General features: G+C 42.0%; 1 protein-coding gene across 1 annotated transcript; it reads right to left on the minus strand.

Moving 5' to 3' along the window:
- Positions 1–6,386: 6,386 nt before the first annotated feature.
- On the minus strand, positions 6,387–36,152 carry LOC134574870 (oocyte zinc finger protein XlCOF7.1-like). The gene is made up of 4 exons (XM_063433919.1): positions 35,914–36,152; positions 29,181–29,360; positions 28,999–29,077; positions 6,387–7,864 (listed from the first exon to the last, which is right to left on the minus strand). Exons 1-4 carry the CDS (start codon positions 35,986–35,988, stop codon positions 6,387–6,389), a joined length of 1,812 nt encoding a protein of 603 aa, XP_063289989.1. The 5' UTR covers positions 35,989–36,152.
- Positions 36,153–72,089: the final 35,937 nt, after the last annotated feature.

Consider the following 72,089-nt stretch of genomic DNA (forward strand, 5'->3'; position numbering starts at 1 on the left):
GCTGACTATGGCCCCTTGAAAATTGGTACGTTTAGAGAACTATATTTGGGCATATTGTATTTTATTGTGCGACTGCTGGCCCTTTAAGCACAGTGAATGGTATTTTATTGTACTGCTGCTGGCCCTTTAAGAACTGTCTGGGGACATATTGAGACTTTGGGTAACAATACCCTTTAAGACTATGGCCCCTGAAAAGTATGAACTTTTATTGTGTGTGTATGGCCCTTTAAGAACCGTCTGGGGACATCTTGTGACTTTAAGACTATGTCCCCAGACCTGTAAAATAACTTATTCCTGGCTTTCTCCCACTTGGTTCAGTAAATAGGGCTTACTGAACCAAGTACCACACAGGCGGACCACCCAGAAGTTAAAGTATGCAGGCAATTTACCTCCCAGGCTGTGAGGTTACTGCAGGTTAATTGCCGAGCGCTGGGTGGCCGCCATTCGGCAGCCGAACACGTGGCGGCGGCCATTTTGGTCATTCGAATGCGGTCAGCGGTGTATGCTAAAGATTCTGTGGAACTAAAATCGGCTACACATTCTGCCGAACACCGCTGACCCTTACCTTCTCCCATACGGAACTTGCAGCTCCAGAGACTAAGTCCCGTTCAAAATGGGACTTAGTCGTTTTTCGGCATGAAATTGACCGACCGCACAGCCCAAATCTATGGAACTGTTTTGGGCAGGAAATTGTGCTTGCGGTCGGTCATAAAGGACTTCCAGCTAACTTTTGATCCACTGGAGGGATTTGGCTGATTTTTGTAAGGGTTTATGTTTGAAGTGTGCTGAGTTCAAATATGTAATTGTTATGAATATTGGATGTAGGGTTTTAAAGTTATAGCACATGTATAAAAATTGTATTTTCCCTGGCTGTAATAATTATGTTATATGTTTATCTGAGGGGAGGGAACTTGTGGGTTGTAACCGTTATGCTATTGGCTGTTTTACCCCGCCCCTGTGGGTGGTCTTTTATGTGTAAGATGGAAATAAAAGCAGACTGGGTGTGCTAGCACCTCAGATCATCTTGTACCTTCATGAAGTTTCGGCTCATGTTTGGGGGAATTGGAGAACTACACTCTGGGGATTGCTATAATCACTATACTCCCCAGGGTATAATCGCTGAGCTCTGCTAAGAGCTTGTTCCTGTTCTTGCTCTCTGGAATTCGGAGAGGTCCATCTACTGGAAGCTAGTGGGTCCAGAGTGGGTAGCGTGGCGAGACCCCAACCAAGCTGCGGCGGTTCGTGGGAGTCTACAGTGATTATGGTGTCTGGTGGAGTGCTTGGAGACCTCGGAAAGCACTAGGAGCATCCGTCAGCGGAGGATACCCGGTCGGGGTGCCAGCGGTTCCGTTACACAGGGTATATAATTTTTGTGGGGTTTTCATGTGTTTTTCTGTACCTGGAGATAATTGAGTTAGTACAAGTTCCTGACTCAATTATCTCTCAGGCACAGAGGAGGAGTTTGTAACTTGTATAAATTCTGTGACTGTGCTTCCATTAAACAGACTACTTCCCAGCATTAGGCCTTGGCTCACGTGGGGGGAGAGGGGAACTACTATGCTGCTCCTTGGATTATGATACTCTCTCGGAGGAGAGCTTATAATAAAACATCAGTTTTGGAGGTGCTAGAAAATAAAATGTCAGCAATTCATAAAAAATTGCATTTTTCTAAATCTGAATGCAAACCTTAGAGTATTAGCGTGCCTAATTGGTATATCCACTTCATCTCTGTTTTGTTGGGTTCTTTCAGGTGAGATCACCTCCTCTCCAATTATTCTTCACCTTGTGGATTGTTATAAATGTAAGTAATTTGGCATCAACAACATGGTGCGTGGATAAATGAGCAGACACTTTTTTGGTGCAACCCCATTTATATTACATATCTTGTGAGTACTCTATATAGTAGGTTAAAGGTTACCCTACTGAGAATAGCTGCCTTTTAGGTTCTATATTTCCCACCACACACACACACACCATTTCCCCCACTCTTTTTTAATTTTGCACTCACACCCAATTTCCTTTACGTTATTAATTAGATTCAGCCTCTTACATAGATACATAGCTGAAAAGAGACTTGCGTCCATCAAGTTCAGCCTTCCTCACATTTGTTTTTTGCTGTTGATCCAAAAGAAGGCTCTTGATATTTTTTTCACATACTCAACTTATTTTCTAAATCACAATTCTAGCTTAAATGGAAACTATTTTCTGTTTTAACATAGCCTCCGAATTTGAACTTTCTGCTGCTTTTGATACTGTTGATCATCAACAGCTTCTTCTGATCCTCCGTAATCTCGGTCTACGTGATACGGCTCTCTCCTGGTGCTTCTCCTACCTCACCCAGTGCTCTTTTAGGCGTTTCTTTCTCTGGTTCCGCCTCTTCCTCACAACCTCTCTCTGTTGGTGTCTCCCAAGGTTCAGTCCTTGGTCCCCTACTGTTCTCAATCTACACTGCCTCCCTTGGTAAACTAATAAGCTCCTTTGGCTTCCAATATCACTTTAATGCAGATGACACCCAAATCTGTCTGTCCTCCCCTGACCTCTCCCAGCCCCTCTTGACTAGTGTCTCTGACTGCCTCTCTGCTATTTCTAACTGGATAGCTGCCCACTTCCTTAAGCTCAACTTGTCCAAAACAGAACTTCTGGTCTTTCCTCCGTCAAGTGTTGCTACTCCTGTTTCTGTCTCAATGCACATTAATGGTGCTACCATCAGTTCCACCACGCAGGCTCGCTGCCTAGGTGTTCTCTTTTACTCCAATCTCTCCTTCACCCCTCATGTCCAGTCTATCGCCAAATCATGCTGCTTCCATCGCAAAAAACATTGTATGCATCCGCCCCTACTTAACGCCAACTGCGGCTAAGATGCTGGTACATGCTACTGTCCTCTCTCGCCTTGACTACTGCAATCCACTTCTCAGTGGCCTTACATGCTCCCAACTTGCCCCATTGCAGTCTATAATGACTGCGGCGGCAAGGCTCATCTTCCTGTCCGCCCATGCCTCACCCTTCTGTCAGTCCCTGTGTTGGCTTAATGTACGATATAGGGCTCACTATAAAATTCTGGTTCTTGCTTTCAAATCTCTACATAATGCTACTCCCACCTATCTATCCTCCTAATACACAAGTATGTCCCGTCTAGGCCACTACGTTCGGCCGAAGACCTGCGTCCAGCCTCTGTTCGTACTCCCACCTCTGCTGCTCATATCTAAGACTTCTCTAGGGCTGCATCGTTCCTGTGGAACTCCCTTCTCTTTTCCATCAGACTTTCACCCAGTCTCCACTCCTTTAAAAAATCGTAACAAACTCACTTTGTTTTACAAAAGCATTGTGACAAACTCCCCTTTTCAAGTGAGTTTGCCATGAGCTCCTGGAGGAGCCCGTTTGCCAGCCTCCTGCCCACAGACTATGGGCCCTGCAGGGAAACCTGTAAAATACTACCAAACTTGACTGACCGTTAGCACGGATTTCCCTGGAACTGTTTTGGGCATGGGGCCATGCTTGCGGTCGGTCGAAACTATGACTTCCAGGAAATTCCTGAAACCCTGAACCGATCTGAGTGATTTTTGGATATGTTGTTCACCCAGATCGGGGAAATCAGGGGATGTGACTTTTATGGGGATATGTTGGATTTTGAGGTACTTTCTAAACTTTGTGAAAATTTGTTTTTTCTGCCTGGAGATAATTGAGTTACTTACAGGACTTTACTCAATTATCTCCTATGCAGAGGAGAGGGATTGTGTGCTGTACATGGGCATGTCACAGACTGCATGTTTGTTCTGATTGGTTTATGTCCTTTGTGTTCCTGTGCCCCATCAGGTCCAGAGGGTGTTCCTCTGGCCTGGAAAATTGTATAAAAGGCCAGTGTGTCCCATTAAACTTGAGATTCCTGCTTACACTCCAAAACTGTGTGTTGTCCAGTTATTGGAGGAAAAGAAGATTTGCTCCTGTGTCTGCTGTTCCAGCTTGCAGGAGATTCAACGGGGAAAGTCCTTGTAAGGACTAGAGCTAATTCCCCATTCGGTTCCAGAGTTCCCAGGACTGTCGTCCAGTGCCTGGAGGTGTCAGAGCTAATTTTCCCTTCGGATCCAGGAAGGAGGTTGCGGTTCCAGTCAAGCTACGGCAACTGAGGGCAAGAAGTGCTGCGGTTTGTCCCCTGTTCCAGCTAGGAAGTGGTCATTTGGCGGAGGTACCCAGTCGGGGTGCCAGGTGATCCATTACAAGCATATCAATTCAACTGTTAATGGCTCCAAAAATACCCACACTAAGTCTTCATTTAATACTATTCTACCAATCTACTTCCCTAACCTTTTGTGTAACTTTACCTCACTCCCTCTAGCATGTAAGCTCATTGAGCAGGGCCCTCAGCCACTCTGTTTCTGTGTGTCAAACTTGTCTGGTTACAATTACATGTTTGTTAGTCCACCTATTGTAAAGGGCGATGGAATTTGTTGGCGCTATATAAATATTATAATAATAATAATGTAAAAAAATTAAAATTATATGAATTCACACCTCTTTATCCAGCAACTGGGTGCAGCCATGTTAGCTTATTTACAGGCATAAGTACTGTCTGTTGCATAGAGAGAAAAGGAGGGATGAAAAAAAAATACTTATTCTTCCCCCTTCAGTGCAATGTTTGTCCTTCTTGTACCCAAACTGAACTGGATTGTGATGCTCTATTAAGACAATTCATCTGTGATTTTCAGTGTTTTATTAAATGGTGTAATTTACAAAGAAGTGACTGATCCACTTTAAACTGGACCCAGCAATTTATTTGTTGAAAACCTAAACCATTTCAGCAATTTTACCTAAACCCTTTGTACCATCTTCAGCTGTCTCACACCAAAAGCTCTTAGTCTTAAAGTCTTGTTATTAGCAATCTCCAGTTGTATGTTCATCCACTCACATATACACTGCAAAAAAAGGCCTATTTCTCTCAAATATTGTTCACAAATCTGTCTAAATCTGTGTTAGTGAGCACTTCTCCTTTGCAGAGATAATCCATCCACCTCACAGGTGTGGCATATCAAGATGCTGATTAGAAAGCATGATTATTGCACAGGTATGCCTTAGGCTGGCCACAATAAAACGCCACTCTAAAATGTGCGGTTTTACTGTAGTGTGGGGGTCCAAAAACCAGTCAGTATCTGGTGTGACCATCATTGCCTCACGCAGTGCAACACATCTCCTTCACATAGAGGAGATCAGGTTGTTGATTGTGGCCTGTGGAATGTTGGTCCACTCCTCTTCAATGGCTGTGCGAAGTTGCTGGATAATGGCAGGACCTGGAACACGCTGTCGTATATGCCGATCCAGAACATCCCAAACATGCTCAATGGAAGATTTGTCCGGTGAGTATGCTGGCCATGCAAAAACTGGGATGTTTTCAGGTTCCAGGAATTGTGTACAGATCCTCGCAAGATAGGGCTGTGCATTATTATGCTGCAACATTAGGTGATGGTTGTGGATGAATGGCACAACAATGGGCCTCAGGATCTCGTCACGGTATCTCTGTGCATTCAAAATGCCATCAATAAAATGCACTTGTGTTCGTTGTCCATAATATATGCCTGCTCATATTATAACCCCATCGTCACCATGGGTCACTCGATCCACTACCTTGACATCAGCAAACCACTCACCCACACGACGCCATACACGCTGTCTGCCATCTGCCCTGTACAGTGAAAACCGGGATTCATTCGTGAAGAGAACACCTTTCCAAAGTGCCAGACTCCATTGAATGTGAGCATTTGCCCACTCAAGTTGGTTACGATGACGAACTGGAGTCAGGTTGAGACCCCGATGAGGACGCCAAGCATGCAGATGAGCTTCCCTGAGATAGTTTTTGACAGTTTGTGCAGAAAACCGATTGTTGCAGCAGCTGTCCAGGTGGCTGGTTTTAGACAATCTTGGAGGTAAAGATGCTGGATGTGGAGCTCCTGGGTTGGTGTGGTTACACGTGGTCTGTGGTTGTGAGGCGGTTGGATGTACTGTCAAATTCTCTGAAACGCTTTTGGAGACGGCTTATCGTAGAGAAATAAACATTCAATTTACGGGTAACAGCTCTGGTGGACATTCCTGCAGTCAGCATGCCAATTGCACGCTCCCTCAAAGCTTGCGACATCTTTGGCATTGTGCTGTGTGATAAAACTATTTTAGAGTGGCCTTTTATTGTGGCCAGCCTAAGGCACACCTTTGCAATACTCATGCTGTCTAATCAGCATCTTGATTTGCCACACCTGTGAGGTGGATGGATTATCTCGGCAAAGGAGAAGGGCTTACTAACACAGATTTAGATAGATTTGCAAACAATATTTGAGAGAAATAGGCCTTTTCTGGATCATTAAGATGAGCTTTATTTATTTTAAAGTCTGACTTTCCATGCACTAACTGCAAGCGTGCGAGTGGATATTTTGATCAATGGCATAGTGCATTGTCACATGTTTCAAGAGGGTCGTATTACAAGTAAAGTGTTTCCCACACACAGAGCAGGCAAAAGGTTTCTCTCCTGTGTGAATCATATGGTGCTTGATGACATCTGCTTTCTGAGCAAAACATTTGCCACAAACAGAGCAAGAAAATGGCTTGTCGTCTGTGTGAATTGTCTTGTGTTTCAAGAGAGTTGATGTATGTGCAAAGTGCTTCCCACACACAGAACAGGCGAATGGTTTCTCTCCTGTGTGAATCCTTTGGTGGCTTACAAGGGCTGATTTGTCAGCAAAACATCTTCCACAGACAGAGCATGAGAATGGTTTATCTCCTGTGTGCGCTCGCTGATGTCGAACAAGCTCTGCTTTACTATTACACATTTTCCCACATTCCTCACAATGAAATGGCTTTTCGCCAGTGTGGACTCTATAGTGTACAATAAGGTGAGATTTTTGAGAGAAACTTCTATGGCACTCAGAGCATGAGAATGGTTTCTCTCCTGTATGAATTTTCTTATGTCTAACGAGTGTGGAATTTCGGGTAAACGATTTCCCACATTCTGAGCAAAGAAATGGCTTTTCACCAGTGTGAGTTCTCTGATGTCTTACTAGGTCCTTTTTGTGAGTGAAACATACATTACACTTCGTGCATAAGAAGGATTTGGCTCCAGAGGTAATTCTGTTCATGGTGTGTATCCTGGAATGAGCAGCATGGACAGATTCATCGTTAAAGTTTATACCACGTTCTCTGCAGTCAATTATAGGTTGAATAGTATTACCTTCCCTTATAGTATCAACTTTGTTATAGTCAGTACCTGGAAACCTACACTGTGCATGTTCTGTGGGTATGTAACAGCCAGCGGCTGTAGGGTTCACATCTTCAGACGAAGTTGATTCTTCCTTCAAAGAAGTAGATAGATATGCTGCTTGTATATATTCTATGGGTGTATAAGCATCAGTTTCTGTGAGATGTCCTTCACATGAGAATGACTGCTCTTTAAGAAACGTAGATTGATAATCTGCTTGTGTATATGCTGTATCTGTATACATGTCAGGTTCTACACCTGCCTCACATGAGGCCGATTCCTCCTTAATATGAGTAGATCGATATTCTGTCTGCGTATGTTCTTTTGGTGTATTAATGTCAGTGTTTGTTAGATTTCTTTCTTCACATGAGGCTGATTCCTCCTTAATACGAGTAGATCGATATTCTGTCTGGGTCTTTTCTATTGGTTTACAAACATTGGTGTTCATATCATTTCCAGCTCCACGTACATCAGATTCCTGAATTCCTTTCTGCATCATGTCGTTATTTGTGTTAGAACACTCCGCAGCCACATTATTAATGCTATATCTTTCATTCTCAGTTAAACAATCCATTGAAGAACTGGTGGTGTGTACTCCTTCAAAAATATCATTTCCCACAATTTCATCAGCTAGAAAGAAACAAACAACGTGATTAGATTGTTTTCTATGAAAGTTTTCCAAGACTCTTAGCAATGTCATAAGAAGCCAAAAGATGTGGAACAATTTGCTCTATTTTATAGTTTAAAGTCCGATACAGAAGGCTCATCCTAGGATGCCACAAGGACGAAATTTTTTTTTTTTTTTTTTTAAAAAGCGACAAACTTATTGGTATTATTATTGTTGATACCTGCCTAGGTAAACTTGCATTTGATAAAGAACATTTTAGCAATTTTTCAATGTATGAAATATGTATTATGTTGTGATTTTATAATGATCTGTGCTATACAGGTTACATCACAGTGTACTAGCTTTAAGGAGGCGTTTAATATTTGCGGAGTTCAATAACCATGGCTCTCCAGAGGAACAAAATATAACTAACCGACTTCTCCCAGCTGTCCAAGTTAAACAAAATTGATATTGATAATTCCGCGTAATCAAGATGGGTGGAAATCGAGTTGTTTCGGAGTTCAAAGTAAAACCTCTATTAGTCAAACAGCTCCACAATCATTTTATATAAAACCAAGGGAGAACACCCACAAATTACTGCACTGCTCCATTAAGTGTGACAATAGAGTCCAGAACTCAGTGGACATTGGTTCTTTTAAAAAAGAAAAAATATATATATTTTTTTTTATTAAATAGACAATGTCTATTTTAACACAAAATGTAACATTTTTATTTGAAACTTGCCAGGAAAAAAAAGTAATTCAAGAAGAAATCAGTTCTGAATACAGAATCCACATCTTTAAGAACATTAGTTTTGTTCATTAGCTTATTTGTAGTTTTTGTGCCATTTTCACTGCCACACTTTGCAGAGGCTGACTTTAAGACTTTGGTATCCATACATGATAGTTCTCACTCACTCAACACACAAAAGGAGGCACATTTATTGTTTGAGGGACATGGCAGCATGGAAATGGAAGGTCTTCTACAGGAAACCCACCAAGATATCGTGATTAAGTTCAGCGCATAAAAGGCCTATTGTGGGTGTCACCACTTAGACCTTCACATCAACCTTGAAATTGAAGCAGTCGCTCTCAAAAGTTTTTTCTCTAAATTATGAAGTATACTCCAGGCCTGTTGTAGCAGAATGAAACAGAAGGTACCATGTGGATTACAGTGATTCTAACTTGAACAAACCAATCTCACATCACATCTAGAAGATATACGAGTAAATCTTTTCACCTCTCAATTAAATTGACAGTTGCTGAAATTATCCAGCTAGCTTATGGATGCAGAGCTGCATCAGCATCTTCTAGATGTGCTATAAGCTAATCCCAAATATGTCTTACCTGGTATGTTTACGAACACAATTACACAACCCATCATGAGCAAATGTAGTAAAAAGAGAATTTGGGGGGGCGGAGCCTAGCCGCTGAAACGAACGGACGCACACTGCTGAAGCTCCGAGCGACAACCGAGAAATAACCCTTAAGAAACGGAATATTTCACTCCTACGGACAACCACACAACCAGGGGAACAACCCTAACCTCATGGGGCGGAAAAATAAAAAACTAGCGGCGTACAAACCTTCTCCAGGGCTGACAATAGGAGACATGTGGCGGCAAGCACGCAGCACGGGGGAATCCAATATGGCGGCCCTCCACGGAGGCTGCTCGGATTTCTACTCGGACGACTATTCTGAAGGCGCAGAGGAGGATTTCCTCCCGCCACCACCCCCTAAACAGCCGGCGAAACCGAATAATCCCAAAGCTGATAAAGATGCAGACCTGGTAACTACCGGTGTACTGAAAGCACTGCTAGCCGACCTACAGAGGAATATCCTCACGGACGTCACTGCACTGAGAGGAGAGCTGCAGGGCCTGACAGGCCGCATAACAACACTGGAGGCCTCCTCCCAAGATCACCAGCAGCACATAGCCTCCCTTCAGATGGCCGTACAAGACTTACAACGCCAGAACTTACTACATGAAAGGCGTTTTGCGGCCCAAGAGGACGCCAGAAGGAGCTGTAATCTAAAGGTCAGAGGGGTCCCAGATGAACTGCCAGAGACGGAATTACCACAAATGGTGAAAAAAATGCTGACGGCCATACAACCCGCCAGCCAAGCTAAACCCATCACTCCCACGGACTTTTTCAGGGTCCCCAAACCTCCCGGGGCCCCGGCCACAGCCACCAAAGATACCATACTCACCTTTAGAAACGGGAAGGACAAATCGGCGATACTCGCCACACTCCGAGGCAAGACCCCACTACAGTTTGAAGGCATGAGCCTGACATTCTATGCTGACCTGTCCGGGGCGACACTGGCATGGCGCAGGTCACTCCGTCCCTTCACAACCTTGCTTCAGCGCAATAACATAAGGTACCGCTGGCGACCCTCCCAAACACTCCTCGTTCAACAAGGAGACAGAACACACCAAATCCACGACGCTCAAGAAGCAGCCAACCTCCTACAAACCCTGGGCCTTCCACAGGTCACACAGATCCAGGTGAGAGCCCAAGAGCCTACCTCCCCAAACCGCAACTGGGACCCGGTGCGAATCCCCGCATTTGTGCCGAGAAATAATACACCGGACGCCTACGCATCGATCACCACTTAAATGGAGAGGCAAAGGCAATCCCACTCACCTGCATAGCGCAGTGAACTACCCTTCAGAGCTCAACGCTCTAGGACGCACCGCTTGTCCATTATCCTATTGCAGAAACCTGATCCTCTGTCCACCGGACCACAAGCAACACCCTTTACTGTGGGCATCGGCCTCCACGGAGCAATGCAGCATACCCGAGAACCAGTGAGCTCCAACCCCACGGATATTTCTCATTTACTCCCTGACGGCAACAACTCTGAAGCGCACTATGTACACAGATTGACTGCTCCAACACCTGACAACGTCCACCTGCAACATCGTCCCGACATCAGATTGGCATACTAGACCTCCGAGGTAGGCACGGGCCGACGGTGGAGTACACTCACAGGGACTTACGCTACCCACCGTTGTTCTGGCCGCACTATCTAAACGTGCAACCCTGGGACATCATTTCTGAGTTAGACTTTTTATTAGGACTGCTAATGTTAGGGTCAGGTTTTCATGTACCCTCAGTTATTATTGGTCAAGCAATAGCCAGGCTGGTACCCCAAACCGCTGCCATGCTAGAGCGTTGTTCAGCTGCAAAAGTTAAGTTTTGTTGTGTTTTTGTTTTGTTTTAAGCCACTACTATGGCACTGACATGCATAAGGGGCAATCGGCCAATCCAGCACCTAAGTAGGAGCGATAATATAGTTTACTACGTGGCGCAAAGCAGGCTTCTTTCATTGCCTCACGTTAAAATTACCCTACACACAGTAAGTCACGCTTTCCGTTTGAATTCCTCGCCTAATTCAAGCTAGCTAAAGACACCAGCTATCACCTGTAGACGGCACTAGGACTACTCAGCTGGTTTTAGTCTCTCTTGCTTTAACGTTTATATTTTTGTATTAATTGTCTAGATCCGCTCCTAGGCTAGCTAAGCGTTATATGTACATTCACTCTAGACATGACCAAGCAGCATGGTATATCTAACACTAACTCACTAAGAAAGCTAAAATTCCGACAGTATACACTTTCATTTTGTGACTTATTCTAATTTTGTTTTTTCAAGCCAACCCTGACCTGTAATGCTCAGTCTGACTGTAAGTATATAACGATAGGACGCACATAGCTACTTGGTTAAAGCGACTTACACCAACCAGTAATATGACCCTGATCTACTGTGTTATAGGCAGCATGTATAGCCTGAATGTTTCTATATGGATATGCCTGTCTCTGTTCACACCTGAATACCTACCCTCTAGCAAAGCACGGCAACTACGATGTTCCTCTCTTGCCTTGCTTGTAAAGCTAACCAACTTTTTGGTTCTGTCTCATACACTGTATGACATGACTGCCTAGACCAGCTGTGACCGCATTTTAAGTTCGCCTTCTACTTCAGCAAGGTCAGACGTACCCCCAGCACTATATAGACGTTGAAGCGACGCCCCTCGACGGCATTATTAACTTTTAGCTAATGTTAATACTCGACAATGTGACTGAACGTATCCTTGACTTTTACCTTTGCGTGTTAACAATATGCTATTGTTCATCGACATAAAAATATAAAAATTAGGCATTAATGTTCAGGAAATGTATATGACCACTGGTGGCACTGTTTTGACCCTACTTTGTAAAACATATATGCATCTCCCACTCTTTATTCTGTACCCCCCAAATATGCCTTAATAAAAGAAAGATTGACAAAAAGAGAATTTGGTCTGGAACTGGGCCATTTTAATTCATTACATAGCTAATGTATACCACATGGATAACATATTCTGTACATCCTCTCCTTTCCAGTGAGAGACGAACCGATTTCATGTACAGCACAACAACTGCACAAAGAACAGTTCACTATACAGTGACATGGACTATGTATAAATAAAAAAATTGCTGCAGTATGAAGGCAATCAGTTTACAGAGCAGTTCCACTCATCCTATGTGATGAATGACATTGCTCTTAGTAGATGAACTACGGTACTTGTCGTCTCATAAACCTCTGTTTTTAAAAGGTTTATAGGGAAATATCGATCTCCTTAGACCAGAATTATATACTTGTGATTGGAGAGGTCTGTGAGCAGAAGGCAAACTAGCTAATAGTATTCAGCTGGGAACTTCGATAGTATCTTTATTTTAATTTTTTTTTTGCATTATTTTTAATGTCTTGGCTATAAAACGCCTTTAAAAAAACTATAGGGTAGTTTTATTCCAGTTTCTCTTTTAAAACGATGAAAGCGTATGACATAGTGTTTATAACAAGTATTGTACTGTATACCAAGCATAAACATAAAATGATACTTTATATGAAATAGTAGGACATCGTAGGTTTGAGAGGATCCGTAGTTTTGACAAACTCCAAGCAAGAATTGGCATATTGGCAGCTGGTTTTTAGTTTTCAGCATTGGTGATCTTCTCACTACTCATTCATGAAGTCTACCTTTGCAGCAATCTGGGTTTCAGGTGTCCAATGGAAAGTTTCTCAGATCCAGCTGTCGATCTCTTCAGCTCCATCAAAGCTACCAATGGCTTCTGGGCTTTGATGGTTAGCCTTCTCAAAGCAGATTTGCAGTTGGGTCATATTTTATAATTTTTTAATCATGGATTATAGATTGCTCTGGGTATGTTCAAACGTGTGGATTTTTATTTAAACCCATCAATGATTGGTGCTTTTCCAGGCTTTATACGTGGTCTACATTAGGTGTGTTTATACAGGTTTACTATCAAATTCTGTGACTTAATCAACATTGGATGCATTCTTTAGAGATCCTGGGACACATTAAGTGCACACAGGTGGACCTTATTCAGCCAAGGAGTAAGTTACAACTCATATTTTGAAAATTATCAATAGGTTAAAGACTGCCAATAGGCCATCAACTATACAGATGTGATTCCAATAACAATTTCAGCATTAAGGGTTTATGTTAAATGGACACTATAGTCACCAGAACAACTACAGCTTATTTTATTTAAATATGAGATAGGAGTGGTGATGTTGTACTAGCCAACGTCAGAACCCCAAAGTAGGTTACAAGAGGTAACAGAGGGGGCTTAACCCCATAACAAGTAAATAACTACCAACTGAAAGAGTGGGATAGAAAAAACCACTCACTCAAAAGTGAATGGGATTCAATCTCACTCTAGAAGATTACCTCCTAAAGTAAACGTAACAAAGAAAATGGTAATAACCTTTATTATACTAAAATTAAGCAAAGAAAATATATATAATAGGTATAAAGCTTACCCGGGATAGAAACACCATAGAAAGTTGTGTTAGTGAAAATCACAAAGGTGAGGAATTAAAAACCTGGGGATATGTTCCTTAATCTCATAGAAAATGATATATATATTGTATGTGCACATACGTATAAAGTCCGCTAAAATTAATAGTAGTAAGGCCTCTAAAGCGGACCAAGTTAGACTATAGGGACATCCGATATGTGGACCAATATATAAGAGAAACGGAACATAACTACAGACTGCTCCGTAGAAAAGATGAAAATTAAATAAACCAAGTTGCGCTAAAACGGTAAAATCCGTAAGTAATACATATAGCTGGGATCGTGGTACCTAGCGATAGTAGAAATGCCGATATGGTACTGGAGTTAAACTGTGGTCATTATAAATAGTGTCTCAATAGAGTATATCAAGATAGCTCACTGGTGGAAAATAAATTCACTAATAACCACAAACGGGTGTAGAGCTATGTAGCCGACCCTGATGTACAGACTCTCTGGGAGGCTATATGTCTCGTTTGGCAATATAAACTATAGGGGAAATCCAATAGTGATATATCCCCTAGTGTGAGACTAAAATATACATAAAATCCACAGCGGTATATAACAGCAGTACCTTAAAGGGCTTTATACCTATTATATATATTTCCTTTGCTTAATTTTAGTATAATAAAGTTTACCATTTTCTATGTTACGTTTACTTTAGAAGGTAATCTTCTGGAGTGAGATTGAATCCCATTCACTTTTGAGTGAGTGTTTTTTTCTATCCCACTCTTTCAGTTGGTAGCTTATTGTATTTGTTCTGGTGAATATAGTCAGTTCCTGCAGGCTTTTGTCGTAAACACGTCGTTTTCAGAGAAAAGGCAGTGTTTACATTGTAGCCTAGGGACACCTCCAGTGGCCACTCCTCAGATGGCTACTAGAGGTGTTTCCTGAGTCAGTGCTGCACAGTGTGACTGACATTCAGTGTCTCCACCCTCTGCAGCATGAGGAGATGCTGATTGGCCATGGTGAAGTTTGGCTCCACCCCTCCCCCATCAGAATGGACAATATTAGCCAATGCAATGCTTTCCTATGGGAAAGCCCTGTGATTGGCTGAGATCATCACTTCTGATGATGTCAGCCAAGGAGGCAGATCAGGGGCAGAACTAGCACCAGCAGACTAAACTAAAAATCAGACTGTACTATATTTAGGGAGGCATGGGGGTGCCAGAAGTGTTTTTAACACTAAAGGGTCAGGAATACATGTTAAACATGTACACTTTCAATCATTCCAAACAGAGTTGTCATCACATTAACAGAAACCACTGGACACTTAAAAAATACAACCAGAAAAGGTCCTGATAAACCATGGAAAAAAACTCTGCTAATAAGAAAACAATAGCACAACATATTTTAAAGTGATGCAACACATAAAATAACCAATGCACTACAAAAGTAGTAAAACAGGCCTATCAGGTGTCCAAGGTGGTTACGTTTTGCTTGTTGTTAACTTCACAGTTCCATTGTATCAATCTTGAGATCACGTGATTAACAATGAAGATGACGGATTGTGACATATGTGTAGGGATGTCAGCAACGGGGGTGGGGTCCCTACCTGCTCTCCTCACCCTACCTCTCATCTGTGAGTCTGGGAGCCATCTGGCAGCAGAAACATCCCAGTGATAGACTTATACGTGTCACTTTTCTAGCTGCCTGAGTTATGGAGATTCGCCTGCTCCCAGCTGAGCCTCAAAGAGGAGACCGGGCTGGGTAAGAGACCTGTTAAACCAATGAAGCACTGTTCCGGCGGCAGACTACCTGCCTGCTCTCCTTACAGAAGATTTGTGGCCAGCAGCCCTGCAGAAACAGTGATTGTCTGGTTGTATTTCCCTCAACCTACCTTCAAGGTACAGGCCATCCCTTTTTAATGTGTATGTCTGACACTGCTTGTTTGTTCATGTATGTGAATCTGTAAGTGTGCCAAAAAGAATGCCAACTGGAGGAATTACGGAGGGCCAGAGTGAGGTTTGATAAGAAACCAGGGTGTTTTTTTCACCCTACAATGTCCCTGCATTTTGGGATTGTAGTCAAGAGGAGAACATTCATTCCATACTGGCCACAGGTAAAAAAAAATAGTATTGATCAAATACCAACACTGAATTATAATTTACCTCTTTGTGACTTCTGAAGACAGATGGTTGCACCAGTGTTATTTTTTTAATATTTCAGATAGGTACCTTGCTACTGCATAGAAATTAACACTATTGCAAATTGTATATAGTTTGAAGGACACTATCATCATTAATACAATATTGCTTTGTTCATGTAACATCAAATATATATCGCCCACAAGGGAAGAGAAGAAAAGAGATAAACTATTGGGATAAACCTTTATTGCCTCCTAGGTTACCCTATTTCCTCCCCCCTACCCCAACCCTATCCTAATTATCGAATTCTTATCCCTACTAAAAGTCGCATTTGTAATAGACCTAATCTTTATTTGTGGACCAAGAGAGAGAGGGAGCCCTTTAGTCAAACTTCTGTTGTCTGCTATTCCATCAAGTTCTAATATACGCCTGATTAACCCTTATTTTCCCCTCTTATTTCTATCACATTACATCTGCCATTCCTCTTATCCTTTTCCCAGTTCCAATCCATTTCTCTATTGGAGAAGCCCATTATGGTGTATTTAAAAACGGATCTAATTTATCTATCCAGTTGTCCCAATATTCTATTTGTCTATATTGATTTTTTTAAGCTCATCAAAATACCTCTTTCCATTTTAGCTTGCCAAAACATGTTTGTACTATTACTTCTCGTATGGATGGGATTAATACTTTTTTCCAGTTCCGTGCGATCAACAATTTAGCTGCTGTGATATGGAAAATCAACATCGAATCCTTTATCTTCACTTCTAATTTGTTTAAAGATTATGCCCGGCTCCATTGCCAGTTCAATTCCGGTCATACAGTCAATTAGTGTAAATATATCTTTCCAGTAGATATAAATTGACAGTACCACCATATATGTAGTAGAGTACCCTTATCTATATTGCACCGCCAACATCGGTCAGATGTATTTGGGTATATTTTATTTAAAAGATAAGTACCATCTATTTGAAAGTTTAAACTGCAAGTCTGTCAGATTGAAGCAATGGACATGTTTATCTAGTTTATTAAAATAACTTTTCCAGCTTTCCTCTTCTATTTGTATGTGAAGATCTTTCTATTGCTCCGGAAAGTTTATCATGTCTTATCTTATATAAACCTTTAACGCATTTAGACAGCATATTTTTAGTTTTTTTGTTCGTCTAGTTCAGTGGTAGTCAACCTTTTTCTAACTACCGCCCACTAATGCATCTTTTTGGTTGAAAAAATTTCCTTACCGCCCACCAGTTTTCGCGCAAGTGCGGAATATTTTTTTCGAAAGGAGGGTGTTTTAAAAAAAATAAATGTACGTACATTTATCTTTTTATTTGCAATTAATGCATGTTTATAATGTTTTTAACTTTATAAAAAGTTTAATGAGAAAACAATAAAGTAAATTGAAATTACCTTTACTAGTGATTAATGAGATCCTTGAGGTTGTAAGGAACAAACGAAGGTCTCCTCTTTCGGTGATATTCAGACGACTTCTCTGTTTGCGCATAATATGATTTCTCATCTGTGCGTCAGCTCCCCTCTTCTCCCTCCTCAATTCCCCTCCCCACCTTTTTTCCCCCTTTTTTTAACCTTCCTTATAGCAATGCCCAGTAGGAAGGCTGAGCTAGGTATCCCACTATAACAGACTGGCACACATACATACAGACATACAGACACACATACAGACAGACAGGCACACACACACACACAAAGACATACATACAAAGACACATACACATACAGATAGACACAAGAAACAGACACACATACACACATATATACAGACAGACACACACACATACATACACACATATATACAGACAGACACACACACACGACACATACAAAGACACACACACACGACACATACAAAGACATACATACAAAGACACACACACACAAAGACATACATACAAAGACACACACACACACACAAGACATACATACAAAGACACACACACAAGACATACATACAAAGACACACACACACACACACAAAACATACAAACACACACACACAAGACATGCATACAAAGACACACACACAACATACATACAAAGACAAGACACACATATATACAGACATACACACAGACACAAACAAGACATACATACAAAGACAAGACACATGTATACAGACATACACACACACAAGACACATACATAAGACACACACAGGACATACATACAAAGACAAGACACACATATATACAGACATACACACACACACACAAGACACATACATAAGACACACATACAGACACACACACAAGGCATACATACAAACACAAGACACATGTATACAGACATACACACAAGACACATACATAAGACACACATACACACACACAAGACATACATACAAACACAAGACACATGTATACAGACATACACACAAGACACATACAAGACATACATACAAACACAAGACATGTATACAGACATACACACAAGACACATACATAAGACACACACAAGACATACATACAAAGACAAGACACATGTATACAGACATACACACACAAGACACTTACATAAGACACACACAAGACATACATACAGACACACACAAGACATACATACAAAGACACATACACAAACAAACACACATTATATTTAAGTCACCCTCCTGTTTCCTACCTTTAAGGTGCAGGAGGGTGACTTTCCCTGGGGTCCAGTGGTGGCTCAGGTGCATGGGAGTCAGAGTTCCCACTCTGACTCCCTCCTCCTCCTTCCTCCCGCGCGGCTCTCTGTATGCTGGGAGGAGTGACCGGGGAATCACTTCCTCCCAGCAGATTTGATGTCATCACAGGGGGCCCGGTCGCGCTGTTAAAGCGCCCAGCGCTGACCGGGCCCCCTCACAATCCACATCCATCGGGTGGCCCTGACAGCATGGGCCACCCGATGGACCCCTCCATATGCGGCCCCGGCGGTTTGCCGCCGGGGCCGCAAGTGGTGATGGCGGTACCCAGTCACAGTGGTACCGCCGGCTCGCGCGCGCCCGCCCGCCTGCCCAATTTATAAAAAAAAATTGAAAATCCCTACCGCCCACCTGGAATCCTGAAACGCCCACTAGTGGGCGGTAGGGACCAGGTTGACGACCCATGGTCTAGTTGATAAATTCCTTCTGTTTTACTCTCTCTATTATTAATCATGTGTACTGAGAGAAACCCCTTAATTCTTAGATAATGAAAGTTATCCTTCATTAAGATACCAAATTCTTCTCCTATTTTCTGGAAGGGTTTAATTTTATAGTTCTCTATTATGTCTTTGACTTTTTCTATTCCCTTACACCTCCAAGGTTTAATACTAATATTATCCAGCATATCATTAATCAATGAAATTTGTAATTAATCTATTATTTTGTTTTTTAATCCATGATTTTTTCGAAAAATGTCCCACCATGCAGTTAAATCTCTAATTACTTGTGATTTAGATCTTGCCTCCATAATATCTTTATTGTGGAGATCTAATATCCAGAATAGAGAGGATAAGTTATTTCCCCGAGTACCATATTTGTCTATTGAATGCCATTTTTCCTTTTCTGCGGATCTATTTTGTGATACCATTATGTGAAACAATCTACTGGCTTGATAACATTGGTGAATTTCTGGGCAACTCAAACCACCATCATATCTTAATCTGTCATCATATCTTAATCTGGCTAAGTTTTTCATTTTAACTCTAGGTTTCTTACCGCCCCAAACAGATTTTAAAAAAGAAAGACATGTAACATTGATACCCAGTTTTCTGGGCAATTAAGTGGGATCATTCTCCATAAATAAAGCCATTTTGGTAAAACATAGGCCCTTAATATATTGATTCTACCCGACCACGAAAATCCCAAACCCCTCCATTCTTGTAGATTTTTGTTGGTTTGTTTTAGTAAAGGTAAAAAATTAGCTTCTATTAACTCTTGTCTCTGATGCAATAATTACCGTATTTATCGGCGTATAACACGCACTTTTTCTCCCTGAAAATAGGGAGAAAATCATGGGTGCGTGTTATACGCCGATATCCTACATTTACTTACCTGTCTTGAAGCGTGGGCCGGCTTCACAGCGCGCACCGCGGAACTGGAACTTAAATTTCAGGTTCCGGTTTCCAGGGGGACTGAAAGGAAGTGTGCACACTATTGTGTGCACACTTCCTTTCAGTCCCGCCGGTACTGGAACTTAAATTTCAGGTTCCGGTTTCCGGCGGGACTGAAAGGAAGTGTGCACACTATTGTGTGCACACTTCCTTTCAGTCCCGCCGGAAACCGGAACCTGAAATTTAAGTTCCAGTTCCGCGGTGCGCGCTGTGAAGCCGGCCCACGCTTCAAGACAGGTAAGTAAATATGGGACAGAGGGAAAGTGCACTAGGGGACACTATGGGAGGGGGGACACACTATGGGGTTGGAGAATACTATGGGGGGGGAGAATACTATGGGAGGGGGGAGAGAATATTATGGGGGGGAATACTATGGGAGGGGGGAGAGAATACTATGGGAGGGGGGAGAGAATACTATGGGAGGGGGGGAGATTACTATGGAAAGGGGGGGGAACACTATGGGATGAGGGGGGGGAATACTATGGGAGAGGTGGAAATTTCCTGGAATTTCCTTCTGGAAATGAGGTGCGTGTTATACGCCGGGGCGTGTTATACGCCGATAAATACGGTATTCCCAAATATTTCAGACTTTTTTTTTATATCATTTGGAAGTTCATAGTTTTTTTTATAAGATTCTGAACTAATCTCTTATTCATATTCTTGACTATGACTTCTGATGTATCTAAATTTATTTTGTAACCAGCTACTCTCGAGTAACTTTTTATCTCTTTTAAAACTTCTGGAATAGACGTAGTTGGTTCCTCTAGTATCAATAATATATCGTCTGCATAAATATTTAGTTTGATCTGCCCTAGTGAATATCTGTATCCTATGATTTTTTGATTCTGTCATATAGAAATGGCTAAATGTTCCAATACTAATATAAATAACAATGGGGATAGAGGGCATCCCTGCCTTGTCCTGTTATTGATTTTAAAAAATTGAGAAGTAAATCCAGATCCCATAACTTTTGCCTGTGGAGAATCATAGAGAGCAGATACCACTTTTAAAAATGAACCTGTAAATCCAAATTGTTTTAATGGCTGACATAAAGGCCCACCCTACCCTATCAAACGCCTTTTCTGCGTCTATTGATATAAGCATGAGTGGGTTCCCCTTAATCTCTGTTGCCTCTAGTATATCTATTATTTTCCGAATATTATTAACTGACGACCGGCCTGGTATGCCAACTTGATCATTGTCAATAAGATCTGGTATGACAACTTTCAGCCGATCCACAAGAAACGACAAAAAAAATTTCCTCTCGTATAGTGGCAGTACTTACAAGTGGGATGTTCCTTCTAGGTTGGACAAGAAGCTCCCCCTTCTTATCAGTTCTGGATCTTTATCTGGTTTTGGAATTGGGACGATATTTACTCTCAAAAGCTCCCCAGGGCATCTTCCAGTATTCATCATGCGATTAAAAACATTTACCAGTTCTTCTTTTATTTGATCTTTCATAACATTTATAAAAAATATTTTTAAATCCATCTGGTCCTGGGGCGGTCTTTTCATTAAGGTTTTTCTATTGCTTTGATGACTTCTATTTCTTAAATCCGTTGATTTATTACTTTTATTTGGTCAGATAGCATTTTGGGTATTTCTATCTTTTCAAAGAATTTTGGGATTTCTTCATCATTACCAAATAAATCCTGTGATAGGTTACATACAGTTGCAAGAAAAAGTATGTGAACCCTTTGGAATGATATGGATTTCTGCACAAATTGGTCATAAAATGTGATCTGATCATCATCTAAGTCACAACAATAGACAATCACAGTCTGCTTAAACTAATAACACACAAAGAATGAAATGTTGCTATGTTTTTATTGAACACATCATGTAAACATTCACAGTGCAGGTGGAAAAAGTATGTGAACCCTTGGATTTAATAACTGTTGAACCTCCTTTGGCAGCAATAACTTCAACCAAACGTTTCCTATAGTTGCAGATCAGACGTGCACAACGGTCAGGAGTAATTCTTGACCATTCCTCTTTACAGAACTGTTTCAGTTCAGCAATATTCTTGGGATGTCTGGTGTGAATCGCTTTCTTGAGGTCATGCCACAGCATCTCAATCGGGTTGAGGTCAGGACTCTTCAGAAGGCGTATTTTCTTCTGTTTAAGCCATTCTGTTGATTTACTTCTATGCTTTGGGTCATTGTCCTGTTGCAACACCCATCTTCTGTTGAGCTTCAGCTGGTAGACAGATGGCCTTAAGTTCTCCTGCAAAATGTCTTGATAAACTTGGGAATTAATTTTTCCTTCGATGATAGCAATCCGTCCAGGCCCTTTTTCGCCACACATAGTGTCGTGTGTTTCTTCCAAACAACACAACTTTGGTTTCATCTGTCCACAGAATATTTTGCCAGTACTGCTGTGGAACATCCAGGTGCTCTTGTGCAAACTGTAAACGTGCAGCAATGTTTTGTTTGGACAGCAGTGGCTTCCTCTGTGGTATCCTCCCATGAAATCCATTCTTGTTTAGTGTTTTACGTATTGTAGATTCGCTAACAGGGATGTTAGCATTTGCCAGTGACTTTTGTAAGTCTTTAGTTGACACTCTAGGATTCTTCTTCACCTCATTGAGCAGTCTGCGCTGTGCTTTTGTAGTCATCTTTACAGGACGGCCACTCCTAGGGAGAGTAGTAGCAGTGCTGAACTTTCTCCATTTATAGACAATTTGTCTTACCGTGGACTAATGAACAGCAAGGCTTTTGGAGATACTTTTATAACCCTTTCCAACTTTATGCAAGTCAACAATTCCTAATCGTAGGTCTTCTGAGAGCTCTTTTGTGCGAGGCATCATTCACATCAGGCAATGCTTCTTGTGAAAAGCAAACCCAGAACTGGTGTGTGTTTTTTATAGGGCAGGGCAGCTGTAACCAACACCTCCAATCTCATCTCATTGATTGGACTCCAGTTGGCTGACATCTCTCTCCCATTAGCTCTTGGAGATGTCATTAGTCTAGGGGTTCACATACTTTTTCCACCTGCACTGTGAATGTTTACATGGTGTGTTCAATAAAAACATGGCAACATTTCATTATTGTGAGTTTAAGGAGACTGTGATTGTCTATTGTTGTGACTCAGATGATGATAAGATCACATTTTATGACCAATTTGTGCAGAAATCCATACCATTCCAAAGGGTTCACATACTTTTTCTTGCAACTGTAGATCTCTATAAAATATTTCAAATGCTCCACCTATCTGTTCTGGGGCCATTTTGTATGTGACTTTATCCCTAATTTTGGATATCACTCTCTTATGTTTTTCCTTTTTCAACTTACTTGTCATAACCGCTTCAGGTTTGTTACCTTTATACCACCATTTCGATTGACAAAATTCAAAAGTTTTTGCCATTTTATTGGCTAAATGTACATTTATGTTCTATTCTGTTTCTGATATTTTTTTGGCCAATTCTATGGAAGGTATTGATTTGTTCTGTTTCTTATAGTCATTTAGCATGATATATAACTGTGCGAGTGGGGAAATGTCTTTCTTTTTCAGTCTGGCTGCCATCCCCATCAAGTGGCATTTATAAGCACACCCATACTACCGTATCTGATGCCCCCTTATTATTATTTCCCCCCAAAAAAGTTCAGTTATTTTTTTTTTATTTGTTCGATAATATAATTTTTGTATAATATATAATCAATTGTCAGTCTCTTCTGAACCTATCGAAGACATCTTTATAATCCAATATAATTGGGTTGTGGTCCGACAATGTTATAACACGTATTTCAATCTTTTAAACAAGATACAGCATGGCCAACACCCCCAAAATAAGGTCGGAGTAGGAATTAAATGTTTTTGAGTAGCATGTGAAGTCTAACTCCAAGGGACGAAACGTTCTCCATATGTCTCTCACAATATATTGATCTATTAATTTTTGTAAATATTGGTGCGGTGTAAGTGACAAAGACCTACACCTATAAGTGGAGCGCTCAAACACATATATGGCTTACCAAAACGTTGTCTCATTCAATGGTACAATATGGAGTACATGTCAAAGTAAAATACAAAAAAATACAATATAGTGCAGATGGTACTTTAAATGGCTTTGCAGTGATTATAATATTGTGATGAATAATACACTCACATTTCAGTGAGCCTGTATATAGGAAACACTGGCTCCGTATTAAGGCTTGAGTGCTGTTATGGTAGCACCACCCTCCTACTTCGACTTGGAGAATTTCTCGGAAATACAAAAGGAAAGCAGACCAATGTGTGGATTTATAGCGATAAAAAACACAATCCGTATGCTCAGGACCAGGTGAGCACCACATTCATTGAACACATATTTGTGTTTTTATTGCTATAAATCCACACATTGGTCTGCTTTCCTTTTGTATTTCCGAGAAATTCTCCAAGTCGAAGTAGGAGGGTGGTGCTACCATAACAGCACACAAGCCTTAATACGGAGCCAATGTTTCCTATATACAGGCTCCCTGATATGTGAAAACAGAATAGAACATAAATGTACATTTAGCCAATAGTGATTATCTTGTGTGTCTTTATAAAAAAAAAAGAGAAAAACAGAAAAAAAAATTAAATGAAGAAACCGAGCAAAAAAATAACAAAAATACATCCAACTAATATTTTCCATTACTCATAGTGTCTGTCATAGCAGAATGTGTTAATATTACTTTTAATAGTGTATGCCTTTATCATCATTTCTCGTTACTTTAAAAAAATAAATCCGAAGGTGCTCTTGTTTGTCATTTCTTTCTTCTCCTTCTCTTTCCCCCTCTGCCCATCCCTTCTTCCCTGTGGTTCTCCTATTTCTGCCCCATTCCTCCACTGTCTCCTTACATTCTCTAGCAAGCTAAATCTTTGCTTCTTCTTATTCCTGTACTCATAGCCATCCACCTTTTAAGCTCATCTGCTGTAGCAAAACTTGAGATCTTGCCTTCATGCAATATAAAGATCTTTGTGGGGAACCCCCACCAATATTTTACGTTCTTAGATCTAAGTATTGTTGTACTCTCTGAAAAGGTCTTCCTCTTCTGTCTGGTGTTCCATGACAGGTCTGGATAGACCTTTAACTTTTCGTACTCTCCTGAGAGAATATTTTTCTTCTGTAACTTAAGTTTAAAAGAGGAGCAACAGATCAGTGTATCCCTAGGAAGGTTAACTGGTACGCCTTTAGGCTTATTAACTATGACACGGTTCCATCATAGGGCTTTTAATATCCCATTCCAACTTCATGGATTTGAGGATTTTTTCTATCTATGATTCCAGCTCTGTTGTCTTTACTTGTTCTGACACTCCTCAAATTCTTAGATTGTTCCTCCTTGATCTGTCCTCCAGATCAATAATCATATTTTCCAGATCCGATTTTCCTTTCCAGGATAGCATGTTTTTCCTGATGGGTGTTACTCACTTGTTCCATCATCTCAAGTTTTGCTTCAATACTCTGTATCCTTGGGGTTAAGGAAAGTTCTCTCTTGATATCCTGTGTGTTCAATTGCATTTCCTCCTTCATTCTTTCAAATTGTATATCTAGATGACAGAGTAATCGTTCATATAGATTTTCTTCCTGTCTTAAGTTGTCATCTCCCTCCGTTTGTGTACTGCTCGTTTCTCCTGTCGAATTAGCAGGCAAGTAAGACATCTAAATTTGACTTATTCCCAGATGGTTGGGGAGAGAAAAAAGACTAGCGTTTTCTGGTTGCACTTCTATTTTGTTTTCCTTCTTCAAGTGCTTGCCATTTTGCAACTTTTTGGTGGCCATATTTTCTTCTCCTTATCCCTGTCTTCTTGTTGCCCTACCTCTCTCTCTCTTTGTCCATGTCCCCCTCCTCTCTGATCTTTTCCCTTGCCCTCTCTATTTCTCCTCCTCTTTCTTCCCTTTCCCCCCCTCTTTCTTAACACCCTCTAAGAGAGGAAAAAAAAAAAAAGAACCGGACCGGCCGAAGAGATCTCTGTTCATTAAGATCTCTATATCCTGAGATCTCTACTCAGTGAGGTCTCTGGTCAATGGTATCCATTTGTGATCTCTATTCCGCGAGATATCTATTCACTGAGAACTCTATTTTAATTATTTTACTCCAATAGAATTTCCCCTTTTAAAGCCAGGAAAACCAAACAGCAAAAAAAAAAAAAAATTAAGAAAAATAGAGAGAAAAAACAAAAACAAAACGATTTGCCATTTCTACAGGTTATATTTAATTGAGGCTAATGTTTAGTTGGTATAACCCCTTTGTCATCTATCGTCTTCCAATGGCAGATACATACTTTCTTGGGTTGCTCCTTCAAAGGAGCTCTATTTCCTGCTGAACGCCCATCCTAGAGCTACTGCCGGCATTAGGTTCTTCCGCACTCCTGACTTGAGCTTTCCCTTGTCACACACCACGAGGACACCAGCTACGTGCGCCTACGTGATCGCTCCTCCCCCCCCAGAATAGGTATCCGGTTGCACTAAAGTTTACTAAGAGGACTACTAAGAAATGGGGCTGAATAATTAAAAGACCAACAAAAAGTATTTGGGCTTTTTTTTTTTATATATATAGTTTTAACGTTCGTGTCAGAACAAAAACTTTAAAGGGACACTCCAGGCACCACTTCTGCCCATTGGAGTGGTCTGGGTGCCAACTCCCACTACTCTTAACCCTGCAAGTGTAATTATTGCAGTTTCTTATAAACTGCAATAATTACCTTGCAATAATTACCTTGCAGGGTTAACTCCACATCTAGTGGCTGTCTACTAGACAGCCAGTAGAGGGAACTTCCTGCTCTATAGCACAGATTATCTGTGCTAGAGCGTCGCTGGACGTCCTCACGCTGTGTGAGGACCTCCAGCGTCGCTCAAATCCCCATAGGAAAGCATTGAAATTCGTTTTCAATGCTTTCCTATGGGGAGACTTAATGCGCATGCGCGGCTTTGCGCCGCGCATGCGCATTAGGTCTCCTCGGCCGGTGGGATCAATCTCGCCCACCGGCCGACGGAGTCAGTAGGAGGAGCGGCGCGGAGGAGGAGTCCCTCGTCGCTGCCTCAGGTAAGTGACTGAAGGGGTTTTCACCTCTTCAGTAACTGGGGATTGGGGGGTGGGAGGGAGAGGGAACCTCCAGTGCCAGGAAAACGGATTGTTTTCCTGGCACTGGAGATTCCCTTTAAAAAGTGTTACATACGTTAACATCTTAATAAATCCCAATACACTACACTTTAATTCCAGGTTGTAACTCTACAAAACATGGAAATGTCAAAGGAGGTGTTGGGGAATATTTATCCACAAAACTGTAGATCAGCTATGTACATGCTGTGTTTTTGGTATAACCACACGTGGTGATAAGGTATGTAACAGTTTGAGTAGGGTGTGTGGCATGTTTTAATGATTGATGACTAAAGTTCGGCCATCTGATGGTGGATTTGTGCATTGTGTTTGCATTACTCAATACTAATTTGAATATGGTAAAATTAAAGTGTTACTCTAAGCCTTTTTAAAAATTAGGCTTTTTTTTTACCTTAAAATGTCCTAAAGGGCATTACTCATTCGGTCCCTCACCCATTAAACAAAACTATAAATTACCTGGAATTCAGCGATGGGCAGAGCTTCCTTCGTAAAGTGGTCATGGTGGTTGAGTAACCTTTCAAGTTATGTCCAGTACAGCCAGAAACCACTTTTGTTTTACTTAATATGTTCTTTTTAAACTCCCTGATTTAAAGCTATATTTTATGGTTTCAGTATTTTCATAATGCTAAAATAAACTTTTGTGGCTTTTATCTAATACTTCTCATTGAGAAGTACTGGGAACCTATAGAACATGTGCAGCAATAACACAAACCGACAATTACATGCTTCTCACGGAACATTGAATCCAAAGCTTCACTATGACAACAGTGTTAAGCAGGTACACAGGTGTGACACTCAGGACAATGAATAGTAAGGGAGAACATCACCCAGACGCATTAATAGCATTTGTTGACATTGTATCGGGTGTGATGACTCACGATGTAAAGACCTTCGATTTGTGAAGGTCGTGGCGTGTTCTCCTACAAATGTAAACATTGCTGTTTTTCATCTATGCACCAAAGCCACTGCTAAGTTATAGTGGTTACAGTGTCCCTTTAAACCTCTGAATTCTGTAATCTTTTTACATATATTTCGCCAGATTTTGAGTGTAAATCTACCAATGGTTATTCAGATGTTAAAAAAAAAGTTTGTTTTACTCCTACAAATTGTATTAACTCCTATAATAGAATTTTGGTTCTTGATCCATGGTCACTAACCCTGTAGTGAACCATTAAGAGAAACAGATAGTCAGGGTAAAGGGGCAGGGAATGCTCCAATTAACAAAGAGACAAAGAACACCAAGGCCTGATGTCAACATTGGGTGCATCACATCAGTCACAATTTGCAGCTTGAGAATGGATGAAGACGCACTGCATGGAGCACCGGGTGATCCTCACTTCTTACTCTCCGTAACTTATGGCTGGTAAAGTAGAGGGCTTTTCACTTCCAGCCTAGCGCTGCAGGTCAGCAATGGCCCTTATTTATTTTACCAAGCACAAGCATGTGAATACCCTCCTCCACTGCAACACTGTCACAATGTGGTCTACTCCAAAGGTTGTTATGCCTAAAAACTATGCTTTTGTGGGAAAGGCAAGTTCCGGGATCATGGGCAATGTAATGCACTGCTGGGAAACAAAGTCAGAGAAGGTATGAGATATCTAAAGACTGGTCCCTGGTTGCCAATAGAGGTTCATTCTGCATTTTGTTTTACTTAAGATACATTACTCCGCTTTAATTAATATATATTAAAAAAAAAAAAAATCTACATCTATGCCTAAAGGTCTTTTAGGCAACTAAAGTGTGCTAGATGAAACAGCTCTTGTACCTGAAATTTTGGCAACATGAGCCAAAGGAAGAATGCATGCCTTGCCTCAACCTGTTCTATCAAATAGGAGAACACGGATTGCGTTCCTGGTTCAGATGCTGCATTCAGTTGGCCCTCGCAGTCTCTCATCCTTGGTGGGCAGCCAAAAAAAACAAAAACGGTTTCACCATTCATTATAAGTGGGTGTGGTCTAACTTCAGTTAGAGAACCAAAAAAAAAACCCCAAAAACTGTATATAGTAAATCTGCACATAATATAATAACATTATAATCTTACCACGTCGCCTGAGAGACTGATTAGTTTCAATTTTCATGTTCTTGTAAAGATCATTGTGCCCTTCCAAATACTGCCACACCTACAAGGAGACACACAGTGACATCCTCTCATTATATAGGAACCTGAAACATACAATGATACAGTGACCATCCAGACACATGTCCCATTCCCAGCAGCCTCACCTCCCCACTCAGCAGGTGAGTGATCTTATTGGTTAATAACAGGATCTTCTTGTCATTGTCACTTTCAGGCATTGATAATTGGAGTGGAAGTGCTGAGCTGGGGCTTCCAGTATTACAGGATTCTTCTGATTCATGTTGATCATTCATATGTTCAAAATGTTTCTTCTCAAAAATATAGTCCTATACATTGAAAGAAACTCGTGGCATTAAATTTCTGAGAGAAAACATACAAACTCCATTAGAATGGTATCTCCTGTTGAGGCCATTTGTTTAGATGATACCTCACAATTGCCCAAGTTAAAGGGCAACTGTCATCTCAAAATTAGTTTATATAATAATCCGTTCATCTGTTTTTAAATGAATTATATGAAAAGAAGAAAAAAAAAAGCACATTACTACATTTGGCATGTACAGAATCCATCAGTCATAGAGCCAATCCTGGGGGGGGGGGGGTGCGGACTGCTCAGGTGCTCTGTAGATGTGGGGTGTCCAGCACTAGGCTCCACCCTTCAAGAAGATTGTCCCCTCGTTAAGTTCAGCCCCCCCTATCACCTGGTGTTGATTGTGCGAGGCAGAGCCAGCGGTGCACCCCCCACCTATCTACAGAGCACCTTGGTGGTCTGCACCCCCCAGAAACGGCTCTGTTTTGCCATATACATGAGTATACATGAGTATAGAGATATCAGAAAATGTTAAAATTTTAGTACACCCCCAACAAAAGCAGCTTGAACACTATGAAATGTTACCCACCCAGGCCCCAGAGATGTCCACACATGCAGCAATGCCAAGGGTGTCCATCATATCATCACATGCTGTGAGGATATTTATGGGGTGATCAATATTAAAAATAATATTTTCATAAAAAATCAATAATTTAATAATTTTTATTATAGCAAAAATTTATATATTTTTACAGTTTCCCTGATTAATGATTTAAAGCTGAGAATTACCCACTATTTTAATTCTCATAGATCCTAGAGGAAGTCTCAAAGATTTTATTTCACACATTAATCAAAAATTAATTATAAAAATATAAATTATTGTGACAATACTAATAAAAATAATATATGTAACATGCGTGACAATAATCAGTGAATATTTAGGTATAACACAAGAATACAATATGGCAGTGGTTTAACACAATATAGACAGCTAAATAGCAAGTTATATGCAACAAGATTTAGGACAGGACATTTCACTTAGAAATCAACAAAACACGGAATACAGCATCTCACAGCTTTTCACAGCAGTGCCGCGTAAAGCAATAAAACTTTGTCTGACAGTCAAATCACACTGAATTAACTCTTTCACTGCTAGCTACAATCCTCATAGGCAAGATATCATATTAGATTGCAATGACAAATACAATATTTCTCATAATAGATCATTTGACCATTCCTATGTCCATCTAATTAGAATAATTCTAACCATATTTTACGTTTGCAGAATTTTAACTTCCTAATTAAGATTCACTATTTCTAAATTACATAAGCTAATATATCTTGGTAATTGCCTGGTATTCTATTTTTAAAGTTAAAAGTAATATAGAGTTCATTGGCCCAGCTGCAAGAATGGAATTACGAATTCTATATGTCAACGAATCATGACTCCTTGATGTTAGGAATCACCAGGTTTTATCCAAGTATATTCTGCCTTTTAGTAAAATCAATTTAATTTTAACTAAATTAAATAAAAACCAGCATAATTACCAGTTAGGTTGTAGATTTTATATCAGATGTGCAGATATGTCCCAAGAATTTTGAATGCAAGTATGATGTATAGAGAATTGTATGGAAATAGAAAAGTTTTCCAGAGTTCTGAAGTTGTGTAAGTTGGAAAAATATAAAGAATTAGGAGTGTCCAGCTTTGGCTCCAGATCTTAGATGTTAAGTGTGAGTCTTGAGTTTATGTCTGAGAGTGATTTTGAAGTGTAAGAATCTCAGTGTTTGAGAGTGAGAGTCTTGATTCCAGTCTCCTCTCTCTCCTTTGTCCTTAATTTTTAAAGGAGGAAATGCTCTATGTCACTAGTTAATAGTAACCAATAGCAAACTGTGGGCGTATCTTCTCTACAGACTCATCTAGATTTTGGTCAGTAGATGGCGTAATTACATCACCAAAAATTCTTGTCAGGGGGTCCATTTACCTTTTTGTATAATGGGTTAACCGAATTTCGTGATGCATTTGACATCATCATGGTTATCTTTTATGGATAACCGTCCATCAAAAACATTTCACTTCAAATGCTTTGGTTGTTTTTTTACAGACGGAGCATTTGTAATTTTGACTGTTAGATTCCTGTCATGTCCTAACCTTAATTTCACCCTTCCTTACAATGAAACTTTTTAGAAAGTAAAATTAATTACATAGTGTTATCTGTCATTTGGTGGCTGGTTTTCTTGTGTGAAGCTACATAGTTAAGATTACACATAGTCCACTAACATTAGTAAATAATATGACATTTCTTCAATGATATTATATCATGAATATTCTATAATTTTAACATAGTACTTATTATATATAATTAATATAATAGTAAGTTATATTTGGATAGTGTGTATAATATATATACACTGCTCAAAAAAATAAAGGGAACACAAAAATAACACATCCTAGATCTGAATGAATTAGATATTCTTCTGAAATACTTTGTTCTTTACATAGTTGAATGTGCTGACAACAAAATCACACAAATATAAAAAAAATGGAAATCAAAATTTTCAACCCATGGAGGTCTGGATTTGGAGTCACACTCAAAATTAAAGTGGAAAAACACACTACAGGCAGATCCAACTTTGATTTAATGTCCTGTAATGGCCTCCATGTGCCTGTATGACCTCCCTACAACGCCTGTGCATGCTCCTGATGAGATGAAGGATGGTCTTCTGAGGGATCTCCTCCCAGACCTGGACTAAAGCATCTGCCAACTCCTGGACAGTCTGTGGTGCAACGTGACGTTAGTGGATGGAGCGAGACATGATGTCCCAGATGTGCTCACAGGGGCGGCGCTTCCTATAAGGCGAACTAGGCAGGGGGGCGCCCTGTGCCCCCATCGCCGGCCCTTTAAATACTGCAGCCGCCTGAGCGCTCTATAGAGAGCGCTCAGGCGGCTGCCGCACTGCCTCACCTCCCCTTCCCTGTAGCGTGGTCGAGCTCCTCTCCGGTCCGTGGTCCCGGCCGGACTGACAGGACACTCAGTGTGCACTTCCTATCAGTCCGGCCGAGTACAGGAAACAGAAGCTCCTGTACCGCGGACCGGAGAGGAGCTTGGCCACGCTGCAGGGAAGAGGAGATGAGGAGAATACGGGGGGTGGAGAAGAAGAGAAGATTACAGGGAGGGGAGAAGTAGAGAAGATTACAGGGGGAAGGGCAGAAGATTACAGAGGGGGGGAGAAGATTACAGGGAGGGAGGGGGGAGAAGATTACAGGGAGGGAGAGGGGGAGAAGATTACAGGGAGGGGTAGGGTGGAAGAAGATTACAGGGAGGGGTAGGGTGGAAGAAGATTACAGGGAGGGAGGGGGTAGAAGAAGAGAAGATTACAGGGGGAAAGAAGAAAAGAAGATTACGGGGGGAAGAAGAAAATAAGATTACAGGGGGAAGAAGAAAAGAAGATTACGGGGGGAAGAAGAAGAGAAGATTACAGGAGGGAAGAAGAGGAGAACATGGGGGGGGAGAAGAAGAGGAGAAGGGGAGGAGAACATGGGGAAAGATAAGAGGAGAACACACGGGGGGGGTGTGAGGGGAACGTGGGGAGGGAGAGACCACTAATGAAAAGGGGGGCAGAGGAGAGCAGAGACCACTAAGGGGGAGACGAGGGACCACTAATGGAAAGTCGGGGAGAAAAGGAGACCACTAAGAGAGGTGGGGGGAGGAGAGTAGAGACCACTGAGAGACACGGGAGATCTCTAAGGGACGGAAGGGAGACCTCTATAGGACAGGGGGCAGGACAGGGAGCACACACACACACACAATGCATCCCTATACATACTCAGAAACACACAATGCATCCCTACACACACACACACAACATGCTTCCCTTACACATAGAGAAACACACAATGCATACATTACACACACACACAATGCAACTCTTACACATAAAGACAATGCATCCCTTATGCATACAAACACAGATTCACACAAAGCATCCCTTACACACAACGAAAAACACACAATACATCCCTTATACACAATACACACACTGCTTTCTATCCCTTACACAAAAACATACTGCTTCCACTACACACAAACTGGTATCCCTATACACTACATTCCATAAGCACACACATTAGCTCCTCTACCATAACACATCCCCTACACACTCCACTTCCTGTGAGCGAACATATAGGTGGACTTATGGGTGGACCTTATGGGAATACTCACCGTCAGGCCCTGGGGCCCAGACCTTGAGCTGTGTAAGGGGCCCCAAAAAATGGAGCTGCTTCCCGTTCTCCCAGAACATTGAATTTTGTGACCACAGTTACAAACAGCCTGCAGAGATCCTGTTCTACACCAGACCAGTGGAGCCAGACTGCAGCCAGAGCCCATCACCATCCTCATCTAGTTGTAAGGAGGCAATCTAGTATATTATTAGTGACACTAATCTCTAATTTACCTCACATTAAAGGGACAATATAGTCCCCAGAACCACTGCAGCTTAATGAAGTGGTTCTGGTGTCTATAGTTTGTCCCTGCAGGCCTTCTAATGTAAACACACACTGTGTGCAGCACTGGTGTTAGTTCATATGGCAGATCATATGGGTGGGGCATTGTGATGTCACTGGGAGAGGGGTAAGGGGGGCGGCAAATCTTTATTTTGCCTAGGGCGGCAAAAATCCTTGCACCAGCCCTGTGTGCTCAATTGGATTCAGGTCTGGGGAACGGGCGGGCCAGTCCATAGCATCAATGCCTTCGTCTTGCAGGAACTGCTGACACACTCCAGCCACATGAGGTCTAGTACTGTCTAGGAGGAACCCAGGGCCAACCGCACCAGCATATGGTCTCACAAGGGGTCTGAGGATCTCATCTCGGTACTTAATGGCAGTTAGGCTACCTCTGACGAGCACATGGAGGGCTGTGCGGCCACCCAACGAAATGCCACCCCAACACCATTACTGACCCACTGCCAAACCGGTCATGCTGGAGGATGTTGCAGGCAGCAGAACGTTCCCCACGACGTCTCCAGACTCTGTCACGTCTGTCACATGTGCTCAGTGTGAACCTGCTTTTACCTGTGAAGAGCACAGGGTGCCAGTGGCGAATTTGCCAATCTTGGTGTTCTCTGGCAAATGCCAAACGTCCTGCACAGTGTTGGGCTGTAAGCACAACGCCCACCTGTGGACGTCGGACCCTCATGGAGTCTGTTTCTGACCGTTTGTGCAGACACATGCACATTTGTGGCCTGCTGAAGGTCATTTTGCAAGATTCTGGCAGTGCTCCTCCTGTTCCTCCTTGCACAAAGGCGGAGGTAGCGGTCCTGCTGCTGGGTTGTTGCCCTCCTACAGCCTCCTCCACGTCTCCTGATGTACTGGCCTGTCTCCTGGTAGCGCCTCCATGCTCTGGACACTACGCTGACAGACACAGCAAACCTTCTTGCCACAGCTCGCATTGATGTGCCATCCTGGATGAGCTGCACTACCTGAGCCACTTGTGTCGGTTATAGACACCGTCTCATGCTACCACTAGAGTGAAAGCATCGCCAGCATTCAAAAGTGATCAAAACATCAGATAGGAAGCATAGGAACTGAGAAGTGGTCTGTGGTCACCACCTGCAGAACTACTCCTTTATTGGGGGGTGTCTTGCTAATTGCCTATAATTTCCACCTGTTGTCTATCCTATTTGCACAACAGCATGTGAAATTGATTGTGACTCAGTGTTGCTTCCTAAGTGGACAGTTTGATTTCACAGAAGAGTGATTGACTTGGAGTTACATTGTGTTGTTTAAGTGTTCCCTTTATTATTTTGAGCAGTGTATATATATATATATATATATATACACACACACATACATATATATACACATATACACACACACACACACCTCTGGGTTGTTACATTCACGCCCCCCTGCTGTAGACATCATATCTTACCTCTAATGTTTACATAAGTCACATTCCTTAGCCTCAGGCTTAAAATGAATAGAGTTAGAGAGAAAAATGTTGTGTCTGTCTTAGCATTCTGTTACAAAATGGAGTCACCTCAGTTCTGATGGTGACTTACAGCATACACTTTTAATTTCTATCTTATCACAAAATGCCTGCCAGTATAAATATACTGACTATGCCAAGTCTGCATAACATGTAGATGGCTAGGAAACTATTAACATCCATTCATCACTTTCCATCATGTGTAAACAATCGAACAATAAAAATAACAATAATAATAATAAGAGCTTCCTACTGTAGTGCTTATGGTGCCAGAAGAATGGTCTGGTTCTCTGGTAATGGGCAAACCATTTAAAACAGTTTGCTCCCTTTCCTGGGTCCCTGCCAGGCACTGATGCGCCCTGTCGACCCAGTGACACGTGCATAGCTTCTACAAAGCTGCAATAGTTGTCTGAGAGTGTCAGTCCTTGATACCAGCCAGGCCATATCTCTAGTTCCTGGCTGGCTGATGACACCCCAGTGATGCTACCAGAGGTGGAGTTACACCTCCAGCAGCAGAGGGGTTAAACTCCACATCTGCAGCATTCCAGGCAGATGGTCTCCATACTGACATTACCCAGAATACCTCACCTCTCCAGTCAGCAGATAGATGATTTTCAGAGTGAGATCCATGATCTCTGTCACGTGATTCCGGTGCTTGTTCATTCTCACCGAGTAATTCCACAACACACTTTAGTAGGTTACATTAATATGGACCTAAATAAGGGGGGAAGAAAAGCACAACAATAAAACCAATTTGCCTGAACATGGCAGACCAATACTATTTACATACAGCGTATCACAATAACATGGACGTGGCAGACCAATACTATTTACATTAATATTATTATAAAGACAGAGTCTGTGGTTACATTATATATTATATTACATTACATATTACATTATATTATATTATACAGACTCTGTGGTTACATTATATTATATTATTACATTACATATTATATTATATATTATTATGATAAAGACAGAGTCTGTGGTTACTTTATATATTATATTACATTACATATTATATTATTATACAGACTCTGTGGTTACATTATATTACATATATTATATTACATTATATTATATATTATTACATTATATTACATATTATATTATATATTATTACATTATATTATATTATATTACATTATATTATATATTATTACATTATATTATATTATATATTATTACATTATATTATATTACATATTATATTATATATTATTACATTATATTACATTATATTATATTATATATTATTACATTATATTATATTATATTACATTATATTATATATTATTACATTACATTATATTATATTATTACATTATATTATATTACATTATATTATATATTATTACATTATATTATATTATATATTATTACATTATATTATATTATTACATTATATGATTACATTATATTACATATTATATATTATTACATTACATTATATTATATTATTACATTATATTACATTATATTATATTATATATTATTACATTATATTATATTATATTACATTATATTATATATTATTACATTATATTATATATTATTACATTACATTATATTATATTATTACATTATATTATATATTATTACATTATATTATATTATATATTATTACATTATATTATATTATTACATTATATGATTACATTATATTACATATTATATATTATTACATTACATTATATTATATTATTACATTATATTACATATTATATTATTATTAATATTATTATTATAAAGACAGAGTCTGTGGATTCAGCTCTGAGAGACCTGCTGGTTCCTGTCTCCTCCTGGATCTATAAAACACGTGACCGGAAATCATTGTCAAAACGCTCGCGATCTACGTTTCCCCAAAAATTATCGGTGATTGGCTGAGTACTGTACTACGTCACGGATAGGCGCAGAGGCCGCCGGGAGTTGTAGTTTTTGTGTGGGTAAGAGGATCTGCGTGCCCCTGAAAACCTGTGGGTTTATGGGAGTTGTAGGCGCTGTGTGATTGTAATAGAGCTGCTTCCCATCAGTTTACATATCAATAAATACACAGTGTGTAATAATAATATAATAATAAGCTATATCAATAAATACACAGTGTGTAATAAGGAGATAATAATAAGCTATATCAATAAATACACAGTGTGTAATAAGGAGATAATAATAAGCTATATCAATAAATACACAGTGTGTAATAAGGAGATAATAATAAGCTATATCAATAAATACACAGTGTGTAATAAGGAGATAATAATAAGCTATATCAATAAATACACAGTGTGTAATAAGGAGATAATAATAAGCTATATCAATAAATACACTGTGTGTAATAAGGAGATAATAAGCTATATCAATAAATACACAGTGTGTAATAAGGAGATAATAAGCTATATCAATAAATACACAGTGTGTAATAAGGAGATAATAAGCTATATCAATAAATACACAGTGTGTAATAAGGAGATAATAAGCTATATCAATAAATACACAGTGTGTAATAATAATATAATAATAAGCTATATCAATAAATACACAGTGTGTAATAAGGAGATAATAATAAGCTATATCAATAAATACACAGTGTGTAATAAGGAGATAATAAGCTATATCAATAAATACACAGTGTGTAATAAGGAGATAATAAGCTATATCAATAAATACACAGTGTGTAATAATAATATAATAATAAGCTATATCAATAAATACACAGTGTGTAATAAGGAGATAATAATAAGCTATATCAATAAATACACAGTGTGTAATAAGGAGATAATAAGCTATATCAATAAATACACAGTGTGTCATAAGGAGATAATAATAAGCTATATCAATAAATACACAGTGTGTAATAATAATATAATAATAAGCTATATCAATAAATACACAGTGTGTAATAAGGAGATAATAATAAGCTATATCAATAAATACACTGTGTGTAATAAGGAGATAATAAGCTATATCAATAAATACACAGTGTGTAATAAGGAGATAATAAGCTATATCAATAAATACACAGTGTGTAATAAGGAGATAATAAGCTATATCAATAAATACACAGTGTGTAATAAGGAGATAATAATAAGCTATATCAATAAATACACAGTGTGTAATAAGGAGATAATAAGCTATATCAATAAATACACAGTGTGTCATAAGGAGATACTAATAAGCTATATCAATAAATACACAGTGTGTAATAAGGAGATAATAAGCTATATCAATAAATACACAGTGTGTAATAAGGAGATAATAAGCTATATCAATAAATACACAGTGTGTAATAAGGAGATAATAAGCTATATCAATAAATACACTGTGTGTAATAAGGAGATAATAAGCTATATCAATAAATACACAGTGTGTAATAAGGAGATAATAAGCTATATCAATAAATACACAGTGTGTAATAATAATATAATAATAAGCTATATCAATAAATACACAGTGTGTAATAAGGAGATAATAATAAGCTATATCAATAAATACACAGTGTGTAATAAGGAGATAATAAGCTATATCAATAAATACACAGTGTGTCATAAGGAGATAATAATAAGCTATATCAAACAATACACAGTGTGTAATAAGGAGATAATAAGGTATATCAATAAATACACTGTGTGTAATAAGGAGATAATAAGCTATATCAATAAATACACTGTGTGTAATAAGGAGATAATAAGCTATATCAATAAATACACAGTGTGTAATAAGGAGATAATAAGCTATATCAATAAATACACAGTGTGTAATAAGGAGATAATAAGCTATATCAATAAATACACAGTGTGTAATAAGGAGATAATAAGCTATATCAATAAATACACAGTGTGTAATAAGGAGATAATAAGCTATATCAATAAATACACTGTGTGTAATAAGGAGATAATAAGCTATATCAATAAATACACAGTGTGTAATAAGGAGATAATAAGCTATATCAATAAATACACAGTGTGTAATAAGGAGATAATAAGCTATATCAATAAATACACTGTGTGTAATAAGGAGATAATAAGCTATATCAATAAATACACAGTGTGTAATAAGGAGATAATAAGCTATATCAATAAATACACTGTGTGTAATAAGGAGATAATAAGCTATATCAATAAATACACAGTGTGTAATAAGGAGATAATAAGCTATATCAATAAATACACTGTGTGTAATAAGGAGATAAGCTATATCAATAAATACACAGTGTGTAATAAGGAGATAATAAGCTATATCAATAAATTCACAGTGTGTAATAAGGAGATAATAAGCTATATCAATAAATACACTGTGTAATAAGGAGATAATAAGCTATATCAATAAATACACTGTGTGTAATAAGGAGATAAGCTATATCAATAAATACACTGTGTGTAATGAGGAGATAATAAGCTATATCAATAAATACACAGTGTGTAATAAGGAGATATTATGCTATATAAATACACTGTGTGTAATAAGGAGATAATAAGCTATATCAATAAATACACAGTGTGTAATAAGGAGATAATAAGCTATATCAATAAATACACTGTGTGTAATAAGGAGATAATAAGCTATATCAATAAATACACAGTGTGTAATAAGGAGATAATAAGCTATATCAATAAATAAACTGTGTAATAAGGAGATAAGCTATATCAATAAATACACACTGTGTAATGAGGAGATAATAAGCTATATCAATAAATACACAGTGTGTAATAAGGAGATAATAAGCTATATCAATAAATAAACTGTGTAATAAGGAGATAATAAGCTATATCAATTGTAACGGAATGCAGTATAATAGTACACGATATCCGTTGGTATCTTCAGGAAATCCACAGTCAGAGTAGAAAGCAAGGCAATATCCCCAATCCTCCCAATAACCGGACGAAACACAGTTTGGGAGTCAACTAACTCGGTTTATTCACAAGCAGCATATTTATACAGTTCCCCATGCAAGGGGTTTCCACACAGATAATCCAGGGGATTTCTCCCAACATGCATTGTGACTTTCCCAACAGGCATTGCTGCACGAGATGGATACTCCCACTAAAATGGACGATTAAGTGGATTATCCCCTCGTGCAGCAAAACCGACAATTGACTTTAAAATATATAATTCACACAATATTCGGTACTTTGGAATAACCGAACGTTCGGTAGATAGCTGGGGTCAGAGCGCACACTTTGTGAGAATACCGCTCTGATCCCAGCTGAATTGACCGAACGCCGCACATAATACATTTAAACATGGAAGTTGGTCTAAAAGTACCGAATAAGTACGGGACACATAATGTACCGAACGCGGGACTCCTGAACGCTCTGGAAGTCCAGCGGTGTTCGGATCATTGAGTAGCCGTTTTCAGTTCCAGGCTCTCGACGACCGAACACCGCTGCAGAGACAAAGGATCCAAGATGGCCGACCGCCGCATGGTCGGTAGTCGAACGACGGCCACCTAGGAGAGCCCTTAAGTACCGATTGCAACAATGTTGCAATCGGTTAATTGGTACCACACAACTTGGGAATGTGTGGTCGACCTGGGGAGCCCGTATTCGTACGGCGAACGGCCAGGATAACCGTTTTTCGTCGTACGAATGCTTGTATGCTGGCAGCGTACGGCTGTCAGCATGCGAACGGCCATAGCACAATACATATACAATCAACGGAACACATTATACATTCAGCCTACGGACAACCTATACTGCATATAGCTCAGAAGTGGCTAGGTTTGCCACAATGCTCCCCCAGAACCAAGCCGGCATACACAGTCTGATCCCAACGGATCGGCTTGGGGATGTCCGGGAGAGTACTCACAGATCACTTCTCGAGTTCAGTCTGTCTGGATAACCCGTCAGCGTTACCGTTTTGTTTTCCGGGCCGATAATGAATGGTAAAGTCAAAGGGCTGCAGCGCCAAACTCCAGCGCAGCAGCCGGGCATTGTCTCCAGATACACGGTTTAGCCACACTAACAGGTTGTGATCTGTGAGTAAGGAAAAAGGTTGTCCGTACAAATAGGGCTGTAACTTTTTGAGGGCCCACACCACGGCCAGGCATTCTTTCTCAATGGCCGCGTAGCTCACTTCACGCGGCAGCAACTTGCGGCTTAAGTAGGCTACGGGGTGTTCTCCGCCATCGGCTCCCACTTGGCTCAGTACTGCCCCCAATCCAAACATTGAAGCGTCTGTGTGAACAAGAAATCTTTTAGTTGGATCAGGAGCAGTTAACACAGGAGCATTAGTTAGAGCCGTTTTGAGTTGCTGGAATGCCTGCTCACACTCTGGGGCCCAGACAACCTGTCGGGGTAGGTTCTTTTTAGTCAAGTCCGTTAGGGGTTTGGCCAGGGTGCTATAGTCTGGAACAAACTTCCGGTAGTAGCCGGCCGTCCCTAAAAACGCCAGCACCTGAGTCTTAGTCCTGGGGGTAGGCCACTTGGCTACGGCCTCAATCTTGGCTGGCTCGGGTCTCTGCTGCCCACACCCTACTCGGTGTCCCAGATACTGCACCTCAGCCATACCTATGTGGCACTTGCTAGGCTTTAACGTTAACCCAGCCTCCCCAATACGATCTAGGATCGCCCCTATATGGTGTAGGTGGTCTTCCCAGGTCTGGCTAAAGATGGCTATGTCATCTAGATAGGCACAGGCATACTCCTGGAACCCGTCCAGTAGCCGATCTACCATCCGCTGAAAGGTAGCCGGAGCGTTTTTCATTCCGAAGGGCATGACCTTGAACTGGTACAGGCCAAACGGAGTGACAAACGCCGACTTGGGGATGGCGTCATCGGCTAGCGGAATTTGCCAGTACCCCTTACACAAGTCAATGGTAGTGAGATACTGGCCCCGTGCCATCTTGTCTTACAGCTCGTCTATCCGGGGCATCGGGTAGGCATCAGACACCGTTTTGTCATTTAGCCTCCGGTAGTCGACACAGAACCTGGTGGTGCCATCCTTTTTAGGTACCAGGACTACCGGCGATGCCCAAGGGCTATCGGAGGGTTCGATAACCCCTAGCTGTAGCATTTCATCGAGCTCGGCTTTCATATGGGTACGGACTGATTCCGGAACCCTATATGGAGCCTGCCTCATAGGTAGCTGTCCCAGGGTGTCTACTCGGTGAGTGGCTAGCGGAGTGTAACCAGGTAAATTGGAGAAGGTAGCTCCTTTGGCTTCAATCAGCGCTTGTACCTGGGCACGCTCCTGGGGGCTGAGCCGCTCCCCCAGCTGAACTCCCTGGGAGGGCTCTATCGGTGTCTCGGGCTCTAGTAGGTCAGGTAAGGGTAAGTTCTCCTGATCCTCTAAGGAGGAGGCACATATTGCCGTCACATCCTCGATCCTCTCATGGTAGGGTTTGAGCATGTTCACGTGGAGCATGCGTCTCTTCCCTACCCCTGAGCAGGGGCCGATCACATAGGTAGTGTCGCATCGCTGCTCCACTACCTGGTATGGGCCTTGCCAGATGGCCTGCAGCTTGTCTGTGCGGACGGGTTTTAAAATTAAAACCTTCTGTCCCACCTGAAAGCTGCGGTCTCGGGCTCCTCTATCGTACCAGCGTCGCTGTCGTTGCTGGGCCGCCTGGAGGTTGGAGTGTACAGCCTGAGTGAGCGCCTCCAGACGGTCCCTGAACTCCAGTACGTAGGATATGATAGGGGTTTCGTTGGTAGTACTCTCTCCCTCCCAATGTTCCCTAATCAAGTTCAAGGGTCCCCGCACCCGTCTCCCAAAAAGTAACTCAAACGGGGAGAATCCTGTCGACTCCTGGGGAACCTCTCTATAAGCAAAGAGCAGGTGAGGCAGAAACCTCTCCCAGTCTTTGTGGGTCTCCCCGAACGTCCGAAGCATCTGCTTCAGCGTCCCGTTGAACCTCTCACATAGCCCATTGGACTGGGGGTGGTAGGCGGAATTAACTATCGGCTTAATGCCACATACCTTCCACATATGTTGGGTAACTTCGGCCGTAAATTGGGTACCTCGGTCCGAGATTATCTCTTGGGGAAACCCTACCCGGGAAAACACTTTCATTAATGCTTCCGCTACGGTCTCAGCATGGATATTAGTGAGGGCCACAGCTTCGGGGTACCTGGTGGCGTAATCCACTACAGTTAAGATGTATCTTTTGCCAGAGGGACTGGGTTTTGGCAGGGGCCCTACGATATCCACCGCTACTCGGCTGAAGGGTTCTGCGATAATGGGTAGGGGACATAGCTTGGCCTTGTGGCGATCCCCTCGTTTACCTACTCGCTGGCAGACGTCGCAAGAGGTGCAATACTGGGGAACATCCTGAGAGATCCCGGGCCAGAAGAAGGCATGCGTTAAGCGGTATCGGGTACGGGTCATCCCTAGGTGTCTTGACAAGGGGATATCATGAGCAATTCTAAGCAGCTCCTGCCTATACTTTTGCGGTACCACTAGCTGTTTGTTAGTCAGGGTGACAGACCCCCCCACATCTTTTGTCGTGACACGGTATAACAACTCTTTCTCCCAGATGTACCGCTCCCCCTCTAGCCCTGCTTGGTCTGTTTGTGCCCGGTCCCTATATACTTGGAGGGTGGGATCGGTCTGGACTTCGGTCGCAAAGGTAGTCGGGGTATCCCAGGGGATGGGGGTCGGTTGGGGGACATGGTCTCTTACCTGAGCCTCAGAGTGTATCGGTGTAGCCGTGGTGCGAGCCTGTTGCCGGGTGGTTACGGGGTGTGCCTCCTGGTAGGGAGCCTGGGGAATAAAAGCGGAAGTCATTTGGCCTAAGTCATTCCCCAGTACAACATCTGCAGGTAAATTCTGCATAAGCCCCACTTCCACAGTCCCCTCTCCCACACCCCAATCCAAGTGTACTTTGGCAGTAGGTAGCCGGTATACTGCTCCCCCGGCCACCCGTACTGCCACTGAACCGCCAGTGTGGGTTGCGCCTGGTACCAAATGTGGTGCAACCAAAGTTAAAGTGGCTCCCGAATCCCGGAGCCCTTGTACCTCCTTCCCCTCTAGGGTTACTAGCTGCCGATGATGTTGTCGGTTGTCGGTGGCTCGGACCGACATTACTTCGTGGAGTACCCCTAGAGGCTCCTCAATTTGAGCGCTCAGCAATTCTTGGGTGGCGGGTGCTACCTGGTAATGGTGTGCAGCAGCCCTTGGTGCCAAATTTTGTCGCACCTGATTCCAAGCTTGCCGGCTCCGGTTTTGGGTGCACTCCCGAGAAATGTGTCCCCACTGCTTGCAGGTGTGACACTGAATGTTAGCCCGGCCGTTGTATCGGGAGGGGGGTGGTGGAGTATTCAGTGCTGGCCTGTGCAGGGGTACGTTGGGGCCGGTAGGAGTAAAATTATTGGGTGGCCCTGTAATCCGAGGGAGAGTCTTATGCTGCGATCCGTGATGCCTCCTGGCATCAAAATGCTGATCCGCCAACCTAGCGGCTTCGGGTAGGGTGAGTGGTTTACGGTCTCTCACCCATTCTTGTGCTTCTGGGGACAAACCATTGAAAAACTGTTCCAGTAGCATAAGCTGTCGCAACTCCTCCATATTCGTAGCGTTGCTGGCCTGTATCCAGCCTAGTGATGCTTGATCCAGCTTGTGCGCCCACTCTGCATGAGAATCTTTCTCAGGTTTGCGCAAGCCCCTGAACTTGCGCCGGTATGCCTCTGGGGTAATAGCATACCTCTCCAAGATCGCCCTCTTTACTTTAGGGTAATCTTTGCTGTCCTCTCGAGGTACAGCACGGTAGGCTTCAGCTGCCCTACCCGATAATTTGCCTGCCAGCAGCGGCACCCATACTGCGGGTTCCAAATCGTGCAAATCGCACAGCCGCTCAAAATCCTGTAAGTACCCATCAATTTCGTCCTTTTCTTCACAAAACGCTTTAAATGCGTGATGTGGGACTTTGGGCTTTACCTGTCCGTAGGTGGAGGCAGTAACAGACTCTGCCCTAGGCGGTGTTGCTGGTGGGTTGGTTGCCATCAGATAATCCTGTACATCCGATACCATCACGGTCAATATTTCCAACGGTACTGGTTGCGGCAGAAACGCCAACCTGGTTCGTAGCTCTTTCTGGAATGGGGTCTCTTCCATGGCTGGTGGAGGTGTAGCGCTGCGGGCTCTGTCTCCCTCCATCAGTTCAGCGATCAGCACAGCCTTAGATTTGTTGCTGGCTATCTTGCCCCTGGCTTCCAGTAGCTCTTTTAAAGTCTGTCGTTTCAGTATGGTATAGTCAATCTCCATATGAATTGCCCTTGCTTTCCTTGTTCGGTAGTTCCAGTTTACACGAACGCTGCTTTTCGGCTGTAAGGTTCGGATCCCGTCGCTTGCCAACAATTGTAACGGAATGCAGTATAATAGTACACGATATCCGTTGGTATCTTCAGGAAATCCACAGTCAGAGTAGAAAGCAAGGCAATATCCCCAATCCTCCCAATAACCGGACGAAACACAGTTTGGGAGTCAACTAACTCGGTTTATTCACAAGCAGCATATTTATACAGTTCCCCATGCAAGGGGTTTCCACACAGATAATCCAGGGGATTTCTCCCAACATGCATTGTGACTTTCCCAACAGGCATTGCTGCACGAGATGGATACTCCCACTAAAATGGACGATTAAGTGGATTATCCCCTCGTGCAGCAAAACCGACAATTGACTTTAAAATATATAATTCACACAATATTCGGTACTTTGGAATAACCGAACGTTCGGTAGATAGCTGGGGTCGGAGCGCACACTTTGTGAGAATACCGCTCTGATCCCAGCTGAATTGACCGAACGCCGCACATAATACATTTAAACATGGAAGTTGGTCTAAAAGTACCGAATAAGTACGGGACACATAATGTACCGAACGCGGGACTCCTGAACGCTCTGGAAGTCCAGCGGTGTTCGGATCATTGAGTAGCCGTTTTCAGTTCCAGGCTCTCGACGACCGAACACCGCTGCAGAGACAAAGGATCCAAGATGGCCGACCGCCGCATGGTCGGTAGTCGAACGACGGCCACCTAGGAGAGCCCTTAAGTACCGATTGCAACAATGTTGCAATCGGTTAATTGGTACCACACAACTTGGGAATGTGTGGTCGACCTGGGGAGCCCGTATTCGTACGGCGAACGGCCAGGATAACCGTTTTTCGTCGTACGAATGCTTGTATGCTGGCAGCGTACGGCTGTCAGCATGCGAACGGCCATAGCACAATACATATACAATCAACGGAACACATTATACATTCAGCCTACGGACAACCTATACTGCATATAGCTCAGAAGTGGCTAGGTTTGCCACATCAATAAATACACTGTGTGTAATAAGGAGATAATAAGCTATATCAATAAATACACAGTGTGTAATAAGGAGATAATAAGCTATATAAATAAATACACAGTGTGTAATAAGGAGATAATAAGCTATATCAATAAATACACTGTGTGTAATAAGGAGATAATACGCTATATCAATAAATACACAGTGTGTAATAAGGAGATAATAAGCTATATAAATAAATACACAGTGTGTAATAAGGAGATAATAAGCTATATCAATAAATACACTGTGTGTAATAAGGAGATAATAAGCTATATCAATAAATACACTGTGTGTAATAAGGAGATAATAAGCTATATCAATAAATACACTATGTGTAATAAGGAGATAATAAGCTATATCAATAAATACACAGTGTGTAATAAGGAGATAATAAGCTAAATAAATACACAGTGTGTAATAAGGAGATAATAAGCTATATCAATAAATACACTGTGTAATAAGGAGATAATAAGCTATATCAATAAATACACAGTGTGTAATAAGGAGATAATAAGCTATATCAATAAATACACTGTGTGTAATAAGGAGATAATAAGCTATATCAATAAATACACTGTGTGTAATAAGGAGATAATAAGCTAAATAAATACACAGTGTGTAATAAGGAGATAATAAGCTATATCAATAAATACACTATGTGTAATAAGGAGATAATAAGCTATATCAATAAATACACAGTGTGTAATAAGGAGATAATAAGCTATATCAATAAATACACTGTGTGTAATAAGGAGATAATAAGCTATATAAATACACAGTGTGTAATAAGGAGATAATAATCTATATCAATAAATACACAGTGTGTAATAAGGAGATAATAAGCTATATCAATAAATACACTGTGTGTAATAAGGAGATAATAAGCTATATCAATAAATACACTGTGTGTAATAAAGAGATAATAAGCTATATCAATAAATACACTGTGTGTAATAAGGAGATAATAAGCTATATAAATACACTGTGTGTAATAAGGAGATAATATGCTATATAAACACTGTGTGTAATAAGGAGATCATAAGCTATATCAATAAATACACTGTGTGTAATAAAGAGATAATAAGCTATATCAATAAATACACAGTGTGTTATAAGGAGATAATAAGCTATATTAATAAATACACAGTGTGTAATAAGGAGATAATAAGCTATATCAATAAATACACAGTGTGTAATAAGGAGATAATAAGCTATATCAATAAATACACTGTGTGTAATAAGGAGATAAGCTATATAAATACACAGTGTGTAATAAGGAGATAATAAGCTATATCAATAGATACACTGTGTGTAATAAGGAGATAATAAGCTATATCAATAAATACACTGTGTGTAATAAGGAGATAAGCTATATAAATACACAGTGTGTAATAATGAGATAATAAGCTACATCAATAAATACACAGTGTGTAATAAGGAGATAATAAGCTATATCAATAAATACACTGTGTGTAATAAGGAGATAATAAGCTACATCAATAAATACACAGTGTGTAATAAGGAGATAATAAGCTATATCAATAAATACACTGTGTGTAATAAGGAGATAATAAGCTATATCAATAAATACACTGTGTGTAATAAGCTATATAAATACACAGTGTGTAATAAGGAGATAATAAGCTATATCAATAAATACACTGTGTGTAATAAGCTATATAAATACACAGTGTGTAATAAGGAGATAATAAGCTATATCAATAAATACACTGTGTGTAATAAGGAGATAATAAGCTATATCAATAAATACACTGTGTGTAATAAGGAGATAATAAGCTATATCAATATATACACAGTGTGTAATAAGGAGATAATAAGCTATATCAATAAATACACAGTGTGTAATAAGGAGATAATAAGCTATATCAATAAATACACTGTGTGTAATAAGGAGATAATAAGCTATATCAATAAATACACTGTGTGTAATAAGGAGATAATAAGCTATATCAATCAATACTGTCAGGGTATTTATATCGGCAGACATTTTGTGCTATGATAGAAATACAAAGTGTATGTTCTGAAGTCATTGCTAAACAGACCAGACTCCATTTTGTTATTCTCAAGTTAACAAAGACACAACATTTCTTTCCTTTCTCTATTTCTGACCGCTTAGCCAGAGCTGAATGGAATGTGTATATAAACAACAAAGAGATAAGACATTGAGAACGGGGGATGGACAGACTGTATAAATTCTATTCCCAGACTTAGGTGACAGAGGAGATTAAACAATTAAATTTTACTTTCGATATTGTACAACGTCCCATTATAGTTTAAGGTGAAACTTAGTTCACAAACTATCAATTTTAGGAATTATAGCAGAAAATGGAGACGCATAGTCTGGATAAATCCGAAGAAATTCTCTTGATCTGACAGATAAAATAAATTAATGGCTACATAAAGATAACGTAAATGACGTCAAAAATAGCCACCAGGAAAAGTTAACTCTTTCCTGGATAGGTATGTCTAGTGGAACAAGGCTGCCCTCTTGAGTTCAAATACTAAAATGATTACCTAGAAGGGAACCACACCCCACATTTGTGATTGGCTATCACCTAAGGAATTTTTTCCTTTAAAAAGTTAAGACAAGGGAAGAATTAGGAGATTCAAAGAAAGGAGATTCAGAAATTCAAAGATTCAAAGATTGAAGAGAGACACATTACGACACTCTGGGGATTCAGAGAGATCCAGGCAGAATCGGGCGACCAGAGTAACCAAGAAACTCTCACACTCCATGCAGAGAAAGAGATCTATGACATTTAGCTACCTGAGGATATCTGATGAGAAAATATCTACATAACTGGTAAATATACAGGCATTTAATTAATTAATTTAAATTAATTAAAATTAATAGCATGATATATGACTGGATAAATCATGTTTGATTTCATATTTAGAAATCTTAAATATTAAAGAATATATATATGGTTATAGCATCCTATCTGCAGCTGGGATCAATATAATCATTAATGTATTTGTGTGATTAATATCACGTTAGCATATCATGACCATTTATCCAGCTGTATTGATTGGCTCTAAAATAAGATAAAATATCTGTTTAGACAAATTAATTAAAATATCAGCTAATATAACATAGTAGATTTCTCTCATTGGATAAAATCAAGGAAATGGTTGAAGACTGGTTAAATGTTATTTATTAAAATTACATAGGAGTAGATCTTAACTACTTAGGAGGTCTAGCCAGCACTGAAAGGGTTATTTCTAACTGCTAGCTAAGTTCCATTGCCCTACACTATAGCTCTGTGTGTGAAACTTCACATTCTTTGTCTCTGTGAAAGGGTCGTAAATCTTGACACCTAATGTGTAGATTTTAAACTACGTCTTAGTCATTAGGAAATGTTGTTTTAAATATTGCCATATTGTATTGCATATTGTTATACTCGAATTCCATTGATTATTATCATGCATGTTACTCATCATTATTATTTAAATTGTTAAGAAATAAATATCTATTTTTATAACAATTTGTGATTTTTAATTACCGGTATATGGTTATACATTTCATTTAACACGATAACGATTAGGGATCTGAGAATTGAAAATCGTGGGCAATTTCTCATCTGTTTACATTATTATCCCATAAATATCCCCACAAATTGGAGGCACTGCTGAGATCGTTTAAGTTGAAATTATATTCCATATACAATAATAATATTTGTGTAATTCATGCAATTAATCTTAATATAGAAAAGAGTTTTGTATTGAGATTAAATCACTGTATAAAATATGGCCAGCGGCAGTGATACATCTGTAACAGATAATACTGAAATAATTGAAGACCTAAGAAAACATGCTTTAATCAATATTCATACACATATGAAAAATGATTTAAGCTATGACGTTTGGTTAAAGAGCGTAGAATGGGATGCTAAACGGACGCTTATGACTGATGAACACATACTGAAACAACTTAAAGTAATTGCTGAACAAAAGAACATAGAGAAAAAGATGGGGTACATAATACAATCCTGGCCTTTCTTTATGACAGCACTTCTTAAGGCGTTAGATGAAAACAAGGTATTGAATACCAAACTGGACACGTACAGTGAACAATTTGGCATTCAAGATGGGAAATACCAAGATTTACTTGCTGAGCATAAAACTCGTCAGGCTGATCATGAAAAAGAAATGACAGCTTTGATGGATAAATATGCACAAGAAATAAATCAGCTCAAAATGCAATTGGATAAATATGAAGAGGAGAGTCTGAAATCAGGCAGTGAGGTTGATAGCCATCATTCTGTGCCAAAAAGTTGCACAAAAATGAAAGAAAAGACTATCTATAAATCCCCTCCTTGTTATGATGTTCCCACACCAGACCAGGTTTTCATAAAACAGTCTGTAAGGAATGAGGTGAGTAATTCAGGAATATCACCTGTGAAACAGAATTCTCCATCTCCTGGCATTGCCAAACAACCTTGGCAATCTTGGGCAGAACAGTTTGAAAAAGCTGTCTTGGCCAAACTTGAGAGGGAGAGTCCAGTTCAAGGTGATAGGAATGAAAACAGACATGGTTCTGTACACTGGCAGGATTCTGATGCTGATCAGAATTGTGACAGTGAACAAGAAGCTCAGAGTGATGGGAGTGAAAGTGATTGCACTGTCCACTCTGAAGGCCATGTGACTGATATGCCATCTGCACTGTTGTACGGGTCTAATTCCTCTTCGGCAGACAGATCGCATAGACGTTTAAACAGAAACAGAAGTCGTAAATCAACGACGCCTGTTTATGAATCGCCAAAGGTTGTTAAGTTCCTTAGAGAGACTGTCCCACAATTTTCTAGAGGTTCAGGAAACATTTCTGAACATCTGGAAAATTATGATAGAGCAATGAATTCATTGGGCATGTATGATGACATTCAAAAGAAATGGTTCATTACATGGACCTTTGATTCAATGTGCCGTGTTCATCTTGAAAGTCTTCAAGCTATGCAATTAATGTCCTGGTCCAAAATGAAATATGAAATAATCATGGAATATGGTAAGTATAAAACCGTTGCTTCTGCAAAGAAGGCGCTTTATAACTTAAAGTGCCGTCCAGATCAAAGCCCCAGAGAATTTTTAGTAATTCTTAAAAATGCATACTCCGTGGCCCAAAGAAAACCCAGGTATGAAAGCACAGACTTCAAAGATCTGTATTTTCATGCCATGCCGGTAAGTATACAAATGAATCTAGCAAGAGATTATGATTGTAAACTACCATTAGAATGGCTAGTCAGTCAGTGCATGAAATTGTATACCATACACCATGCACATGACGAAAATCAGCCAAAGGTTAAGAAACCTGGTGATAAAATGGTGTCAGAGACTAAAATTCAGTTAGGTTTAGAAACCCAACAGAAAAAGAGGACCTATTCTGAGGTTTTGAAAACACCAAAGCCTCAGAAACAGGAAAACGCCAGAAGCAATTCTGCAAACTCCTCTGACAATAACTCTGAAAAATCCAATTCCAATGGGAATAAACGCCCCTGGGTCAATAAAAACCAAGGCAATTCCCAATGGAGAAGGAATCCTCAGGGAAATAGGAGATATGGAAACAGAAACAACCAATCTGCTTCCAATAACTCCCAACAGTCTCAGCCATCCCAGCCAAATTCTAATGGGCAAAGACAAAAGGGCAATGGGGGAAATAATTTGCGTCGTCAGGTTGGTCAATTGACAGACCAGATGGGCAAATTAATGGAGCAAATAACAAAGATTAACCAAGTCTTTGCTATCAATCCTTTTTTAGGAGCAGCTCAAATTACAGAGACACCTGTGCAATTGCAACAGCAACAACAAATACCGCAGCCACAATAGCTACAGTGACTAAACAGGATAGGTTGTCAGTAGATGTAATGCCTAACCCTGTTTCCCTTCCAGGTACTAACAGTCAAATAAACAATAGTTGTGTTAGGAAACCTATTGCCAATCCCGTCACTTCACTTCCGGGTGAAGGAGGCGCAACGTGTTCCTCTGTTTTTTCATTTCAGCCAAAGGCTAAAATAGCCCCAGCAACCACTAGTTTCCAGGATCCAGACCTGAAAGGGTTAACTGATGAGATGCCGACCACTAGTTCCCGCTTGACAGTTCAAGATAATCCTAAAAAGGATGGGCCTGTGGGTAAGACTGAGCATTCCTCAGTACAGGTAGAAACTACTGCTGTGACCGGTAATGTATGGAAAACAAGTAATATGTTGACACATTCTAAATTCTTATGTGAATTAGAAGAGCATGAAGGAAGGTACTACATGTCTGTAGAAATACAGGATTCGCTACCCCAGCCTTTCAAAGGGTTAATAGATACTGGTTCACAAGCCACGATCTTATCCAATACCTACTTCCAGCAGGTAATGGACTTAGCAACGGATAAGCCGAAGCTAAGAAATTTCCCCAATGCTTTGTTGAGCGTTGGAGGAAATGCACTTCATGTTATTGGCAATACCTGGTTAAAGTTTAAAATAGGTAACAAAACCTTTAGACACCCGGTGATAGTGGTAGATCTCCCCTATAACCGACTGATCCTGGGTATAGACATACTCAGAAGACTTAACACAATTATTGACTGTGTGAATGGAATTGTATGGTCACAAGCTAAGGTTCCTATAACCTATGAGAAATCACATGTACAATCTGATCGTAACTGCCATGTGATAGAAGAAAGACCTGACTCAATAGAGGTACATTTTAGGAATAGTCAGTCACCTGACGTGACTATCCTGCAGGTGAATGACGCAATCGCACCTGTAGATGAACATTCCGTAAGAATTGCTCCAGAGAGAATCCAGAATGTCTCTCTGGAAGGTGATGTTTTAACCATTTCTCTCCACAGGGACTATGTTGAATCTGTCGATCTGGCAGGTCATGCTCAATTCCTTGCCAGAATTGAAAGGGTTAATAACAACTTGTTCTTTCCTATTCAAATAAATGACTTAGGAAGAAGTAGGAATGCAAAGCTGGACTTAAAGAGTGAGAACAGCTATATTAGCAGAAGTCTGTTAAAGCAGATCGCTAATCCTAAAATGATCAGGTACGCTTCCCCACATGACAGGTGGATCCAGAACCTGGATGGCGAATCAGAGAGTCACAATGTGATAGCAAAATGTTTACTATCTATTTCCATCGGAAATAAGACAGTTAAACATTTATTCCTAGTGATAGACGAACCTCGCTATCAGGTTTACATTGGCAATGATGTCATACATCGCTTTGCCATACACCTTGACCTGATTAATTCCAACTTGTGGACAAGGTTAAAAGGTAATCCTTGTGGATACCTACACGAGGAAAACACCCTGAAATCAGGACAAATACTCCCATATGCGGTAAGTATCCAAGTTCCTGATGACATAACCATTCCACAAGGGACAAGTAACTTTCTTTTACCCCTACAGGTCAAGGAGGGTCAGAGATTAGAAAACTCTGATGCCCTAATCTGTTTATCCAACAGGATACAACAATTAGGGATGGTGGTAACACATACACCAATGGTAAGTATTGGTAAGAATTCCACCTATATAATGGTCAACAATGTTACACCCAATAGTGTTACTTTACCAAAAGGAACATTATTAGGTCTAGCATTGAATGCTGAGTACTATACATTTGGTTTCCAAAACCAAATTATAGGCCTCATCCCTGAAGAATACTTAACTGAGGACGAAATTGTCGATCAAATATTCCATTCCTCCCCAGAAGGATTATTCACTATCCTATCTGCGTATCCCTTCAATGTCGAAGACGGCTCGTGTAAAATCGAAGAAGCATCAATCACCTTCGATCATCCGCTCAATGAGCAGGAATCACAAGAGTATCACGACCAAAGAGAAAAGGTAAGTCAACACCGAACTGACCTAACTTCTAGGCTTGAAGAAGCTTATGAGATAGGCCAGCCTGAAATCTTTCCAGGATTTCAGGAAAGGCTAGAAGAGCAAATATCTTTAGCTGACGGTTGCTCCAACGATGTTGAGCGGCAACAGCTAAAGGAAATCCTTTTGGAATTCCAAGATATTTTTGCCAAAGATTCCTACGACTGTGGGTTAACTAACCTCCACGTAGCCAGAATACAAACTGACCCAAATTTACCACCTGTATTTATCAAACAATATAGACTCCCATTAGCGTCATACGATGGTCTACAAGACATCATTCAGAACTTAAAGGAAAGGGGCATTATACGTCCAGTGCACAGTTCGTATAATAATCCGATCTTGGGGATTCTGAAACCTAATGGACAATGGTGTTTATGCGCTGACTTACGACAGCTAAATAAACGCGTCTATATGTCAGGATGGCCAGTGCCATACATAGACCAATGTTTGGTACAAATGCAGGGATCCAAAATATTCACTGCCATTGACTGTGCGCAGGGATATTGGACTCTACCAGTCCATAATGAAGACCAATACAAATTGGCCTTCACATTAGGAAAGCAGCAGTATACCTGGACCCGCATGCCTTTCGGTTACATAAACTCTGGTCATGAATTCGCTGTGTTCATGCATAAAGCTATGCCTGACGCACTCGAGAGAGGAACGTTATCATATGTCGACGATGTCTTGCTGAAAAGCACTTCCTTTGATAAGCATATCATAGAGATTAGACATGTTCTCACTCAGTTAAGAGAGGCAGGGATTAAACTGTCTTTACAAAAGGCGCAATGGTGTCGCACCCATGTCAATTTCCTCGGACATGAGGTAACCTCTGAAGGATTAAATCCCCAGAGGAAGAAGGTTGAAGCCGTACTGAAGGCTAAAACACCTTCAAATATCAGGGAATTAAGATCGTTCCTTGGAATGACTAATTACTCCCGTAAGTTTATAGATAACTATGCAGAAATAACGAAACCACTCTTACACCTGCTTAAAAAGGAAACTACCTGGAACTGGGGGGAGCCTCAGGACCTAGCGGTAAGTGAACTGAGGAGGAAGCTCACTCAGGCACCCTGTTTAGCATACCCAGAGGGGGGTAAACCCTTCTATCTGGAGACAGGTTATACCGATTTAAGCATAAGTGCTGTTCTGTATCAGAAGCAGGACAGTTTAAACAAAGTTATTGCATATGCTAGCAAGACTTTGTCACCTGTTGAAGTTAAATTCAACACGTGTGAGAAGGCATTATTATCGACTGTCTGGGCACTACAAAATTTTCGTAGCTATATCCAAGGTGAGAAAATAATTGTAGAAACAGCTCACCAACCTCTACAGTATCTGCAGAGTGAAAGAATTAGAGACGGTAATCTCTCTAACAGTCGAATTACTGCATGGACTCTATCCTTACAGGGATGGCCGTTAGAAGTCCATTATAAACATAATAAGAGAAGCCCAGTTGCCCAAGGTTTAGCAGAATTACATGACTGTACTGCTCCATCTCTGGATGATAATGACACCGGAGATGACTTCCTAGAAGAGCAATTGTTATCCCCTTATAAAGTTTATGACGAGGAATACTGTCGACCACTACCGTGGGTATACATTGATGGTTGTTCATATCACCACGTCGCTGGTGCTGAACGGAAGTTAGTTGCAGGTATCGGAATCGCCTGGATAGGTGATTATCCCAATGTATCTATAGGATACAATATTGGTCCCAAAAGCAGTCAGATAGCCGAACTCTGTGCAGTATATAAGACCATTCAAATGGCAATAGAATATAGTATCAAAGAATTTGTTATCATAACTGATTCCAACTATGTTCGCAACAGTTTCGTCGAATATCTGCCTAGCTGGAAACGTAACCAAATGCTGAAAAGCAATAACAAACCTGTTAAACATGGGAAATTGTTTTGTAAAATTGATGAGTTGGTTAAGGAACATGGTTTAACCATATATTGGAAGAAAACCAAAGGCCATTCTAAAATAGAAGGTATTGACAAGGATGGTAATGACTTAGCCGATTCACTGGCAAAACAAGCAGCCATCGATGGTGAAACCCTAAATATTGATGATCTTATGGGTTCAATTCATGTTGAAGCCATAACTAGACGACAGGCTAGAGATAATGCCGACTTAAATGTCGTGCAATGGAGTCAAGAAGCTCCTAGTGAGGACCTGATTACCAGTCAGAAGAATGATCCTGTCATAAGTATATTATATAAACATATAGAAGACCCTACTGTCAATCCCATCACAGATGAGGATTGCAAAGATAATGAAGATTTACGAATCTTGATGAGATATAAAGTCCAATTTAGTATCATGGATGGGTTGCTGGTCAGAACTTCTAAACATGGTATTCAACAATGGGTAGTCCCAACTGTATACCGAGGGTTAATGCTCCAACACGCACATGATGCACCTACATCTGGGCATCGTGGTGATAAGATCACATATGAGATATTGCGTGATTATGCATATTGGCCACACATGTTAAGAGATGTTAAGACATACTGTCAGGGATGCTTGATTTGTCCGCAATATCAACCCCATGGTCCAACCCATCGTGCACCACTTCAGAAGAGGGGGGTGTCATTACCCTGGTCTGATATCCAAATTGACTTTATAGGTCCTGTAACAAGATCTTCAAGAGGTAACAAATACATGTTAACCGTTACATGTATGTACACAAAGTGGATAGAATGTTTGCCTTGTAAAGAGAACACGAGTACCGTGTGCGCCACTTTGTTGATTAACCATGTCTTTTCCAGGTTCGGTCTGCCTCAAAGAATTGAGTCAGACAGAGGTAGTCATTTTACCAGCGAAGTAATGGCTAAGATGTGGAATATTCTAGGTGTTAAACGAAAGCTACATATTGCATACCGCGCTGCGTCTAGCGGGGGGGTAGAGCGATATAACCAGTCTATCGTTAATATTCTGAAAAAGTACGTTAAGGAGTCTGGTAAAGACTGGGACATTAAATTGCCCCTAGTTTTAATGGCGATTAGAGCTACACCTAGCACTGCTACCAAATTGTCACCTTTTGAATTGATGACAGGAAGGAAGATGGTTTTACCACAGCATTTACTATATCGTACTTCGGATCATAACTTGATCAATGCTGCCACTACGCATCAGTATATCGAAGATTTGCGCAAGCATTTACAGCATGCGTTTGCTTTTGCCCAAAAGAATCTAGAAAAAGCAGCGACAGGGGTTAAGACCTATTACGATTTAAAAACCACGAAAAAGGAATATGAGATAACAGATCAAGTCTATCTGTATAATTTTGCGCGAAATCAAGTCAAGGAAAAGAAATTTTTACCTTCTTGGAAAGGGCCATATGTCATCATTGACAAAATTTCCCCAGTAGCGTACAAGTTAAAAATTCCTAAGGATGGTGATTTTATTGAAAAGTGGGTTCACATTAACCAGTTGCGTGCTTGTCATCCTAAATCTCAATTAAGGATTATAGGTGTGGATTCAGATGCAGAAGGGTGAACGACTAACCTGGATGAATGCTTGATTCACGTGGTATAGTATGATGTGAAATGTTGTGATGTGTCATGATCTCATGTACGTTCATGTCATTAACCATTTCCTTGCCATCCAATAACTACATTTCTAAGCAGGTTACTAGCTTGTGTAACTGCTATAGGCATATTGCTGAGGAGTCAGTAATAAATGTAGTGAGGGATGAAGTTATAAAAATAGAATTAGAGAGAATACATATGTTGATGAATCGTAATAATGTGTTGTCCTAGGCCAAGTTATGTCACACTGTTATAAGTTTGTATACTTAACAAACCTTGAATCATTAGTAGATAAGTCTGAAACGAGTTCCTGATCCGTGACTGTCGAAAGATGTCCAAGAAGGATGTGGCGTGTTTCTGGATCGTACTGCTCCTGTGCCAAGAGCTACGGACCGACCCGATCGCAGAGATGGGACCATCCTCCGGCATCCTGATTCAAGAGACACCAGGGTTCATCTTAACAGAGAAGAGGATCCTTACCCAACGTGTGTTCGTCAGCTTGGACCCCAAGATTTCCATCGAGAAGGCGTACAACATTTCATCGATGCAGCTTCCTGAGTTACAGACTTGGTACCAGATGCACCTCCAAAGAGCACAGGACCGTGTGCGAAACATCTTGGAGCAAGCCCGGAAACCATTTGTATCCAGTTCTATTTCGATGAGCAACCGACCCAAAAGGTTCCTCACCGCTATAATTACTGCATTAGTTTGTGCCACTGTCGGTGCAGTTGTCGCAACTGGAATGTCTGCAGCCAACTCTATTACTGTCCAAAAGCTGGATATGGAAATCTATGCGCTAAAGCAACACATTAACGATATTCATCAGGTGATAAAAGAGCAAAGAACACTTCTTCAAGACGTGTTAACTATTGTGGAAGACACAGTTGTTACAACAAATTTGCATTCTGAGTTAATTGCCAAATCCACTGAGTTGCACCAAAGTCATGACTTATTTAAGCGTGAACTTCTATTTCTGCATGACCCAATATTGTTCCACACACTTGCTTTTCTCGACGAAGTGCAAACTGGAATGATCGAATTGGCAGGGGGACGCATACCTCTGTATTTTGTATCCAAGGATATTGTTCATGCGATGCTTGCTAATGTGGATGGAGAAACAATTGAGCCTATGCAATTAAATCTGGCCTTTGAGATGGGGAGCGCTATACCTCTCTTAATTGATCCAGAACGTATGGAGATTTGCTTTTTATTGGCCATACCATATGTAACTCCCAAAAACATTTTTCAAATGAAAACAATTTACAACGTTGGTACATGGAAGGAAAATATCCATGTAAAAGTCCAAACCCCAGACGTTTTGGCTTTTCAACCGTGGGTACCAGATTGGTATTCAATACCCATTTTGAATGACTGTGAAAAATTCAAAGACAATAATTTCCAATGTGATGGAAAACCTTTTGTGTACGATTCTACCAACGCCTTGTGTGGGATTGAGTACCTTAAACATGGCTCTGAAACATGTCAAGTGACTGTGGCAGAAGCAGCCACCCGAAACTCGTATATTCAATGTTATGTGTCCCTAACTCCATATGTCAATGTATATTGTAGATTGTGCCAGCATGTTACGGAAGAACCGAGGTGCACATACCGTTATTGGGTCCGTGGGTGGCCGCCGTTCGCCTAATCTCCACGTGGCGGCGGCCATCTTAACTGCCGAACAGCGGTGTTTGGTCGTCGAGCGTCTGGAACTAAAATCGGACGCTCGACTACCCAGACACCGCTCAGACCTCCAGGATCCCCAAATCGTATGATCCAAACTGCCGAACGGCCCGCCGTTCGGTAGTTTGCATTCCCCAGTTTAGGGGATTCATCCGAACCAAAGATTGGGGTCGGATGGCTGAGCTATTCGGCACTTTCTAGGCAGTGAAGTAGACCGACTACAGGGCCAGAATCTATGGAGCCGTTTTCGGCTACTGTGTCCCTGCAGTCGGTCAAATCTTTAAATACCTGTAACTCCCGAACCCCTGGTCTGATCTGGGTGAAATTTGAATATGTTACTCACCCAGAGCAGACCTACCAGGGGACCCCTCGTGTATCCCCGTACCCCCCGTATTTAGGGGTCATTCAGAAACTGGGGAAAACTCGGTTCCCTCTAATTAATTTACCTGTTAATCTAAGGGGAGGAGAGGGAGGGGAGGTGATTGTGAGGTGATTGGTTGTTTTGAGTTACCTCCCTTGCATGGGAAAAAGCCATAAAAGAAATTGTGTGAATAAAGCTGACAGTTGACCTCCAAGCTATGTGTCGTCTAGTTCTTGGAGGGAAGGGATTGTAACCACGCTACCCGTTTGATACCTGTATTGGATTGCTGTTCCTGTCTACCAGCGGAGCTACTTTGGATCGTACCTCTACTCCGCTACAATTGGTGGCAAGCGACGGGATCGTACTACACAGCAAGAGGCATTCAGCAGGAATTAAAGGACTGAATGGAAACGGATTATACCCTCTTGAAACGGGATACGCTAAAAGAGTTACTGGAAGCGAGAGGGAGGATAGCAAGCAACAAAACAAAGGCTATCCTAATCGCAGAACTCATGGAAGGAGACAGAGTCGCAGCTGCTGCAGCTCCTCCAAGGGAGGGGGAAGAAACTGAGTTTACCAGAGAATATCGGGCCAGGATGGCTCTATTCTCACCAGCCATGGCAGCACAGAAAGCAGACCAGGTGTACAACGATGTACAGGCTCTCTTTATGCAGCGATCAGCGCAGGGAAGCGCAACATCAGCCCCCACCCCGCCAGCGAAAGCTAAAATACCGTACCAGGTATTCAAGGCGTTTAATGATACCGAGGGGGACATTGATGGCTATTTACAGAACTTTGAACTTTTGTGCCAGCTGCATGCCATTAGCCCTGAAGAACAGGTACGAGTGCTAGCGGGTAACCTATCCGGCCGCGCAGCAGATGCCTACCGAGCTATGCCGGCGGAGGATATCCGAGACTATCAGAAGGTAAAACAAACCTTGCTCGCACGGTATGCCATTACACCTGAAGCATACCGAACACAGTTCCGGGAATTACCCAAATCAGCAAAAGACTCGCATGCAGAATTTGCACACCGCCTACAACGGGCAGCTGACGGGTGGCTTGAGGCAGCCAAAGCCGTCACGGCCCAAGAGATCAAGCAGTTGATGATGCTGGAACAGTTCTACAACCGTGTGTCTCCAAAGTTACAGATCTGGGTAAGAGACCGTAAACCCCGTACTCTGCATGAGGCCGCTCAACTAGCAGATGAGCATCAGGACTCCCGGCGGGAACAGCAGTTCTCCAGTAGAGTGCAACCTACGCCCGCTGTTCCCCAGCTTACCCCAGCAAATCCACCCCGACCAGGGGGGACCTACCAGAACCAACCCCCCAGGTACAACAACCGGGCGTCTGTCCGGTGCCATGCATGTAACCAGCTGGGTCACATGCAACGAGACTGTCCCCAAAACCGGGCCAGGCCAGCCTGGACCCCTCAACGACCACCAACCAACCCCCGAGCGGCGGTACACTGCTATCAAGGCCGGCCCTGGGCTCAACCTTTCACCTCTACCCAAATAGAAGAACCCTTGGGCACCCTCCATGAGGTAAACCCCGTCCAGGCGGCCTCAGACAACCGCCAGGGCCACCGGCAAGTGGTCCATGTGGAGGGCAAGCGGCTGGAGGGGTTAAGAGATTCTGGGGCCACCATCACTCTGGTACGGAACCATTTAGTGGCCCCGAACCATCTCACTGGGGATTGTATTGCCGTTCGAGTGGCAGGGGGAGCTATCTACAAGGTACCCACTGCTAAACTACATTTGGACTGGGGAGCGGGGGCAGGACAAATTGAAGTGGGGATGATGCAGGATCTACCTGCCGATGTGATTTTGGGGAACGATTTGGGGGAGCTAACTTCCGCTTTTGTTACCCGGCCTCCTCCACAGGAAGCTTACCCGGTCGTCACCCGCCAACAGGCTCGCACCACGGCACCCCACCTTGACTCTGAGGCTCAGGTAAGCACAAACCCCCCTGATCACACTGTATTACCCTGGGCTGCCCCATTAGAATTTGGTAGCGAGGTCGCCCTGGACCCGTCCCTACAAGTTTACAAGGACAGGATAGATAAAGACCAGACTGGCAGAGAGGGGGAGAGATATGCTTGGGATAAGGGGTTATTATACCGGTATGCCGAAAAGGTAGTAGCCGGATCCATTCCTGTACCCATTAAACAGTTAATTGTGCCTCGAAAGTATCGACGAGAGTTCATGCGGATCGCCCACGACATTCCCATGTCCGGACACCTAGGGATCAGCCGAACCAAACATCGGCTATTACAGAACTTCTTCTGGCCCGGGATATCACAGGACATTAAGCAGTACTGTAATACCTGTGATACCTGTCAGAGAGTAGGAAAGCGGGGGGACCGATACAAGGCCAAACTACACACCCTGCCCATTATTGAAGAACCCTTTAGCCGGGTAGCGGTAGACATTATCGGACCACTGAGGCAAAAAAGCCCGTCCGGTAAGAAATACATATTGACCGTGGTAGACTATGCCACTAGGTACCCCGAAGCAGTAGCCCTGACGAATGTACACGCAGAGACCATAGTAGACGCCCTCATGCGTATATTTACCCGTATGGGGATCCCCCGGGAGATCATTTCAGATCAGGGTACCCAATTCACGGCTGAGGTCACGCAACAGCTGTGGAAAGTATGCGGGGTCCGAGCTATCCTTAATTCCCCATACCACCCCCAGTCCAATGGCCTCTGCGAACGGTTTAATGGGACCTTAAAACAAATGATCCGCACGTTCGTAGCCACTCAGAAGAACTGGGAGCGGTTCTTACCCCATCTCCTGTTCGCCTATCGAGAGGTGCCCCAAGAATCCACAGGGTTCTCTCCCTTCGAACTGTTGTTCGGAAGGAGGGTAAGGGGACCCCTAGACCTAATAAGGGAACACTGGGAGGGGGGAACGACCATTGACGGCACCCCTATCGTACCCTATGTGTTGGAGTTCCGGAACCGCCTGGAGGAATTGACCCGGGCTGTGCGCAACAACCTCCAGGCGGCCCAGACACGCCAGCGCCAATGGTATGATAAGGGAGCCAGGGACCGCAGCTTTCAGGTCGGCCAGAAAGTACTAGTCCTACGCCCTGTCCCTACTGACAAGCTGCAGGCTTCCTGGCGGGGCCCATTCAAGGTGGTAGAGCAGGTCTGCGATACCACCTATATAATCGGCCCCTGCGCCGGGACCGGGGACAGACGCATGTTCCATGTGAACATGCTGAAGCCCTACCACGAGCGCACAGAGGAAGTATCCGCCATCTGCGCCTCGGCTGCAGAGGACACAGATAACCTACCCCTTCCTGACATGCTGGCCCGAGGAACGCTACAAGAGGATCTCGCAGCCGTACAGCTAGGAGACCGCTTGAATCCCCAAGAAAAAGCTCAGGCCCAAACTTTAATTAGGGAAAAAGGAGCCACTTTTTCCAACCTCCCGGGGTATACCCCGTTAGCTACCCATCGGGTAGAAACCCTAGACCCGATCCCACTCCGTCAACCACCATACCGCATTCCCGAAGCAGTGAGGGGGAACATGTACAAGGAATTGAAGGAAATGTTGCAGTTAGGGGTAATTGAGCATTCCGATAGCCCCTGGGCATCCCCCGTAGTACTTGTGCCGAAGCGGGATGGAACTACCCGCTTCTGTGTAGATTACCGGAGGCTCAATGATAAAACCATATCCGATGCCTATCCCATGCCCCGGATAGACGAGCTATTAGACAAAATGGCTAGGGGGAAATACTTAACCACCATCGATCTGTGTAAAGGGTATTGGCAAATTCCTCTAGCCGAGGACGCCATCCCCAAGTCGGCCTTCGTCACCCCATTTGGCCTGTACCAATTCCGGGTCATGCCATTTGGGATGAAGAACGCCCCGGCCACCTTCCAGAGGATGGTGGACCGACTATTGGACGGGTTTCAGGAATATGCTTGCGCCTATCTAGACGACATAGCCATCTTTAGTTACTCCTGGACCGATCATCTAGACCATATCGGAGCAGTACTAGACCGCATCCGGGAAGCCGGACTGACCCTCAAGCCCAGTAAATGTCACATAGGGATGGCCGAGGTCCAATACCTCGGACACAGAGTAGGCAGCGGCCACCAAAAACCCGAACCAGCCAAAATAGAGGCCGTAGCTAAATGGCCAACCCCCCGCACTAAAACCCAGGTACTAGCCTTTTTGGGGACGGCAGGATATTACCGAAAGTTTGTACCTAACTACAGCGCCCTAGCCAAGCCCCTTACCGACTTGACCCGCAAGAACCTTCCCAAACTAGTAGTATGGGCCCCAGAGTGTGAGCAGGCCTTCCAACTCCTAAAAAATGCCCTTGTTAATGCCCCTGTGTTGGCTGCTCCCGATCCGACTAAACGCTTTCTCGTCCATACAGACGCCTCCATGTTCGGATTGGGAGCAGTACTGAGCCAGATCGGAGCCGATGGCGGTGAACACCCAGTAGCTTACCTCAGCCGAAAGCTTTTACCCAGAGAAGTAAGCTACGCCGCCATCGAAAAGGAATGCCTTGCCGTGGTGTGGGCCCTCAAGAAATTACAGCCCTATTTGTATGGACAAACATTTTCCCTGCTCACAGATCACAACCCGTTGGTCTGGCTGAACCGGGTGTCAGGAGACAATGCCAGGCTGCTGCGCTGGAGCTTGGCGCTTCAGCCCTTTGATTTCAATATCCAATATCGCCCGGGGAAGCTCAATGGAAATGCTGACGGGTTATCCCGGCAAACGGAACTAGACAAGTGATCTGTGGGTACTCCTCCAGACATCCCCAAGCCGATCCGTTGGGATCAGGCTGTGTATGCTGGCTTGGTTCTGGGGGAGCATTGTGGCAGAAGCAGCCACCCGAAACTCGTATATTCAATGTTATGTGTCCCTAACTCCATATGTCAATGTATATTGTAGATTGTGCCAGCATGTTACGGAAGAACCGAGGTGCACATACCGTTATTGGGTCCGTGGGTGGCCGCCGTTCGCCTAATCTCCACGTGGCGGCGGCCATCTTAACTGCCGAACAGCGGTGTTTGGTCGTCGAGCGTCTGGAACTAAAATCGGACGCTCGACTACCCAGACACCGCTCAGACCTCCAGGATCCCCAAATCGTATGATCCAAACTGCCGAACGGCCCGCCGTTCGGTAGTTTGCATTCCCCAGTTTAGGGGATTCATCCGAACCAAAGATTGGGGTCGGATGGCTGAGCTATTCGGCACTTTCTAGGCAGTGAAGTAGACCGACTACAGGGCCAGAATCTATGGAGCCGTTTTCGGCTACTGTGTCCCTGCAGTCGGTCAAATCTTTAAATACCTGTAACTCCCGAACCCCTGGTCTGATCTGGGTGAAATTTGAATATGTTACTCACCCAGAGCAGACCTACCAGGGGACCCCTCGTGTATCCCCGTACCCCCCGTATTTAGGGGTCATTCAGAAACTGGGGAAAACTCGGTTCCCTCTAATTAATTTACCTGTTAATCTAAGGGGAGGAGAGGGAGGGGAGGTGATTGTGAGGTGATTGGTTGTTTTGAGTTACCTCCCTTGCATGGGAAAAAGCCATAAAAGAAATTGTGTGAATAAAGCTGACAGTTGACCTCCAAGCTATGTGTCGTCTAGTTCTTGGAGGGAAGGGATTGTAACCACGCTACCCGTTTGATACCTGTATTGGATTGCTGTTCCTGTCTACCAGCGGAGCTACTTTGGATCGTACCTCTACTCCGCTACAGTGACTATGTCAAAAACCGACAGTAATGCGTTAGTACATGCTATCTTAGTAAAAGATAAATGGTTGGTAAGCACATGTCTTAAAAACATGAGTGTTTTTCGCAGGGACCAGGTGACTAATAAAGTAATTGCCTTACCAGCACCTGTATCATTGATCAAGGTACCCCACGACCCTCGTATCACCATCAGTGACGTTACGCTATACCCAGTGTACACTGACGTCCTCGAAAGTGCTATTGAGATGGTGGATCCCTTCCAGAATCTAGATATCCCTCTAGATCCTAATCTAAAGTTCTTGCTGGACCATAAGCCCAACCCCACTATCCAAATGTCAATCAAGAAAGATAACATTTCTGTGGACACATTTAAATACTCTGAGTTAGATACTGACCTTATTGATCGTGTTGACTGGTTCATCCATGTTAAGATTGTTATTGGGTGTGTTATGATAATGATGTTACTATGGTTGATTGTACTAAGCATAAAGTTCAAAACACTTACAGGTACAAATATATACAAACATGTTCATCCCACGCATGAGCCTATGTTAGAAATGATGTGATTGCACAATATGTCTTGTGACTTCCATAGTGCCTACTCATAAGCTAAATTACTTGGCTATGATATCCACTAAAGGGGGGTTATGTCAGGGTATTTATATCGGCAGACATTTTGTGCTATGATAGAAATACAAAGTGTATGTTCTGAAGTCATTGCTAAACAGACCAGACTCCATTTTGTTATTCTCAAGTTAACAAAGACACAACATTTCTTTCCTTTCTCTATTTCTGACCGCTTAGCCAGAGCTGAATGGAATGTGTATATAAACAACAAAGAGATAAGACATTGAGAACGGGGGATGGACAGACTGTATAAATTCTATTCCCAGACTTAGGTGACAGAGGAGATTAAACAATTAAATTTTACTTTCGATATTGTACAACGTCCCATTATAGTTTAAGGTGAAACTTAGTTCACAAACTATCAATTTTAGGAATTATAGCAGAAAATGGAGACGCATAGTCTGGATAAATCCGAAGAAATTCTCTTGATCTGACAGATAAAATAAATTAATGGCTACATAAAGATAACGTAAATGACGTCAAAAATAGCCACCAGGAAAAGTTAACTCTTTCCTGGATAGGTATGTCTAGTGGAACAAGGCTGCCCTCTTGAGTTCAAATACTAAAATGATTACCTAGAAGGGAACCACACCCCACATTTGTGATTGGCTATCACCTAAGGAATTTTTTCCTTTAAAAAGTTAAGACAAGGGAAGAATTAGGAGATTCAAAGAAAGGAGATTCAGAAATTCAAAGATTCAAAGATTGAAGAGAGACACATTACGACACTCTGGGGATTCAGAGAGATCCAGGCAGAATCGGGCGACCAGAGTAACCAAGAAACTCTCACACTCCATGCAGAGAAAGAGATCTATGACATTTAGCTACCTGAGGATATCTGATGAGAAAATATCTACATAACTGGTAAATATACAGGCATTTAATTAATTAATTTAAATTAATTAAAATTAATAGCATGATATATGACTGGATAAATCATGTTTGATTTCATATTTAGAAATCTTAAATATTAAAGAATATATATATGGTTATAGCATCCTATCTGCAGCTGGGATCAATATAATCATTAATGTATTTGTGTGATTAATATCACGTTAGCATATCATGACCATTTATCCAGCTGTATTGATTGGCTCTAAAATAAGATAAAATATCTGTTTAGACAAATTAATTAAAATATCAGCTAATATAACATAGTAGATTTCTCTCATTGGATAAAATCAAGGAAATGGTTGAAGACTGGTTAAATGTTATTTATTAAAATTACATAGGAGTAGATCTTAACTACTTAGGAGGTCTAGCCAGCACTGAAAGGGTTATTTCTAACTGCTAGCTAAGTTCCATTGCCCTACACTATAGCTCTGTGTGTGAAACTTCACATTCTTTGTCTCTGTGAAAGGGTCGTAAATCTTGACACCTAATGTGTAGATTTTAAACTACGTCTTAGTCATTAGGAAATGTTGTTTTAAATATTGCCATATTGTATTGCATATTGTTATACTCGAATTCCATTGATTATTATCATGCATGTTACTCATCATTATTATTTAAATTGTTAAGAAATAAATATCTATTTTTATAACAATTTGTGATTTTTAATTACCGGTATATGGTTATACATTTCATTTAACACGATAACGATTAGGGATCTGAGAATTGAAAATCGTGGGCAATTTCTCATCTGTTTACATTATTATCCCATAAATATCCCCACAATACACTACGCCAGTATCCGTACAGCGCCCCTGGCTACAGCAGGATGGAATTGGCTAGTTTTCCATGATGAGGAGGAGGAGGAGCCGAAGGTGCTGTCCTTCCTCCCCAGCGGCAGAGTGTCCTGCAGGGAGCAGGGACAGTCGATCTCGCTCCCCAGCAGCAGGACAATATTGTCACGGGTGTCGATACGGAGACCTGGATCCGTGAGTGCCTGAAGAAAGTTGGGAGTCTTAAGCGTGGAAGTGGATTATCAGGGTCTGGTGCAGGGTAACCACACGCCCCCTGGTGTTGAGCACCAGCGTTTGTGCGGCCACATACCAGAGCCCTGACGCAGCTACTGCGGATCCCAGGAACTAGGAGCTTGATATGCAGACCTCCCAGGAACTGGATAGGGGGGCTTTGCAGCAGACATGTATCCAGTACAGAAACAAGGCAAGACTAGAAACAGGCACCAAACATGAAAACAAGACAGAACTAGTAGAACCCAGAACCAGAGAAGGATAGGAAGCTAAACCCAGAACATGTACACAATACATAAGGGAACATAAACTAAACAGGGGCAAGACAGGACAGGACTGTACATGGACTGGGATTACAAAATAAAACAAGACGATATAATAGGCAAAACAAGAGGAGACATAACTAAGCACTATATATGAAAAGTATGGGGATTTAGTTACATTATATGATCATACATTGCATAAGCCTGCCACAACGCCAATGTACCCCATGGCAAATAAAACAAACATTTAAATGAATCCAAGAGACTGGGAAATCCAGGGATGGAATATAAGAATTAACCCAGAAATGCCAGCATAAAGAAAACCAGACATAGAATGGAAAACCAAAAAAACAAGAAAAACTAAACAAGAATTGTAAAAAGAGTACTGGATACAAGAAGCCAAGGCCAGACATCTCCACAGAACAGAGCAAGATGTGACAAATATATGGAAAGGGGAGACTGTCTTCCTGGCAGCCGCTAGGCCTCTGCCTTTTGCCTGCCAGAAACTGCGAAGCTTGACTTTAGTCTGTTCCCACCATTCTGCCATGGTATGGAACTGACTCTTGTCTATCTGCCATCCTTGGTATGCAGTGCGCAGCTTCTCCACAATTTCCCGTCTCTGCAGCAGGGTACAGTTTAGCTTCCAGGCACCCGGGCCAGGGGGGAAACCCTTTCCCAGTGTACCTTCGAGCCTTACCGCCCTGTGATCAGAGAAGAAGCAGGGAACCGTGGCAGAGTGCTCATGCTTAACTGTTCGGGATGTGAACACAAAGTCTATCCGAGAGCGCTGAGACCCATCTGGGCGGCTCCATGTATAATTAACAGAGCCATTACCCATTGAGCCCACAGCATCCCTCATGGATGCCTCGGTGATCATTTCCCTAAGCAGTTTGGAGGTTACATCTAGCTTGGCTGCAGTCTGGGAACTGCGGCCATCTTCCTCTATTGGACAGTTGAAGTCACCTCCCATCAAGACTGTTCTGGTAGTTGCGAGTTGGGCCCGCAGGGTTTGGAGTAGTTCCAAACGCTGTCTCTTCTCCGGCGAGGAGTACACGGTGATGAACCTCACTGGTTCCCCTGCCCAGGAGCCGTCCACAACTAATAGTCGACCACAGACAAGCTCCCGGACAGAGTCCACCGTGAAGTGTCCTCCCCGGATTAGGACAGCGGTACCTGCTGACTTGCACCCGTTCCCACCAGACCAGAATGATGGTCCATGCGTCCAGTCCCTGGCCAGGTGGCGGTAGGACTTTGAGAAAGGGATGGAACATTCCTGCAACATAAACACATCACACTTCTGAGAGGCTAGATATCCTAACACAGCATGTCTACGTAACCTATCCTTGATGCTCCTAACATTAATGGTGAGAATAGAAATAGACGCCATAATTAATGTAAGGGAGAAAAGACCGTGTCATTCGCAGACATGGCTGCTCAGTTACCGTCGCCTTCCCCCTGTTGGGGGAGGCTACTTCCTTCTCCTCCTCCTTGGTCCTTAATGTCCAGTGGTGGTGGTGGAGGTGGTGGGCGTGTCTCCATCTGGACCGGCTCCGCAAGGAGGCGTTGTAGGCTGTCGAGGGTCTCTGTGTACTCAGGAAGCGCTAGGGGCTTTCTTCAACGGAGGTACCCAGTTGGGGTGCCAGGTGATCTGTTACATTGGTAGCAGCGATGGGATGGCTTCCTAGCCTTGGGAAAACCAGCACTACTTCAGAGATGGAAGGCCGTGCAGTATCTCACTTTGACGCCAGGCTCCAGCAGCAAATACAGGATGTGATGCGCAGTATGGAGTATCCTATCCCAGAGGAAAGAGAGACAGAGTGGAGGGTGGTGCTTCGTACCGATCTCTGGAAGGAGGACATCGACGAAATTCGACCTTTCCGGTGCGAGGAAATCCTGACCACTAACCAGCGCCAAGCAGAACAACTAGATATGCGGATGCCGTTATTGGGAAACCAGCCCTCAGGGGAATGGGTAAGCGAACTGGAGACGCTAGTTGAGACTGAGGTGTGGCTGGATGATTCCTATCGGGCCCTGCGGTGGCATGCTTACCACCTCTAGTTGTTCTGGCTGATCGAGTACAAGTGTATTGAGGGGGAAGACTACGACGGCCCTGGTTTGTTGTGGGATACTATTGAAACTAGTCTCTGGTTCGGAGACACAGACATTGCTCGCTTCTGGTCCATCCGAGCTGAGCGGGCAGACAACTGGGACCTTACGGAGATCGATGCCATTCAGCCAGATCTATCTTTTCTTGCCAACTGGGAGAGGGAACTAGAACAGGATTATGTTTGCCTATTCCAACGTATAACGCCGCCTGTCGTATTATGGGGCTTATTGACTGTATACCACCGGAAGCATTGAGTTTAGTTCCTCCTCCCCAGCAACCAAGCCTGTTATCAGGGGACCTTGGTACTGTACCACATACGTCCCTACCAGCCCCAGAGATGGAAGACCTTATTGACTTGTCCTGGGAAGACACCCAGCTGGTAGGTGGAGATGGGACCGATGTCTCTATACCGGCGCTACAGGGATGCTGGGCAGTCGGCCCAGATCCCCAGCGGCAGTATGCATCTCAGGGAGCTGAAGGTGCTGTCCTTCCTCCCCAGCAGCAGTGTGTGTCCTTGGGAGAGGAGACAGTTGGTCCCTCTCCCCAGCAGTCCAGTGAGTTACAGGGAGACGAAGGTGCCATCCTTCCCCCCCCCCCCCCCCAGCTGCAGTATGTTTCCCAGGGAGCTGAAGGTGCTGTCCTTCTTCCCCAGCGGCAGTGTGTGTCCTTAGGAGAGGAGACAGTTGGTCCCTCTCCCCAGCAGTCCAGTGAGTCCCAGGGAGCTGAAGGTGCAGTCCTTCCTCCCCAGCGGCAGTGTGTCCGGCAGGGAGCAGAGACATTCGGTCTCGCTCCCCAGCAGCGGGACAATATATTGAAATATAAATGTATACGTAACCGGTTATACATGAATAAAATGAATACTTTATTATTCCTAAAGTAATATATAATTCTGACCATTAATTAAAATGGCCATTGTTAACACATATCACAGAATTTGAAATATACCAGGTAACATTACTATTTATAGGGCGACCTCTAGTGGATAAAACCTGTATTGCCATCAGCATTGCTGTAATTCTGACGTGCTTTCTGGCTTGGCTGACCTGAGGCTGTGAAGGGAGCTCTACCCGCGTGAGTGAACCCCCGTCTGTAGGTAAGTAAGACTTGGGGGGGGGGGGGGGAGGGGATGTGGGAGGAGAGATTTTGTAAGCTGCTGATACCCTAACAAAGTTTATTAAGGAGCCTGGCAAAAAAAGTTAATTTCTTTAATTTAAAATGCTGTATTTTTTGCCCAATGGGCATGAGGCCAGCCGAATCAGCCCTGATGAGGGGGTTTCCGTCTCCCACAATACTGTAGCCGTGGTCCTCGGCGGGTCGGGCTATGTGTAGGCTGCAGACCGGTACAATGATACCGGTCTGCCAACTCACTGTTTAGTAGGGAAACC

The sequence above is a fragment of the Pelobates fuscus genome, chromosome 10, assembly GCF_036172605.1.
Source record: "Pelobates fuscus isolate aPelFus1 chromosome 10, aPelFus1.pri, whole genome shotgun sequence".
NCBI classification, from domain to species: Eukaryota; Metazoa; Chordata; class Amphibia; order Anura; family Pelobatidae; genus Pelobates; species Pelobates fuscus.

Bases quoted from the DNA above. Each gene is read 5' to 3' on its own strand.
- LOC134574870 (XM_063433919.1), bottom strand. From the start codon at position 35,988: ATGAACAAGCACCGGAATCACGTGACAGAGATCATGGATCTCACTCTG. The intron at 29,078-29,180 runs GTGAGGCTGCTG...GTCTCCTTGTAG, and splicing joins CTCACCTGCTGAGTGGGGAG to GTGTGGCAGTATTTGGAAGG. The intron at 7,865-28,998 runs GTAAGATTATAA...GTTTCTTTCTAG, and splicing joins TCAGTCTCTCAGGCGACGTG to CTGATGAAATTGTGGGAAAT.